This window comes from Solanum verrucosum, unplaced genomic scaffold (genome assembly GCF_900185275.1).
Source record: "Solanum verrucosum unplaced genomic scaffold, falcon-dt-bn FXZP01000081.1, whole genome shotgun sequence".
Lineage (NCBI taxonomy): Eukaryota > Viridiplantae > Streptophyta > Magnoliopsida > Solanales > Solanaceae > Solanum > Solanum verrucosum.
The window spans coordinates 1,002,351-1,074,439 of record NW_026020233.1 but is presented as its reverse complement, the minus strand read 5'-3'; the positions used below and the strand labels follow the sequence as shown (position 1 = coordinate 1,074,439).

At 31.6% G+C, this 72,089-nt stretch overlaps 2 protein-coding genes and 1 pseudogene across 4 annotated transcripts; 1 reads left to right on the top strand and 2 right to left on the bottom strand.

Moving 5' to 3' along the window:
* Positions 1-30,210: 30,210 nt before the first annotated feature.
* LOC125832760 (AP2-like ethylene-responsive transcription factor At2g41710) lies at positions 30,211-47,844 on the top strand. Its single transcript, XM_049511955.1, has 11 exons — positions 30,211-30,221; positions 39,139-39,194; positions 41,356-41,601; positions 44,401-44,483; positions 44,643-44,651; positions 44,740-44,828; positions 45,100-45,173; positions 45,246-45,296; positions 45,496-45,557; positions 45,717-46,339; positions 47,571-47,844. The coding sequence occupies exons 3-11, from the start codon at positions 41,369-41,371 to the stop codon at positions 47,622-47,624; spliced, it is 1,278 nt and encodes a 425-aa protein (XP_049367912.1). The 5' UTR covers positions 30,211-30,221; positions 39,139-39,194; positions 41,356-41,368; the 3' UTR covers positions 47,625-47,844.
* Positions 47,845-53,567: 5,723 nt separating this feature from the next.
* Positions 53,568-55,660, bottom strand: LOC125832761 (extensin-1-like; annotated as a pseudogene).
* Positions 55,661-63,795: 8,135 nt separating this feature from the next.
* On the bottom strand, positions 63,796-68,692 carry LOC125832762 (UDP-arabinose 4-epimerase 1-like). Of its 3 annotated transcripts, XM_049511956.1 has the most exons (10): positions 68,534-68,692; positions 68,226-68,350; positions 66,791-66,904; positions 66,542-66,649; positions 66,361-66,452; positions 65,587-65,728; positions 65,367-65,461; positions 64,798-64,927; positions 64,333-64,477; positions 63,796-64,253 (listed from the first exon to the last, which is right to left on the bottom strand). In XM_049511956.1, the coding sequence occupies exons 1-10, from the start codon at positions 68,592-68,594 to the stop codon at positions 64,009-64,011; spliced, it is 1,257 nt and encodes a 418-aa protein (XP_049367913.1). In that variant the 5' UTR covers positions 68,595-68,692; the 3' UTR covers positions 63,796-64,008. The 3 variants fall into 3 exon arrangements, with proteins under 3 accessions (XP_049367913.1, XP_049367916.1, XP_049367915.1); XM_049511959.1 differs by lacking the exon at positions 68,226-68,350 and having other exon boundaries at positions 68,534-68,601; XM_049511958.1 differs by lacking the exons at positions 68,226-68,350; positions 68,534-68,692 and adding an exon at positions 67,071-67,280.
* Between the last annotated feature and the right edge of the window lie 3,397 nt (positions 68,693-72,089).

Here is a 72,089-nt window from a genome sequence, read left to right as displayed (position 1 = left end):
TATTAGGTTGAACTTTAGAAATGTTGATAAAATATAGTCTTTATGAACTATTTAATTAAGCTTGAACATAATTTGAACTTAATTTGAAGTTGAATTACTTGAAACGAATGTTGAAAGTCTTTATAAGTCTTTAAATTGTGATTTAGATACTTTTGAATGTTAATTTAAGTTTGTTGTTTTATATTTTGTGTAGCTTCTTTATAATGTTTTGGGATTGATTGGGTTGAATTGAATTGCTTTTGCAGGTGGGCAACAGAAACTAGTAGTTTCTGCTGTCAAAAAAATTGCAGAAAAAGTGACGGACAGGGTGGTTTTGTCCGTTGCTTTTCTGGATTTTATTTTTGAAAAAAACCTAGAAAAGCGACGGACAGGGTTCCATCGCTTTTCTGGGTTTTATTTTTTGAAAAATCCAGAAAAGCGACGGACGGAGTCTTTTAGTCTGTTGTTTTTCAAGATTCTAAAAAAATAAAAAATTAAGAAAAGCGACGGACGGCGTCGCATTTGTCAAAAAAAATATTTTCTTTTTTTAAAAAAACGAAGCTATCCGTCGCTTTTTTGCGACGCAGTCCGTCTCTTTTGAAAAGTGTCGAGCCAAAAAGAGACGAGATTGACTGTGTCGCTTTTTTCCTTCTCTTTTTGGCAATTTTTTAGTAGTATTTTTCTGATCTTAAGCATGTTTTGCTCTAATTTACTGATGTTTGATTGTTCTTATATCTATATTATCGATTTCTTTGTAATTTGCTGATCTGTAAAAGGAACTATAATTAGTATGAACTTGATTTGGAATTGCTGACACCAGCTTTTAAATTGATTATCCTCCTAAACGAATATGACGCAAATTTTCCCGAACTTTTATTCCCTTGTATGCAATAATTAGTTAATTAAGTGATGCCTATGGATTTGTTCTTGATATGGTAATTTTGATTACATTCCTTAAGTTACTTATCAACTTACTAATTTGGCATGATCCTTTTTGGTGAACTACGTGACCGATGCATTAAAATGATACTCTTGCCATGATATGCAACCTGTCCTTATACGGTAAAGTTGTAGGTTCTGTGAGCTTCGAAATATCGATTGGAATTATATTTTATTCTTCTCCCTTAAATAGTTACTTCCTTTTTGCCCGATGATTTGTAATATTGATTGATAGCTTATTAATTAGTATTTCTTGTCTTATTTAGTTGTGGACATATTTTGACATGTTAATTTTGGTAAAGTATTGCTAGAATTTGACTGAATTACTGATTCATATTTGGTATCTGTATGATTAATTTAGGCAAGAATTTGTTTACTGATTTTGCTCTTTATTTGTTAAAGGAAAAAATAATATTTAATTGATTCCTTAAAATATATCCTTTCCTTCTAAATTGTGCCCCTCTTCCACTATATAAAGAGACCCCACTTTTCATTATCACACGGTTGAACACTCCCTCATGCTCTACACTTTAACAAACAAAAAAAATACCTCTGCTCTTTAAATAAGAAGTTTTGGTAAACTTTGAGCTTTCTTTTGTTGTGTTGTTGTTGTGGTTTGGAGATCTTGCTAAATACTTCATTGTTGATAAACATATTCTGCTTAATTGGTTAGTTGTTTCTCCCTTAGTTTAACTCTCCTTCCGCATTGATTATGAATGTTGTTGTGTGTTCGAAAATAAATAAAAGGAAGCATCCGGGTTAGTTTCTTTGTCAATGTGTGATCTTATGTGTTCTATGACTCGTTTGAAATTTGTGTGTTTGTTGTGAATATTTGTAATGTTTCTATATAGTTATTATTGTACTATGATCTTGTGTTTTGGTATTATTCTGTTTAATAGGTTTAGAACTCAAGTTCAAGAAGAGTCGCCTAGGGCGGGATACCAGATATAAGTTATTTTGGTTTAGTAGTTTATTTTGTCTTGTATTATGTCATTTATTATTCGCTTTTGTTTGGATTTGTAATATTTTGTATAACTCTTTAAACCCTATATGTATGATATAACTTGGGGGAATTGCCTAAGGGGGAAGGGGTTTACGTGCTACTTGTTTATTTATTTATTGTAACTTAATTGTGTTGGCAAGCGTGCTTATAGGATCGTGTTTTGTTTGATAGTTCATAGTTTAATAAATCGGTTTTAGATCTAAAAAAAACGAAGAAGTTATTATTGCTTGATCACTTGTTTAAACTTGTCTAATTAATGTTAAAACAAATGATCTTGTTTAAGTGCTAATTAATTGCCCATTGCATGTCACTTTCTAGTATGTAGCACTAATAAATAAAACCAATCTCTAACCATTAATTATTTTTAAATGCATGTTTCTGCAAATCTGGAATTTATGCTTATAAGGCTAACAATTTGATAGAAAAATCATGAGTATAATTTTATCGGTAGTAATGTTGATTCACATTTAGAAATCATGCCTATAGGTTGTAGATTTGATTTTATTTATTTATAGTATCATGCCTATAGGTGCTATGCAATATTTTTTTCAAACACCTAGAGATCATGTTCACAGGTATTATTAATTAATCTACAGCATACTAATGACTGAAACAATATAATTTACTTGCCACTGTTTTTCAGCATGTTAAATAACCAAATTTATGTTATCACTTTTCTGCCATTATTAAAGTGTTGTGACATTATTATAATCTGCTACTAAATTAAAGCTAATAAATCAGCTCTTGCATGTTTTTAATTTTAAAATTTGTCCTGATAAAATCATGCTCGGAATTAATTATTTTCTGCATTTGAACTGCCACTTAAATTAGTTTCTACACTAATAATACCATGTGCTACTTTTCTAAAAAATAATATATTTTTTGCATTGGTTATTTGTTTGTCCTAATTAAAATCAGCTACTGACTTTTTGCAAATTGACTGGCATATCAAATTAATTTCTGTAATAATTATTATAATCTGCTACTGTTTAAAAATATTTCTGCATGTGTGATCACTTTTTTTTGCTGAATTTTGAAATCAATAAATAAAATATGTTATGTCATAAATTTTTGTCCTTTTAAAATCAGTTGATAACTAAACTCTGTTTTTCTGTGATAATTTTTTCCACTCTTAATTAAGTAATTTACTGTTGTAATGCTTGTTAATATGCCACACACTCAAGCATGAGACCTTTCACCTTATGTGTGTTTGCAAGCATGCTAAATAACCTAATCTAGAGGCCAACATGGGACTTTACGTGGTAAGTGTTGTCCTATTTATTTTGCTTGGTGTCTAGGGGACCTATATAGAACCCTATATTTTATTTTCGTCTAAAAAAAAACTTCCTATTAGTAGTCCAATGCCTCTTGGATCTTAAGCGGGGACGATAGGCACCTTCTAGGACATTATGCATGCGGAAGGTGGGGTAGGGATAGTTTAGGCCCTACGGATATGATGACATCAACTCAGGCTTAAAGCGACAAACCTTGGTTTTGTCTGTCCCTATACAAAAGCCTATTGAAAAATAAAAATAAAGAAAATTCGAGTGTTGATCCGTAAAGTCCTTCAGAGTTTCCCTTTCCTTTCTCCCTTTATTTGTTTTACATTTATAATTATTTGGGGTAGTTTAATAAAAAATAAAAATTGTTTATTCTATTTGATTGTGCAATTTCTGTCTCCTCGCTCCTCTCTTCATTAATTGTTTAAATATTTATTTCTTGTTTATTATATCTCCTAGTCTTGCATACTTAATTAATTAAATATATAATTGACGTGATCTTAATTGTTTAATATTAGTTATCACTTACTTCGCATGTTTAATTAAATAATAATAAATGAAGTGACCTTAAATGCTACTTGTAACCCCCACATAAATTGCATGAGATACGGCCAGGACCCACATTTGTGGACCTCGAGGGATGCCTAACACCTTCCCCTTGAGGTAACTTGAACCCTTACCCGATCTCTGGTTTGTTGACCTTAGTTAGATTTAGCTAGGTTATATAGGTGCCCTAACGCACATTAATTCGTTAGGTGGCGACTCTTCAATTCATCAAAATCCCAAAAAAGAGTTGTTAGGTCGAAGTCCGTTTTTGCGAGAAAAATGGGGCGCGACAAAGGGTATAAATGCTCTAGTTTTTAGACGACAGGGGCACCAATGTCCCAAAAGTATGACGGAGGGTATCTGCATACCATTTACGATAGTTTGGGGGTATATTTATCCTTTTTCCCTTAGCTCAATAATTAGTGTTCTCAATGCCTAATTTTATCTTATTCTGATAATATCTTGATGATTTAAAGTTATGATGGCTAGGACAAGGCAAGGATGAATGTTTGAAAGAATTACCAAAAACACAAAATGAAGTGCAAACTATATATACATTGATGATCGCCAAACAAGAAAGGCGGATCGCCTAGTGAGCATGACCTCACCTAAATGGACAGTGCACAACACTTGGGCCCATCGAGAGAGGTCGGCGAACTTCACATGAAAAGGTGACTTGTTGATTGAGAAAGGTAACCTTGCTGATCATCGCCGAAAATGACAATGCAAGGAGAAAAATTGAAGGCTTGAAAGGCAAACCAAGGTGGTATTTGGTGATACGCCGAACGTGAAAGACAGACTCAAATGAGCTCGCCGACTAAGGTTCAACACCTAAAGCCAAGATCAAATAAAAGCGAATTGAAGCTCGATTGGCAATTCACCAAAGGAGCTTGGCGAGACCGACTAATTTCACTGAATGAGATATGCATTGAGTTTTTGGGCCAAATTTTAGGAAACTATAAATAGCCCAATGGAGAGTTCAGAATAGAGATTTTGGAGAGTTATGAATATTTTGAGTTTTGAGAGAAACACTTGACCCTTGTGAAGAATACTTTCTAACTTTTGGGGTTTTTCAACTTTGTTCTTGAATTTGACAAACTAAAGTTGAATCCAAAGTGGGTTTACTTGTAATTTCTTAATTTCATGTTACTCATGGATGCTTTCATGGAAAATATATTTTTTTGTTTTTTGTGATGGGTGGCTAAAACCCCAAGATCTAGGGGGTGCAATTATGGGTCGGGTGTTGATTTAATGTAGTAGGTATGGTGTTATGCTCTATTTTGTTGTTTTTCATGCATGAATTTGGGATAATTAGCATGGGATTAATTTATGAGTTAAGGTTGCAAATTTAATTCCTACTTTCGATCTCTGATCGATGCTCAAAAGAGATTGATCGGAGTGGATAATTAGTCTAACACTAGCAATTTAGGTTTTATATCTGTAACTTACTTAAAAATAGAGGTTATGGGTCGGATCTATTTGCCCTATTTCTGCATCGAAAGAGAGAATAGAGTAAGGTATTGTGTTGTTTAGATTGGTATATAGATGAGACCGAAAGGAGATTCTATGAATAGATGCTTTGAGATCGAACGATGAGTAGTGTAATTAAAGATGACCTAGCCTATTCATGAATGTTCATCACTATAGAGCATCACAATTACCCCTACGTGACACCGATTTTCAATCCCCACACCCATAGATTGCTTGCTAACTCTTGAATTCTTTGAAATTTTAGTTTAATTATGACAACTGATTACTAAATATTCTATTAAATTGGTGGAATCATTCACCCACTTTTTTTAACTATTACAAATGAATGAGTTTACGATCCAAATTACTTGATAGGAATTCTCTAAGATATACCATTCTCTGGGTGATTCAACCCCGACTCTTAGTTGGGTATTTTTATTAACTATGATCGCTGCCCTTTTTAATTGGTTTTAAGGAGGACATTTGAGCGTTATCAAAATGGTGTCATTGCCGGAGAGTGGTGGTTGAGAATTTCATTTGAGAAATTAGTTTATGAATTCGTTTAGTTGTAGTAGATTGTTTTTTTGGTGTTGTTGTTTGCTTATTTACAGGTCTAATACAATGAGTGACCCTTTTAGTGAAAACAATAGTCACTATGGTAAAAACGACAACATGAGTGACTTGAATGATATGCATATGAATATTTTTCAAACAATAGGAGTCATCCGAATACCTCCCATAACCGGGAGAGTTGTGTTTCACATAACTGGAACAATGTTACAATTGCTCCAACTGAAGGGAAATTTTGGGGGCCTAGCTCATGAAGATCTCACACTTTGGACTTCTGATACCACGGATGATGCCAGGGATGAGATCAGGGAAGCTTCAAAACAAGAGATGAGTGATGTACATTAGTAATGGCTTAGTAGCCTAGTCTTGTACTCTTCATTTTATGATTTTTAATGACATTTTGTATCATAGCTGAAGTTGTTTGATATAAAAATAGAGGTGATCGTCTCTCGACAAGCTTGTTGGATGGTGAAGAAAATTTTGTAGGCTAGACAAGTTTACTCGCAGTTTCAGCCTAATAACTTGAGGAGTAAAACTATGATCAGACAACTATACTTACATTTGCTAGGGCCTCAACAAAGAGTTCAATGGAAGATCTTTTTGTTTCAAAATTTTGCTAGGCCAAAGGCAATCTTCACTGTGTGGTTACAATTTTAAAACAAGTTAAACACCACATATAGACTCAAAAAATGGGGGGCTAGATGTTGATTTGAAGTGTTTATTGTGCCAACTCCAGACTGAATCTAGAGATCATATTTATACAAGCTATTTTCTTAGTCATCAGGTCTAGTGTAAGTTGCTACAATGGATCCAATTTGTTCAAGCTCCTTACAATAATTGGGACCAATATGTCTTGGGAATCATAGGCTCTGCTAACGGAAAAACTCAAACTGCCCAAATCTTTAAGTTGGCGTATATTGAGTATGTCTATGCTATTTGGATTGAGAGAAACTAAAGGATCTTTGAGAAGAAAAACAGGAATTGGGAATCTATTGTCACGGAGATCGCTTATATTTGTTGTGTTAGGGCCAACCAAAAAATTATGCAAAACATTCATCAATTTGTTTTTAACTTGCTAGCTTAGTTTTCCTTTGCTTCATGTTGTCTTTGTTTTGAGAATTGCAAGTTGTGTCTTGGCTTAGCTATTGGTTCTGTAATTGGTACGCTTGGTGATTAATACAATTTTGTTAGTTATAAAAAAAAAGTAATATTTAGTATATGCTTTTGAAATTTGCATGAAATTACTATTTTACCCCTCTAGATATTGACCCTGAGTATTGGTTGGTGAAATTGGTTTCGAGTTGAGTAAAAATTTGTGAAATGTGGAAATTTTGAAGTTTTGAAAGGCTAAAGCTGTTAAAATGTGGTTTTTGGTGTCTTTTAGAGTTTCAAGTATCAAAATGGAATTTCGTCAATTTCATTCGTCCCGAAATGTGGAATTTTGCCTGGGAGAGCTGTCAATCTTAGATTCGTAGTCTTTTTGTGGATTTGTGATCCTTAGTTAGAAATTGTTGAGATTTTAGCCTTTGAGTTGACTTTGATCAACATTCGGGGTTCAAATTTCCAACAGTTCAGTTGGATTCATGGGATGAATTTTGGCCTAGAGGAGGTCTTGGTTGAACTTTTAGAGATCTCAAGCTTGATGTAGCCTCTTTAAGTGTTATGTTTGTTCAATGTGACTTTCACTAGTTTCGGGTCAAGGAGACCTCAGATCTGTATTTCTATGATTATTATGTCTGAAAGGTTGAGTATAGTTGAATAACATATTTGGCCTGTGTAAATGAGGTTACGAACAAATCCTGAGGGCTCATTCAATGATTTGAGAGTTGGCTGTTTTTTTATATATGGTGTGCCTCCCGTTCACAAGGGGTACCTCGCTTTTGTGAGGATCACATTAGTGAGGCCATGGTCGCATCACAAGGGCTCAGGAGACTTGAACGTCACTTTTGTGAAGGTCTCATCGCTTTTGTGACCTTTGCGTGAGCGAGGGCCAGCTCACGAAAACAAGGGGTCCTGTGTTTGTGGGGTTCACTTAAGCACACCTTGGGTCGCGATCGCGACCATCATGTAAGTGACACTAGGTTCGCTAAAGGGACCCTAGGTTTGGGAAAGTGAGACCTTAGAGGGTTTTGTCAAAAATTTCGGAGGTTTACCCTATTTTTCCCATTTTAAGTTTTGAAGAATCCTTGGAGGCAATTTTAAAGAGAATTATCGTGCTAAATCTCTTGGGTAAGTGTATGTAACCCAAATCTTCAATTCCCTATAATAAATTGTGGTTTTTAACATCAAGAATTGAGGTTTTTGATTGGCAAAGTGAAAGTTTTTAAGAACTTGAGTTTCTAAGTAAAATGGTGATTTTCAGCTAGATTATAATCTATTTTGGAAATGGTTTTCATCAATGAGTTCTAAATTTTTGGGTAACGTATCCAAGTAATGATTTCCAGATTTAAACCTTATTTTTGGAATCGGGTTTTTGAGTCAAGTTATTTGAAGTTTTTTGTTATTTTTATAATTTTTAAATGATAAATATATTTTATATAATATTTTGTAATTAGTGTTTTTTTAAAAATATTTGAAAGTAATCTCAATTTTTTTTACATTTTTAGTTAATTATTTTGTTAAATTACTTTAGTTTTAATTATGGTTATAATTTTAAACTATTTAGTTTATAATTAAGTCAATTATCTCATATAGTTGAATTTAAGAAACTCGTTAATTAGTCCTTGTTTAGATTCATCTTATTTAAATTTTGGCTGGATCAACCTATTAAATTCAATTTGGCTATGATTGCAATTCATTGGGCTATTTGTTTAGGGAAAATTAGCAATCTAAGTCATAATACATAACATAATTAGTCAAAACAACAATACTTTAAAATATTTATTTAAAATGTCAGAATGACAATATTTTAGAAAATAATTTGTATTCAGATTTTATTATTTAAATTTCCTTTTATTTATCAAAACAGTCCTATATTGGACCAAATTCAAAATCAATAACCGTTTAAAAAGAAAAAAACAATTACACCACTACCCATTACCCTTATTTCCCCACCTTTCACGTTTTCTTTCCCCCACCTTTCACGTTTTCCAGCTTCTCTTTCTTCAAGGTTCTCACAAATTGTTCAACAAAATCTCTATTTTAATTCAAGAAATTTCTCGATTGTTAAACGAAATCTCTATATTAATTCAATAAATTTCTCAATTGGCAAAGGTAATTTTCATTATTTACTAAGATTTATTTTGATTTGCTTTTTAAAATCATCGATTATGGTGTATATTTCGGATTGTATATATTACGGATTTTCAGTCACTTTTTTTTTAATGTAATTTTGTGTAGATATTCATCAAATATATATGTATTTCAGATTTTTAGTCTTTTAAACAATTTTTTTCAATTTTTTTTGTGATTTTGTTTTAATTTTTCAGATTTAGTAGAATCTAAAAATTCATTTATATGTTTTTTATTTTTTATTTTTAGTACATTTATATTTGATAATATCAAAATTTGCTTTTAGGGTTTTAAATTTTGGGGAAAGCATTTGATTAGACAATGACGGAATCAATTAGAATTACTAGAGGAATACCAAATAATATTCAAAATTTTGGGGAATTTCCCTCATTTGATTTGTGTATTATTAGTAAGACATTTTTTGTATTTTAATCATAACTGTATTAGTAAGACATTTTTTGTATTTTATTTTTTGTAAGATATTTTTTGTATTCATGTGTATACTCTCTGCAGTTTTAATCATAACTGTATTAGGAAGACATATTTTTGTATTTATTTTGTTAAAGCAATATAAGTTTGATGAAAACATATATAATATATAAAACTGTGATGTATACATTATTAGAAGGGAAATACAAACTTATTTGGTATTCATTTAGCGTTTGGAATACAAAATGATATTGTACGCTGAAAGAATTCTCATCTGAGCACGTTCACAAAAGTATTGACCAAAGTCAAATTTTGGCCAAGACATAACACTACTAAAAAAACAGTGAATACCGACCTCAAATTTGAGGTCGGTATTTACAAGTAGTCGGTTTTTATGCAAAATAAAGAGGGAAAACCAAATTCCGACCTCTGGAGGTCGGAATTTTTCCCGGAAAAAATGAATTACAGTAAAAACCGACCTCTTGATGTCGGTATTAAACAAATAAATAAATAACAATATTTTATTTTTTCTCAATAGGTTTTGTGTAAAATAAAAAACAAAAAAAATTATAATACCGAATTCCATATGTCGGTAAAATTAAATAGCAAAAATAAATTAATATAAAATACCGACCTCATGAGGTCGGTATTTTTATATTTAATTGAGAAAATAATACCAACATCAAGAGGTCGGTTTTTATTGTAATTCATTAAAAATTCCGACCTCAGGAGGTCGGAATTTTTTCTCAATTAAATATTTTATAATATCGACTTCCTAATGTCAATAAAATTAAATAGTATGTAATTAAAATACCGACCTCATGAGGTCGGTATTTTTATTTCATCTAATTACTATTAATTAAAGCGACATCCAGAGGTCGGTATTTTTATTTCATCTAATTACTTTTAAAAGCGACATCCGGAGGTCGGTTTGCGGAATGCAGGAAAACCAAATTCCGACCTCTGGAGGTTGGAATTTTTCCCGAAAAAAATGAATTACAATAAAAACCGACCTCTTGATGTCGGTATTAAACAAATAAATAAATAACAATACATTTTTTTCTCAATAGGTTTTGTGTAAAATAAAAAACAAAAAAAATATAATACCGACTTCCGTATGTCAGTAAAATTAAATAGTAAAAATAAATTTATATAAAATACCAACCTCATGAGGTCGGTATTTTTTATATTTAATTGAGAAAATAATACCGACATCAAGAGGTCAGTTTTTATTGTAATTCATTAAAAATTCTGACCTGAGGAGGTCGGAATTTTTTCTCAATTAAATATTTTATAATACCGACTTTCGAATGTCGGTAAAATTAAATAGTATGTAATTAAAATACCGACCTCATGAGGTTGGTATTTGTATTTCATCTAATTACTATTAATTAAAGCGACATCCGGAGGTCGGTAATTTTATTTCATCTAATTACTTTTAAAAGCGACATCCGGAGGTCGGTTTGTGGAAAGCGGAAAAACCAAATTCCGACCTCTGGAGGTCGGAATTTTTAATGAATTACAATAAAAATCGACCTCTTGATGTTGGTATTATTTTCTATTTTGATTTAATTTTATTTAAATCGTCTTCTGGAGGACGATTTTGTGTTATGTAATAAATTAATATTTTCAATTAACTTTAAATAAATTGTCCTCCGATTGACGGTTTTATACAAGTTAAAAAATAATTTAATATAAAATACCAACCTCCCGATGTCAATATTATTTAATTAACATGATTACTTTTATTTATCTAAAAATTTAATTTGATACCGACCTCATGACGTCGGTATTTTTATTAAATCTAATTACTTTCAATAAAAGCGACATCCGGAGGTCGGTTTGTTTAAAATATTCCTATTAATACTCATAATTTTCCTATTGTGCGTAATACTAAAATTTCATTTTGCACCTACAATTAATTGTTCAAAAAGTGTAACAATTTTGTATACTTTTTATAAATAAAAAGTTAGAATTCGTGGAATAAATAAAAAAATATCTATAATCCATATTTAGAGTATGAAACTATGTTGATATGAATTAGGAGATAATTATACTTATATTTCTAGAGTAATTTACAAATTCTATCAGTCCGTCGTCTAATCATGAACTTAATATCTCATGTCATGATGTAGAGGTGACGAGCTAACATATAATCCATTCGAGTATGAAATGCGAGATAGTATTATTATATACGTTCGATCTAATTGAATGGATGTTAAGTGTAGTGATCACCTCCTAATTATGATAACATGTAAACGATACCTTATCGGAGTATGAAATACGTTGATTAATTCTATACTCCTCGAGTAGTTTAACAAATCAAGTCTTATATACTAGTGGTTTAGATATGAAATACATTATCAATTAAAGAAGTACCGAAGATCAATTCAAGGAGATTTATATATTAAATTTGATATTGATAAACTTTTGTTGATCAATAAAATTAAATTTATATAATTAGGAGTTATATAATTTAAATTTATAAAATTAACTTGATCGATAAATTAAATTTATTAAATTAAACTTTTGTTGATGTGTAGTTAAATTATATATATATATATATATATAGATATATTATTTTTTTTATTTTATTTTATTTTATTTTTTTTTTATTTTTTTTTGATATTGATAAACTATTCTTGATCAATAAAATTTAATTTATATAATTAGGAGTTATATAATTTAAATTTATAAAATTAACTTGATCGATAAATTAAATTTATTAAATTAAACTTCTGTTGATGTGTAGTTAAATTTTATATATATATATATATATATATATAATTTAACTACACATCAACAGAAGTTTAATTTAATAAATATATAATCCTCGAGTAGTTTAACAAATCAAGTCTTATATACTAGTGGTTTAGACATGAAATACATTATCAATTAAAGAAATACCGATGATCAATTCAAGGAGATTTATATATTACATTTGATATTGATAAACTTTAGTTGATCAATAAAATTAAATTTGTATAATTAGGAGTTATATAATTTAAATTTATAAAATTAACTTGATCAATAAATTAAATTTATTAAATTAAACTTCTGTTGATGTGTAGTTAAACTATATATATATATAATTTAACTACACATCAACAGAAGTTTAATTTAATAAATATATAATCCCGAGTAGTTTAACAAATAAAGTCTTATATACTAGTGGTTTAGATATGAAATACATTATCAATTAAAGAAATACCGATGATCAATTCAAGGAGATTTATATATTAAATTTGATATTGATAAACTTTTGTTGATCAATAAAATTAAATTTATATAATTAGGAGTTATATAATTTAAATTTATAAAATTAACTTGATCAATAAATTAAATTTATTAAATTAAACTTTTGTTGATGTGTAGTTAAATGTTAAGTCAAAACTAAAGCAGTTAAAGTTAAAAAGTTGTTAAGTTGTTTAAAGAAGTTAAAATAAATATTGTGGGTTAGTTAGTGAATTTAGTTGTTGGAATTAAGTCAAAACTAATGTAGTTAAAGTGAAAAAGTTGTTAAGTTGTTTAAATAAGTTAAAATAAATGTTGTGGGTTAGTTAGTGAATTTAGTTGTCGGAATTAAGTCAAAACTAAACTAGTTAAAGTGAAAAAGTTGTTAAGTTGTTTAAAGAAGTTAAAATAAATATTGTGGGTTAGTTAGTGAATTTAGTTGTTGGAATTAAGTCAAAACTAATGTAGTTAAAGTTAAAAAGTTGTTAAGTTGTTTAAATAAGTTAAAATAAATGTTGTGGGTTAGTTAGTGAATTTAGTTGTCGGAATTAAGTCAAAACTAAACTAGTTAAAGTGAAAAAGTTGTTAAGTTGTTTAAATAAGTTAAAATAAATGTTGTGGGTTAGTTAGTGAATTTAGTTGTCGGAATTAAGTCAAAACTAAACTAGTTAAAGTGAAAAAGTTGTTAAGTTGTTTAAATAAGTTAAAATAAATGTTGTGGGTTAGTTAATGAATTTAGTTGTCAGAATTAAGTCAAAACTAAACTAGTTAAACTGAAAAAGTTGTTAAGTTGTTTAAATAAGTTAAAATAAATGTTGTGGGTTAGTTAGTGAATTTAGTTGTCGGAATTAAGTCAAAACTAAACTAGTTAAAGTGAAAGGTTGTTAAGTTGTTTGAATAAGTTAAAATAAATGTTGTGGGTTAGTTAGTGAATTTAGTTGACGAAATTAAGTCAAAACTAAACTAGTTAAAGTGAAAAAGTTGTTAAGTTGTTTAAATAAGTTAAAATAAATGGTGTGGGTTAGTTAGTGAATTTAGTTGTCGGAATTAAGTCAAAACTAAACTAATTAAAGTGAAAAAGTTGTTAAGTTGTTTAAATAAGTTAAAATAAATGTTGTGGGTTAGTTAGTGAATTTAGTTGTCGGAATTAAGTCAAAACTAAACTAGTTAAAGTGAAAAAGTTGTTAAGTTGTTTGAATAAGTTAAAATAAATGTTGTGGGTTAGTTAGTGAATTTAGTTGTCGGAATTAAGTCAAAACTAAACTAGTTAAAGTGAAAAAGTTGTTAAGTTGTTTGAATAAGTTAAAATAAATATTGTAGTTTAGTTAGTGAATTTAGTTGTCGGAATTAAGTCAAAACTAAACTAGTTAAAGTGAAAAAGTTGTTAAGTTGTTTAAATAAGTTAAAATAAATGTTGTGGGTTAGTTAGTGAATTTAGTTGTCAGAATTAAGTCAAAACTAAACTAGTTAAAGTGAAAAGGTTGTTAAGTTATTTGAATAAGTTAAAATAAATGTTGTGGGTTAGTTAGTGAATTTAGTTGTCGGAATTAAGTCAAAACTAAACTAGTTAAAGTGAAAAAGTTGTTAAGTTGTTTAAATAAGTTAAAATAAATGTTGTGGTTAGTTAGTGAATTTAGTTGTCGAATTAAGTCACAACTAAACTAGTTAAAGTGAAAAAGTTGTTAAGTTGTTTAAATAAGTTATAATAAATGTTGTGGGTTAGTTAGTGAATTTAGTTGTCGGAATTAAGTCAAAACTAAACTAGTTAAAGTGAAAAAGTTGTTAAGTTGTTTAAATAAGTTAAAATAAATGTTGTGGGTTAGTTAGTGAATTTAGGTGTCGGAATTAAGTCAAAACTAAACTAGTTAAAAGTGAAAAAGTTGTTAAGTTGTTTAAATAAGTTAAAATAAATGTTGTGGGTTAGTTAGTGAATTTAGTTGTCGGAATTAAGTCAAAACAAAACTAGTTAAAGTGAAAAAGTTGTTATGTTGTTTGAATAAGTTAAAATAAATATTGTGGTTTAGTTAGTGAATTTAGTTGTTGGAATTAAGTCAAAACTAAACTAGTTAAAGTTAAAAAGTTGTTAAGTTGTTTAAAGAAGTTAAAATAAATATTGTGGGTTAGTTAGTGAATTTAGTTGTTGGAATTAAGTCAAAACTAATGTAGTTAAAGTTAAAAAGTTGTTAAGTTGTTTAAATAAGTTAAAATAAATGTTGTGGGTTAGTTAGTGAATTTAGTTGTCGGAATTAAGTCAAAACTAAACTAGTTAAAGTGAAAAAGTTGTTAAGTTGTTTAAAGAAGTTAAAATAAATATTGTGGGTTAGTTAGTGAATTTAGTTGTTGGAATTAAGTCAAAACTAATGTAGTTAAAGTTAAAAAGTTGTTAAGTTGTTTAAATAAGTTAAAATAAATGTTGTGGGTTAGTTAGTGAATTTAGTTGTCGGAATTAAGTCAAAACTAAACTAGTTAAAGTGAAAAAGTTGTTAAGTTGTTTAAATAAGTTAAAATAAATGTTGTGGGTTAGTTAGTGAATTTAGTTGTCGGAATTAAGTCAAAACTAAACTAGTTAAAGTGAAAAAGTTGTTAAGTTGTTTAAATAAGTTAAAATAAATGTTGTGGGTTAGTTAGTGAATTTAGTTGTCGGAATTAAGTCAAAACTAAACTAGTTAAAGTGAAAAAGTTGTTAAGTTGTTTAAATAAGTTAAAATAAATGTTGTGGGTTAGTTAGTGAATTTAGTTGTCGAATTTAAGTCAAAACTAAACTAGTTAAAGTGAAAGGTTGTTAAGTTGTTTGAATAAGTTAAAATAAATGTTGTGGGTTAGTTAGTGAATTTAGTTGACGAAATTAAGTCAAAACTAAACTAGTTAAAGTGAAAAAGTTGTTAAGTTGTTTAAATAAGTTAAAATAAATGGTGTGGGTTAGTTAGTGAATTTAGTTGTCGGAATTAAGTCAAAACTAAACTAATTAAAGTGAAAAAGTTGTTAAGTTGTTTAAATAAGTTAAAATAAATGTTGTGGGTTAGTTAGTGAATTTAGTTGTCGGAATTAAGTCAAAACTAAACTAGTTAAAGTGAAAAAGTTGGTAAGTTGTTTGAATAAGTTAAAATAAATATTGTAGTTTAGTTAGTGAATTTAGTTGTCGGAATTAAGTCAAAACTAAACTAGTTAAAGTGAAAAAGTTGTTAAGTTGTTTAAATAAGTTAAAATAAATGTTGTGGGTTAGTTAGTGAATTTAGTTGTCAGAATTAAGTCAAAACTAAACTAGTTAAAGTGAAAAAGTTGTTATGTTGTTTGAATAAGTTAAAATAAATATTGTGGTTTAGTTAGTGAATTTAGTTGTTGGAATTAAGTCAAAACTAAACTAGTTAAAGTTAAAAAGTTGTTTAAAGAAGTTAAAATAAATATTGTGGGTTAGTTAGTGAATTTAGTTGTCGGAATTAAGTCAAAACTAATGTAGTTAAAGTTAAAAAGTTGTTAAGTTGTTTAAATAAGTTAAAATAAATGTTGTGGGTTAGTTAGTGAATTTAGTTGACGAAATTAAGTCAAAACTAAACTAGTTAAAGTGAAAAAGTTGTTAAGTTGTTTAAATAAGTTAAAATAAATGGTGTGGGTTAGTTAGTGAATTTAGTTGTCGGAATTAAGTCAAAACTAAACTAGTTAAAGTGAAAAAGTTGTTAAGTTGTTTGAATAAGTTAAAATAAATATTGTAGTTTAGTTAGTGAATTTAGTTGTCGGAATTAAGTCAAAACTAAACTAGTTAAAGTGAAAAAGTTGTTAAGTTGTTTAAATAAGTTAAAATAAATGTTGTGGGTTAGTTAGTGAATTTAGTTGTCGGAATTAAGTCAAAACAAAACTAGTTAAAGTGAAAAAGTTGTTATGTTGTTTGAATAAGTTAAAATAAATATTGTGGTTTAGTTAGTGAATTTAGTTGTTGGAATTAAGTCAAAACTAAACTAGTTAAAGTTAAAAAGTTGTTTAAAGAAGTTAAAATAAATATTGTGGGTTAGTTAGTGAATTTAGTTGTTGGAATTAAGTCAAAACTAATGTAGTTAAAGTTAAAAAGTTGTTAAGTTGTTTAAATAAGTTAAAATAAATGTTGTGGGTTAGTTAGTGAATTTAGTTGTCGGAATTAAGTCAAAACTAAACTAGTTAAAGTGAAAAAGTTGTTAAGTTGTTTAAATAAGTTAAAATAAATGTTGTGGGTTAGTTAGTGAATTTAGTTGTCAGAATTAAGTCAAAATTAAACTAGTTAAAGTGAAAAAGTTTTAAAGTTGTTTGAATAAGTTAAAATAAATGTTGTGGGTTAGTTAGTGAACTTAGTTGTCGGAATTAAGTCAAAACTAAACTAGTTAAAGTGAAAATGTTGTTAAGTTGTTTAAATAAGTTAAATAAATGTTGTGGGTTAGCTAGTGAATTTAGTTGTCGGAATTAAGTCAAAACTAAACTAGTTAAAGTGAAAAAGTTGTTAAGTTGTTTAAATAAGTTAAAATAAATGTTGTGGGTTTGTTAGTGAATTTAGTTGTCGGAATTAAGTCAAAACAAAACTAGTTAAAGTGAAAAAGTTGTTAAGTTGTTTAAATAAGTTAAATAAATGTTGTGGGTTAGTTAGTGAATTTAGTTGTCGGAATTAAGTCAAAACTAAACTAGTTAAAGTGAAAAAGTTGTTAAGTTGTTTGAATAAGTTAAAATAAATATTGTGGTTTAGTTGGTGAATTTAGTTGTTGGAATTAAAATTATCATTATTGTTTGTGTAGATGGATCCTGATCGTAGTTGGATGTATAATAGAAACAATCCCGGTCGAGCGGGTATGATTCCTGAATTCGCAGAAGGTGTCACTAGATTTATAAATCAATGCAAAGACACTTGATGATTTTTTAACTTCAAGATTGTTTAGGTGTCCGTGTGTTAATTGTGAAAATGTGAGATATTATACAAGAGAGACTTGGTATTGTGGTTCATCAATCTACGGCTATCCAGAAAATGCGTATCAGAAGATGAAGTCTTGGTATTGTGGTTCATCATTCTCAAGCTTTGATGGCGGAGATAAAGAGACAATATTTGCACTGGAGAGTAAGATAGCTTATCTCAATGCCGAGCTTGCTGTTGTAGCCGAAAGAGAGAAGAAGAGAGAAGAAAAAGAGAGGAAGAGAGAGGAGGAGATTGCGGCAGCAAATGAGGTAGAGAACAAGAGGTATGCAGCGCTTCAAGCCCAACTAACTTTTCTTTTTGAATCAGGAAATATTCTTCCTCCATGTACGACCAGTAGTGATGAGAATGATAAGTCTGATAAAGAAAGTGAGGTTGATGAGAATGGTACGTCTGACAAGGAGAGTGAGTGTGATTAGGAGTAGTTGTATCTATTTGACATTTTAGACTTCTATATTTTTGGAATTGTTTAATTTGATCTTATTTTAGTTTATTTTGAAGTTGGATGAAGTTTAATTTGAAATAGTTTAATGTATATGTTGAAAATATTGTGTTATTTTGGTTGGATGAAGTTTATTTGGCTTTGGGTTGTTTTGGTATAAATATGCAGGTGGGCCACTAAAAATTGCAGCAATTTGCTACCTGCTTTGTAGCAGAAAACTGACCTCCGGAGGTCAGAATTTCAAAAATTTAAACATAAAAATACCGACCTCCGGAGGTCGGAATTTCAACATTACAAAAATAAAAATACCGACCTCCGGAGGTTGGAATTTCAACATTACAAAAATAAAAATACCGACCTCCGGAGGTCGGAATTTCAATATTACAAAAATAAAAATACCGACCTCCGAAGGTCGAGAAATTTTAAAAATACAGAAATAAAAATACCGACCTCCGGAGGTCAGAATATCAACATTACAAAAAATAAAAATACCGACCTCCGGAGGTCGGAATTTCAACATTACAAAAATAAAATTACCGACCTCCGGAGGTCGGAATTTTAAAAATACAAAGATAAAAATATCGACCTCTGGAGGTCAGAATTTTAAAAATACAGAAATAAAAATACCAACCTCCGGAGGTCAGAATTTCAACATTACAAAAATAAAAATTCCGACCTCCGGAGGTCAGAATTTCAACATTACAAAAATAAAAATACCGACCTCCGGAGGTCAGAATTTTTACATTACAAAAATAAAAATACCGACCTCCGAATGTCGATATTCCAATTCTGACCTCAGGAAGTCGAAAATAATAATATATGAATTTTCCAACATAACCTCGAGAGGTCAGTAAATACCGACCTCCAAAGGTCGGTATTGAATAGTGACCAAGCTTTTTCCGACCTAAGTTGGGATGTCGGTTTTAGGTCGGTATTTCAAGGAATACCGATCTCCGGAAGTCGGTATTTATAGGTCGGTATTCACTATTTTTTTAGTAGTGTAAGATTTAAAACACCAAACTGCACAAACAAAAACGGAAGCCTCAAAACTTGAATCAACCTTCCTGTTAGATAAAAAATGACCTTTCGAAGCTAATGACATTGATGAAGTTCTAATCTGAGTACGTTTACCAAAAATATTGACCAAAGTCAAGTTTCGGCTAAAATTTAAAAGTTAAAACGTCTAACGACATAAACTGAATATGAAAGCCTCAACACCAAGACGTTGATTTACCTAAAAATTTAACTTCAATTGGTAAATTTACCAACTATTCAAATATAAGTTAGTAATTAATAATTTATCAATAAATTTTATCACAGTTGGTAATAGTCACTATTCAACTAAACATTCATATGTAATATTACCAACTAATAATTAATATGTTGGTAAATTTTACCAATGGATTAATGATCGGTTGGTATATTACCAACTATTTTAATGATGTTATTAATTTACTAACTACAGTCTTTATTCGTCGGCAAAATTTCCAACTAACTGGATATTGGTTGGCAAGTTTACCAACAAATTATAATTCGTTTCTAATTTACCAACACATTTATATTTGATTGGTAAATTTAGAAACACAATCTTGTTGTTGGTAAATGTTTGGTTAGTAATTCATTGGTAATATGTTAATAAATTATATAAACAATTTTTTTTGTCATATTGACCAACCAATATATACTTCGTTGGTAATATTACCAACAAAAGGTGCGTGTTAGTAATATTTCAGTTGGTAATCCATTGGTAGAATGTTGCTAAATTTGGCGCCATTTTTTCCTGTCGTATTTACCAACTAAAATACTTAGTTAGTAAGATTTTAGTTGGTAATCTGTTCGAATTTCGTTGTTAAATTTTAAAATATAATTCAGTTAGAAATATGTTGGCAATTTGTTAGTAGAATACTAACCAATTTAAGTTGTTAGTAAAATTTGTTGGCAATTTGGGGTTTTTTTGTAGTGATACATCCTGATTTTTGGAATATAAACTGATCTAGAGAAATAGTAACTACAATTTTAAAGTGAAATAATAATAATAATATAACATGGACTGGATATTGAAATATAAATACAATTTAGTTTGAATACAACTTATTCTATGTTTTATGTTTTCACCAAAAATGTATTTTCAATATCATTTTATTTAATACTAATTTGTATTTATATTTTTTTTTCTTAAACTAGAATGCCAAAAGAGTTGTATTCATTATAATTATATACCAACAATTTTTGTATTTTAAGTTATACATATCTTTAGGTATATAGATTGTATTTCATTTTTAAAATAATTTAAATTTGTGACTCATATAATTTTTCAATTACACTTTAAAGTAACTACACATTAAATACACAAAAATAAAATAAATTCATAACATGAATATGAATACATTTCGGTTAAACACATATTCAAAGATTCCAAACAAGTAAATATATAAAACAGAGGGCATTAGAAATTGGGAAACAATTCAACTCTAATAAGATATAAAATTCAAGCATCATTAACTAAACAATACACGGTCCATTCCTACACGAACGCCTATTGTGTCCCTTAAACTGTAATGACCAGGAAAGTCATTTTTAGAAATTTTTACAAAATTACCGTTTTACCCATCCCGATAGTTGCCCCGAGTCTTTGTTTTTTATTAGTCAGTGAAGTTGGTTTGAAAATCTTGAACTATTGGTGTAACTAAAGTTATTTAGTTGGCGGGTATTTATAAAATAAATAATTTATTTAGTTGGTGGTTAATGGTCCAAGTTCATATATATATATATATATATATATATATATATATATATATATACATATATATATATATATATTAATATAAGCAAGTGAGATTTAACATTTATTTAAGTAAAAATTAGGCAAATGACATAGTATAAGAAAGAAATTACTTCCTTTCCCTACTCTTTCATTAATTACTTTCATTAATTACCAAAAATCCCTTTTTTTAGTGTTTTTCGGATACATAATATAGCAGTGTGGATACTTAATATAGTAGCGCGGATACTTTAATTAATAACGGGCGGACACTTAAATTATTAAGTTGTTAGCAGCACAGATACTTAATTAACGGGCGGATGTATAATATAACAGCGCTGATACTTTAATTAATAACGGGCGGATACTTAAATTATTAAGTTGTTAGTAGCACAGATACTTAATTAACGGGCGGATGCATAATATAGAAGCGCGGATACTTTAATTAATAACGGGCGGATACTTAAACTAATAAAGTATCCGGTTAAGTTGAATTGGGGGAAAATAAGGGATTTTTGTATTTTAGTAAAAGAGTAGGGAAATATTAAGAATAGGTAAAGAAGTGTTATGCATTTAAGTAATTTTTCCTTTATTTAATTATTCAGTGGGTCATAATCATTTGCCCTAATCAATTAAAATAAAAACAGTTAGCCTCTCGAAGAGGACTTCATCGGCGACCAATCAAAGTGCAGCAGGGGAGAAATTGTTGTCGAACAAAACTATTGTTGCGGTACCGGAAAAGGGCGACGAAACTTTAGGTAATATTCAAGTAAGTTTCAAATGGTGTCTACTTATATTATTGTTGCATATAGGAATTAGTATTATAATATTATTGGATTGAAGAATTAAGAGGTGAATTGTTGCAATTAGAGTGAATTGTCCGTGCTTTGTGACCGAGGATAATTAAAAAAAAATTGAGGGACACAATCATTGCCAATGATAAGGCAATGATTGGCAGTGATAGTAGAATATGCTTGTTTAGCATTGGCAGTGATAGTTGAATGGAAATAATATGGGTTAAAATATTATTTTGACATTAGAGGTTACTGATTTCTATTGATTTTGGAGTTGCAAAGTTCTTCATGGTGATCACATTATGATCCATGTTCCAGCATATTGGTGTGATATACTTAAATTTTAGGTCTACTATATTATGAATATCATTAGATTTATGCTATTTAACGAAATTGAGGCATAATCTTAGACTTGAAATTTGAAAATATGAGTTGACATGTTAATTGACATCAAGATTTAGGAATTTGATTTTAGGTTTGAATGAGTTCTTGGGTCTAGTTGGACATAGAGTAATATGAATGTTGCTAGTTTCGAAATCTTATCGTGGTCATTTATTTGAATAGATTGTATTGATTTGGAAGTCCAATGAAAGGGAAAGGCTCAAGTCCCATAGTGATTGTTCGACTATTTGAGGCAAGTGGATTTCTAAACCCTTGTTAAGTGTATGAAATTCGTGTATTTCCTTGTAATATGTGTTTGAGGGTAATGAGACTTGGTGATGGGTTGACTTGTCCACATTGATAAATTCTAATGATGAAAAAAAGGGTAATAAAAGGCAATGTGATCAATTGTTTGTGTGATGTGTTGAGAATGGTTTGAAAGGCTTGTTGAATCATTGTTGATATTGTATCATGATTGTGTTGTTGTGAATTGTGCAATGTTATGAAAATGGTTATCTCATCATTATTTGTGTGAACATGTCATTTGCATTGTTCTGAGACATGGTTGTGATAAGTGTTATGTGCATTGAGAAATAATAAGAAATTAAAGAGGATGTACCATTTCGAGGGACGTATCGCGCGCCGCGATGATTACTTTATCGAGGGTCGTATCGTGCGCCGCCATGAATGCATGGACAGATATGTCCCCCATGGGTCCCGGACTGAGAGACAGCGGGTGTGTATTACTAGGTCAGACATGCATCACTATACTTGACATTGCATTGCACATATTTATCATTAGTGAACTTGATATTGTGTTTTGTTGATCTTGTGAGTACCTTTTTGTGGAACTTTGATTGATAAATATTGAGCTTGTTGTTGAGGATATGTAATTGTTAGAGTGTTGTTGTTGAGCTGTGTGTTATGTGAATTATGAAATGCTAGGTTGGGCTGGTTTTGAGCAGGCTGTAATTGATGAATATTGAGCTTGTTGTTGAGAATATGTGATTGTTGGAATGTTATTGTTGAGATATGCGCTTGTAAATTGTAAACTGTTAGGTTGGGCTGGTTTTATGCAGGTTGTAGTTGTGGAGGTTTGGTTGGGGTGTAAGGAGTACTCGTATTCTATCCCCTTAGCTTGTGTTTAGAGGTTTACTTGCTGAGTACCGTGTGGTTTGGTACTCACCCCTTGCTACTACATTTTTTTGTAGGTTACTAGCCCGGACCTTTGTGATATTTTTCTCTTCTCCTTTTCTGAGGCTTCTTGTGGAGGTTTGTGAGGTAGTTGCTTGTCATTTCAGCGGACCTTCTTACTCCTATTTATGATTTTGTTTTATTCTAGAAACAAGATCATTTGAGACTTGTGATTTTCTTTTGAATCAATTGTAATGCTTTAGAGGCTTGTACACGTGACAACCAGATTTTGGGGATATTTTTCAGTTGATTATGAAATTTTCGCATTTTATTGTAAAGGTTGAGTTTTAGGCTGATTTGTCTTGGTGGGATAAGACGAGTGCCATCACGTTCATTTTTTGGTCGTCAAGTATTGCAAGAATTATTGCTCTTCTTCCCATATAGCTTGTTGTACGCCTTGTCACGATACTTTTTGGATGACCTTCCAGGTAGCCAGCTTCAAAAAGAAAAAATATAGAACACGCACTTAATACATACTGATCTGTATTTACATACAAAGATTTCACCTTTAGCTCAATTACAACAAATTGAATCCAATATTTGATTGTATCCATAACTTACTACAAGGCAACAAATATTGATATACAATTCTTAATTACTTTATGATTTTTAATCCCTAGTTGTACTCTGTTCAGTTTATCACATAATTTTTATGACTATATCCCTATATTGTTACTATTTACATTAACTTAATGGGATACAAAATACTGTATGCATTAAAAAAACAGCTTTCAAACTAAAAAAACAAACAATTTCATTCGTTCTACATCATAATTTGGATACAAAACATCCAAAAAAGGGGGATACGAAAATCACATATTGTTACTGTTTACATTAACATAATGGGATATAAAAATATTGTATGCATTCAAATAAAAAGAAAACAACTACGAAACTAAAAAAATCAAGCACTTTCAATCGTTCTACATCATAGTTTGGATACAAAACATCCAAAAAAAGCTAAAAATATCAAACCATACAAAGATTTTACCGATTTCATCAGAAAAAAATCAATCCACTATTATAGTCGAGATGTACGAATATATCATCCAAACAAACAAAATAATCGACAAAAACAAAAATACCTGATGTCAAAATTTCTTGAATTCAATGAAATTGACGAAATTATTGATACAAAAATATTTTATGCATTCAAATAAAAAAAAACAGCTACGAAACTAAAAAAAAAAGCATGCACTTTCAATCGTTCTACATCATAGTTTGGATACAAATTCAAACATCCAAAAAAATCAAACCATACAAAAATTTCACTCCTTTCATCTGAAAAAAATCAACCCACTATTATAGTCAAGATATACGAATATATCATCCAAACAAATAAAATAATCGACAAAAATAAAAATACATGATGTCGAAATTTCTTGAATTCAATGAAACTGACGAAATTATAGTCGTGAATTTTGAAAATCTCTGTTTCAAAAATATGCCGAATTCAACTCGAATAAGCTTTGAAAATTATCAATTGAATGATTCGGAAGACAAAACTATTTTTTGCATTCTTTTTTTTGGAAATCTGAAGAACAAGGCAAAGAAACGCTCGAAAGAAAAAATGGCAACATATGCTCTTTCAAAACGTAACTGATTTATATTTTAAATCATTTTTTTCCTTTTTGAAATTTCTTGTTCCATGATTTTCTCTATTCTGTTATTAATTATTTGTATTCTTTCAAATTAATCAAAATAAAATAAAAACATAACTCATCCCTCAACAAACTAAAATATTGTCATTTTAAATAAAGGGAAAATGCATAAGTACTCCCCCAGCCTATGCCCGAAATCTCAGAGACACACCTAACCTTTACTAAGGTCCTATTACCCCCCCCCCCCCCCGGGACTTATTTTATATGTAATATTCTATCCCTTTTTGGCCTACGTGGCACTATCTTGTGGGCCCAGCGCATGTTGACAAAATTTTCAAGGGTAGTGGGTAGGCCAAAAAGGGGTAGAATATTATAGATAAATTAAGTTCGGGGAGGTAATAGGACCTTAGTAAAGGTTAGGTATGTTTCTGGAATTCGGGTATAGGCTGGGGGGTACTTATGCATTTTCCCTTAAATAAATAGTGAAACTGTTGCTAAGGAGTCCCACTAAAAGCTAAAATATTGTTGTTTTGAAAATTTTCCCAAAACAACAATATTTTATCTTTTAGTGGGACTCTTTAGCAACAGTGTCATTATTTATTAAAAATGTCATTATTTTAGTTTGTTAAGGGATTAGTTATGTATTTATTTTATTTTGATTAATTTGAAAGAATACAAATAATTAATAACATAACAGAGAAAATCATGGAACAAAAAAATTCAAAAAAGGCAAAAAAGATTTTAAATACAAATCAGTTACGTTTTGAAAAGAGCATAAATAGCCATCTTTCCGTCGAGCATTTTTTTGCTTTCTTCTTAAGAACATAAAAAAAATTAAAATAATTTAGTTTGTCTTTCGAATCATTCATCTGATAACTTTCAAAACTTCTTCAAGTTGAATATGACATATTTTTTAAACATAATTTTTCAAAATTGACAACTATAAATTTGTCGCATCCAGTGAACAATCGAAAAATAATCAGGTATTTGGTTCGATTTTTTTATTTGGTTGGATGAGATATTCGTATATGTCGAGTACAAGAGTGTTATTTTTTTTCCTGATTGAATCAGTGAAATCTTTGTATGCATTGGGATTTATAGCTTTTTTCGGATGTTTTGTATCCAAATTATGATGTATAACGAATGAATTTTTTTTTTTTTTAGTTTAGTAGCTGTTTTTCTGTTTGAATGCATACAATAATTTGTATCCCATTAAGTTAATGTAACTAATCGATCATGAACTATATGTTGAATACAACAATATATGAATACAAAAGTGAGATGAAAATACAAAGTTATAAATACAAAGTGAGATTGAATATAAAGTTGTGAATACAAAAGAAATACTCTCTTCATTTGAAATACAAAGTGACTTTGAAAGGTAAAATACAAACTAATGGATCATGAATTATATGTTGAATACAACAATATATGAATACAAAAATAAGATGAAAATACAAAGTTATAAATACAAAGTGAGATTGAATATAAAGTTGTGAATACAAAAGAAATTAAATACTCTCTTCATATGAAATACAAAGTAACTTTGAAAGGTAAAGTAGGCACAAAAAATACAAAACTTGTTGGTATACAATTAGGTTGAATACAAAACAAAAGAGAAATACAAACTTGTTCACATATAAATAGAGATTGAAATACAGAATGAATACCCAATAAAATACAAAATTGTTAGCATACAGTTAGGATGAATACAGATTAAGAAGGAAATAAAAACATGTTGGTATACTAATTGAGATTGAAATACAATGCAACCCTTGGGTAATACACAATCAAATGAGGGAAATTCCCCAAAATTTTGAATATTATTTGGTATACCTCTAGTAATTCTGATTGAATCAGTTATTGTAGACAATCAAATACTTTCCCCAAAATCTAAAACCCTAAAAGCAAATTTCGAATTATCAAATTTTAAAATGTATTAAATATCAAACAAAATAAACATATATATGAATTTCTAGAATCTACAAAATCTGAAAAATTAAAAGAAAATCACAAAAAAAATTGAAAATAATAAATATATGATGAATATTTAAACAAAATCACATAAAAATTGGAAAATTCGACTGAAAATCCGTAATGTATAGAATCAGTGATTTAAACATCAAATAAAAAAAAATCAAAATTGATAATGGAAATTACCTTGCCAACCGAGAAATCTTCTTGAATTAATAAAGAGATTTCTTTTAACAATAAAATTTTTTTTTGATAAACAACAATTTAGCACCTTGAAGAAAGATAAACTTGAAATGTGAAAGGTGTGGAAGAAACGTGAAAGTTGGGGAAGAAACGTGAATGGTGGTGAAAAAAGGTTAATGGTATTGATTTAATTTATTTTTTTCACTTTAAACGATTATTGGTATATAATTTGGTCTAATATAGGACTCTTTCCATAAATAAAATTAATTTAAAATACTAAAATCTGAATACATATTATTTTATAAAAAATATTGTCATTCTGCCATTTTAAATAAATATTTTAAAGTGTTGTTATTTTGACTAATTATGTTAGATATTATGACTTAATTGCTAATTTTCCCATTTATTTATTACAATTTTTAGCCAATTGCTTGCCCTTAAGTTTTCAGAATATTTTGGGCCATTTCCAATTTCCAGTTTAACATTTCAGCAGCACATTTCAAACCGACCTAATGCCTTGATTTCTTTTAATCCTGCCCACCAATTCAATTCTCTCGAGCAACAATTTAGAATTCCAACCCCACCTTCTAATTCTTCATCAGTAGGCCAAATCAATTCCTTACGCCAACCCATTTTATTCAACAAACAAGCCCGGCCTAACCCAATTTTCTCTTCAAATAAACCCAGAAGTTCATTCCAACGTTTTCTCCCTTCCAACGTCTACATCTTCACGACGTTAATAGCAGCAGTATGCAACTCCAACAGTTGGATACATACAACATTCCAATTACTCTGTTACCTGGTCAAAATGAGTGGAATGTACCTGGGTATATTAAGGACGACATAGTGCGGCCTCCAAAGCACAAAAATCTACCTGGAAGGCCATCCAAGAAGTATCATGACAAGGCGTACAACGAGGTATATGGGAAGAAGAGCAAGAATTCTTGTTGTACTTGTGGGTTTAAGGGGCACAATAGGCATTCGTGTAGGAATGGACCGCGTATTGTTTAGTTAATGATGCTTCAATTTTATATCTTATTAGAGTAGAATTGTATCCCAATTTCTAATGCCCTCTATGTTTTATATTTACTATCCTGAAATTATTTGAATATGTTTTCACTCAAAATGTATTCATATCCATGTTATGAAGTTATTTTATTTTTGTTGTATTTAATGTGTACTTACTTTAAGTTTGTAATTGAAAAATTGTATGAGTCATAAAAAATTATAAATACAAATTAGTAGTAAAATAAAATAATTATGAAAATACACTTTTGTTGAAATACCTTTTTTTTTAATACATAACAAATATATTGAGTTCTATTCAAACTAAATTGTATTTATATTTCAATACCAAGTGTAGTTTTATTATTATTTTTTTACTTTAAAATTGTACTGTATTATATATTTACTATCCTGGAATTATTTGAATATGTTTTCACTCAAAATGTTTTCATATCCATGTTATGAAATTATTTTATTTTTGTTGTATTTAATGTGTACTTACTTTAAGTTTGTAATTGAAAAATTGTATGAGTCATAAAAAAATATAAATACAAATTAGTAGTAAAATAAAATAATACTGAAAATACATTTTTGTTGAAATACCTTTTTTTTTAATACATAACAAATATATTGAGTTGTATTCAAACTAAATTGTATTTATATTTCAATATCTAGTGTAGTTTTATTATTATTTTTTTGACTTTAAAATTGTACTTACTATTTCTCTGGTTAAGTTTATATTACAAAAAAGCATGATGTATTTCAATATCAGTTAGTATTCCAAACATCAGGATGTATTTCAATATCAGTTTGTATTCCCTTATTATAATGTATTCATCACAATTTTATATATTGTGTTTTCATCAAATTTATCTTTGCTAATACTACTATGTTTAAAACTACAAAGAGCATACACATGAATACCAAAAAATGTCTTATTAATATTAAATACAAAACATTAAAAAGATGAATAAAAAAGTTCAACAATTTTTATAGTAATAAAAACAGAACTTTATAACTTCAGAAAAGCAACCATAAATCATCCGGTCAAATGTCTTTTACCAAGCTACAACACAGATTGACTATAAAACATACCACAAGCTATACTGCTTAACATTATGCAGTATATATAACTGCAAAATTATATAAAACCTGTACAATATGCACATGAATACAAAACCAAAACTTCAAAACATTAAAATTATGAAGAAAAAAAGTTAAAGAGTTTTTACATTAATAAAACCATATCTTGATAACTTTAGAAGGGTTCCATAGCAATACAAAAACTAATGTATATTAACTAAGAAGATTGACAACACACCAATAATAGGCAATGACTAATCTATTTGAATTGTATCATTATCCTCAAATGCTACATTAATCCTGCTATGTCGCGGAGGTGCTACATTGTCAGTTATAGCTCCGGCATCATTCTTTTGTTGGCCATAATTCCAAAGAAGTGTAGCGTATCTTAACCGTAGAATTAATGCATCGAATTTCCTGCTGGAATTCCTTTTCCGTATGATAGGTATTCGGCAAAAGCTAGCATATATATACCGCATATATTTAAAGACACATTGAATATGTGGAGCTTTTGAAGGATGATTTTTGACATAAAATTCACTTGCCTGCACATGTTCAAATAAATGAATACATACTTGTATAATTACTGATAAAAAATTCTATTTCTAGATAACAAAATAGAATAAGAAAAACTACCTATAAATCTAATAAATTGGGAAACATAAAGGTGCTGAAAAAATACAATATATTTATACAAACTATGTAATATAAGTATATAACTAGATATGGAGAAATACATTAGCTATATAGAATACAAAATTTATCATCACAAATAATTTATATAGATACTGTTAGCTATACACAATATGAATACAGTAGTGAGTTTGAAACAAAAACAGAAAAAATACAAATACTATTGAAAGTACATTCATCCTATAAAATCAACAATAAACATGCAACCACAGAATCAACAATGGACATAACATACAAAACAAATTTCAAAATAATTTAATACCTCTTCATCGTCTTGCTGTAATTCTCCATCAATTCGATCTTTAACTTGAACATCATGGTTTTCAGAACACATAAGTCTCCTTTTTTGGAAGAGCTCTCTTGTGCCATTCTAGCCATAGATCCTACGTTTTCGAGCAACCCTTGGGTAATACAATGAAGGAAATTTTCCAAAATTTTGAATATTATTTGGTATACTTCTAGTAATTCTGATTGAATCAGTCATTGTAGACAATCAAATGCTTTCTCCCAAATCTAAAAACCTAAAATCAAATTTCGAAATTATTAAAAATTAAAATGTATTAAATATCAAACAAAATAAACATATATATTAATTTCTAGATTCTACAAAATCTGAAAATTAAAAGAAAAATCACGAAAAAAATGAAAAAAAATGAAAATCATAACTATTTGATGAATAACTAAACAAAATCACATAAAAATTGGAAAATTCGACTGGAAATACGTAATATATAGAATCGGTGATTTAAACATCAAATCAAAATAAATCAAAATGGGTAATGGAAATTACCTTGCCAATCGAGAAATCTGCTTGAATTAATAATTAGATTTGATTTAACAATGAAGAAAATTTCTTGATGAACAACAATTTAGCAGTTAAAGAAAGATAAACTTGAAAGGTGGTGAATAAATGTGAAAGGTAGGGAAGAAACGTGAATGGTGATGAAAAAAGGTTAATGTGTATTGATTTAATTTTTTTTTCTTTTTAAACGGCTATTGGTCAATAATTTGGTCCAATGTAGGACTCTTTCCATAAATACAATTACTTTTAAATACTAAAATCTGAATACATATTATTTTATAAAAATATTGTCATTCTGTCATTTTAAATAATAATTTTAAAGTGTTGTTATTTTAACTAATTATGTTAGGTATTATGACTTAATTGCTAATTTTTCCTTTCAATTATTATTTTATTAGAGCCTAGGACAGATAGAAGATGGGCCTAAAGCCCAAAAAAGAGTCATTTTTTATTTGAATAGATTAAGAGAGGGAATTTGGCCAAAGCCCACACATTTGGCCCCTTTAGTTTTTAGAGCAAACTACATAAATCCCACTAGTTTAGGTCCTAATTACTAAGATTTCCAATAGTTTCAAATATTACTTCCTCTACCATATTTCATACTTAGGATACATGAGTTTGAATTTGTGCAATACATGTATCTGTCGAATTTTAAAATCGAGATACGTATTTTATTTGTTTAAATTAATTGATTGTAACTGATTTCCTTAATTAGAGGAGTAATTGATGATTTTTAGAATATATGGGCAATTAATTTCTGGAAATTAAATTAATCAAATCTCTTAATATAGGGCAAATCAAGGAGTGTATTTATGTTTAATTAATTTCATTTATTATTCTTTGAAATAATAAATTCATTAACTTTATTATTAATAAAAAAAACAAAAACATGTATATCTTGGTCATGTAATTGATTAATTTCATTTTATTACTCTTAAAATAATAAATTCATTAATTTGATGTATCTATTATCAATAGATGATGTATCCTACAAACTAAACACTTGGATACATGAGTATCATACAAGGACATTCATATGTATAATATAAGTATCTAGTATTAATTTCGTGTATTTGCTATATGTGTCTATTATTAATTTTATGTATCTATTTATATGATCTAATTTTAATTTCATGTATCTTTCATATGTATCTAGTATTAATTTGATGTATCAAGTATCAATTTCATACATTATATTCAAAAACGTGTACCTCGAATACATAGTAAGTTGTAAGCATATACATAAATTATGTGTATCTAAATATGGAATGTAATTGAAACAATCGAATTTAGGAACTACTCACGATGTTAGAGTATCTGCCTTATCACTAATCCAAAAAAAAAAGTAAAAAATTTCAAAATTCTTCCTTTTTTTTAGCATCTGAATTTTTTCTCACAAATACATATAATTTTAACTTAGATACATCAACTCTTAACTAGATACATATACATCTGATGTGTATCCAACATTGTTGCATATCTAATAGTGTATTTATTATGTTAAGTAAAGCTTGGCAAAACTCTTCCCTCTTGATTGAGTCGTTCCTATACTTAGATCTATTCTCGGCTTGAATGTTAACGGATGAAGAGTCAGTCCCTACAATGAAAAACTCATGAGTGAAAATAACAAATAGAAGCTGTTTGATTTAGTATAATATTGTTAATGTGTAGTACCTTTAACAAGAATCATCTGATTTTGAGAATGACTAGCCATTAAATATTTGAGAAACAACAAAATCAAAAAATATAAAACCTAATTTATAGAACTTTTTAAAATTGAATGTCAGAACATTATGAACTTTAAGTCAGATACAAAACCAAGATACATGAGAATAATAAAATAATAGAAACAAACATATATGTATAATGTTGATTTGAACATGCAAATATGTATTGAGAGTATGAAGGAAGAAAAAGGGAGAAGATGGAGGAAGAATGAGGGTTAGTGGACGTGGGGTGGGGAACGGCAGGTGTGATTTATGTGATAAAAATTTTGAGTTGTTAATGTGGACCATTAATTAAGGAGATTAAATTTAAGATAATTATCCAATACCATAATTAAGGGATTTGTGTATCTAATTAAATCTTTTAAAATATGTGGTATAAATATTAAAAGTGGTAGTATATGTAATTGTTTTAAACTAGAGGTAAATATAGTATATATGGTAGTAATGTATGTGTAGCTATGTAGTTTTTCCTTAGTTTTATAGGACAAGTACTAATATTGGGTCATTATCCCCAAAACTGAAATTAAGCCCAAGTACCGATTCAGGCGGACAGAAATCGGACTTGGGCACATATCTTCTCTCTTTTGTTATTTAATTGACTTTGCATGCTAGTGTGTTCACTTAATGTCAAGGTATTTCCCTAAATCAATTCCCCAAAAGATTACCATTTTTGACTACTTATATTTTTCTTAAAATTTGGATAAGTGTTTATTTTCTTACTTCAATTACTTCACTTAAGTAATAATTCCTTATACTATTTCCCTTTCCCCCTAAAAATAACTTAAGTTTTAAGTTGTGTATTTCCTAAACTTGTTAAGTATGCTTATCTTTTAAAAATAATTTGTCAAATAGTTAATTATTGGATAACCGCAAGTTAGCGGATGTTTTAGGTGCCTTTAAACCTTTCTAAAATATTAATATGAACCCCGAACCCCCATAAGTTTTCAATTGATTTACTGTTTTGATCTTTTGAAAATTAATTTTCTTAATTTTTATTTAAAAATTAAGTGGCGACTTTTAAATACTCCCTTTTTTATTTTTAAATAAAACAAGTGTCATTCCGTTCGTTTTTGGATCATGATAGCTATTTGCATCGTCATTTAATGATGAGAGTTGGAATAGTACTAAACAAATATTTGTTCACAAATTTGCTCCCCTAGAATGACTATATATTTGCTTTCCTTGAAAGACTTTTTATTTTATTTAACAACATATAATTTTTTGGCTATCCAAAAAATCCTCATTGTATGGCATCTAATTTATCCTTTAGAATCTCTTGGCTATCCAAAAAATCCAACGTGGTCATCATACCATCCAACTTGATCTATTTAAATTATCTTCAATATACCTCTACCCCAACGGATAGAAAGAAAATTATTTATATTAATCTTATATCAAGTCTTATCATCTCATATTTTATCACAAGTGATCACAATTCATGTCTTTGTCCTTCCTTCACTTCTCCTCATATCCTTACCATCGCCATTATTCTCCTCTAATTAACTGATCATTCTAATTTTACACTTTTCTTCAAGACATCAACATTGAACCATTATATTCATGAATTTTGACTTATCGTTGATAAACATGCATCATAAAACTGTAGTAATAAGTTTGAACAAGTTGAAGTATCCTTTTCAAAATCACACCTCGAGCAAACTATTCTTACTATTTCAAATTTTGTCAATTTCATTCTTAAAATTCAAAACGCTCATTACCAAGTTATTTAGCTAACCATATAACATTCATACTATTTTACATAACGTTATTCCCATCATTAGCGAGAGAGTGAAACAAGAAAATTTTGAACTTAAACCGAATCATATAGCACAATAAGGAATAAAAGAATGAAAGTTTCCTAAAGTCTTGTAGCCTAAAGATAAGTAACATACGTCTCTTCCTAATCCGTAAGACTCTATTAGACTCAGATCTTGTACTCGTGAAACTGATGAACCTAGAGCTTCAATACTAAATTGTCACGATCTAAAAATACAAGTCGTGATGACATCTATGTTTCCAACGGATAGGTAAGCCAACCCAATAAATTTACCAATTCAACTTAATAAATAAAGTGGAAGATAAGTGACAAACAAATATCCTGAACACTAAGTCTTTCATAAGTATTAAATGCAAAAACTTGAACTACCACCCAAGACTTAGTGTCATAAGTACAAAAACTTCTACAATATGATACAAGTCTAAAACTAAAATGACAAGTCTAAACGTAAGAAATACCCTGTCTGAATACTAAGACAACATAATAAATTAAGCGATAAATGAAGGTGTGGCCGCAGAATAGTCAAGTAGCTCATCACAACTTCAAGATGATCAAAACTTAGACTCAAAAGCTCCATGAGATGTACTCGTACTTGGAATCTAATATGCACCACAAGAGAGTACAACAAGTGTAGTATGACTACGAAATCACATGTACCCAATATGTCTCATAGACCAAGGAGTATATAAAAAATAATTCTTTAATTTTACACGTTTACATTGTACTTATCAGTCAAGCTTCACCAAATAGGGATAATTAAATATCACGTAATGTCTAAACACCAATGAAGCACAAAATTAAACAAGAATGAAGGATATGATGAGATTCAATGCAATTCAACACCATGACATGATATGGCAAGTACTATCTCAACTGTATATGCACGATACTTCTCGAAAATACATCGAGAGTTTGTGACTCATGGGGGACTCGCAAGGTTCATATACCGACACAAGCGATCTCTACGTGTCTGTGCGGATAATCTCAACACACTATCATAAAATCAAACAAATCTCTAGCATGGACGATCTCCTTGTACCTAACTTATAATCATAAATTGATCTCAATACAAATGATCTCCACGTGTCAAATCTTTACTCATTCTCAATCTCATGTCAATGCATATGCACAATATAATATCAACAAAAAAAGGTGATGATGCATCTCAATCAATCAAACATCGGTATAACATATGATCACCTCAACCATCACAATTATACGGATTCAATAAAGAAACACAATCACAGAAAAGAAAAAAAATCAATAATACATCAGTTAATACCCATTTTCTTTGACATTCTCGGATTACAATCCATCATTTCATAGTAATAAACTTTTTTCTTTTATAACACTCGTATCAATGCCCGTCACCCCATTGATAAAAAAACCCCATCTTCTTTCCTTACCCATTGTCTATTCGATTTTTATCCTTAATTAGAATAACGTCTCTCAATGAAATCTAGAAAATCTTAACATACCTCGAATATCGAACACATGTCACGAATTCTCAAAATTTTGTCTTTTCCTTTCGTAAAGCTTCATAATGTTCCCAATTTATCAAATATGCATTAAGTAAACGAGTCTGTAGGCATCCACATTACTATATGTCTAGTATACATCCAAAAATTCACCCAAATATATAATCAAGCTCATAATCTTGATGACAATAAACATGTCAAGGCTCATATTTGCTACATTGCAAGCCTAAGATTAAGCCTCAATTTATCTAAATAACATAAATTTCCAATTTTCATATAATACAAGATACCTATTACTCAATTAAGTATACATGTATGTCAATACCTGAATCATAACTTGATAACTATAAAAAAATTGTGAAACCAAAACCAAAGTCATAACTAATATTCTTACTCACGAACCACTGTATAGAAATCTAGACCAAAACTTCAATTCATTTTCATGATTTGCTTAACAATCATTTGACCATAATTACGCAATGATTGGCCCCAAAGTTTTCCCAAGTCCATAACACTATAGCATATACAAAGTTGCTTATTTAAGTTTGCAAATTCAATTTTCTATACTCTCTCTTTCCCACCCATTATTATTATTATTATTATTATTCTCACCTCTATGCATATTTACAAATGCATATATTAAGCCGTTGTTAATTCTTATCTGATGTAGGTTGGTCATCGCTGTAATTGTGCTGAAGTTGTGACGGCCTCTTCAGAAGGTTATTTTTTCTCAAACAAAATATGATCTAAAGTGATATATGGTATTAATTTAAATTATATTATATATGAACTTGACCCATTAATCATCAGTTAAATTAATTATCTAATATTATTCATTAATTAAATAATTATAGTTAACAAGTAAATTCAAAATTCTCATTTAAAATCTATTGAAATAATCAAAACAATAATTTTAGTGCTTAAAACGACTTAACGGATCTCTACATACATGGAGGTCGGGAAGGAAAAATGATAAGGTGAGAGTTCAGATAGTTAGCCAACTAAGCTAGTAAGATATTTTTCAAATATTACATTGAGAAAAAAAATTCTTTCGCTGTCGATCTTGAATTCGATTTTCAACAAGAGCATCTAAATTAAAATGATAAACTTTTGCTCCTTTGGGGACATGATAAAATTGAAACGATATGGAGAAGATTAACATAGCCGGCCCTATTCAAGGAATTTGTAGTATATAAAATATATAGGTTGTCATCTTATTACTGTTCATATTTTGTTGATCAATTTGTCTTGTAGACTGAAAAGACGAATAATTTGATCGAAGTCTAAAGTTGATTTGATTGATAAATCTATTCTAGAGACAGTAAATCCTGAATCCGCCTCTCATTTGGTAGAGTGTATTAGTAAAAATAATGCATGTATTAGTTCTATGTATCAATAGTATCTTGTTTGGTACACCTTTTCATGTTATGTATAACTAATGATATGTATTAGTTATACACTCTATTGTATATTGAGGAGTGCATTACTAATACCATGGAATTCTAGGTATTAGTAATGCAAAGGGATTTAATGCATGCATTAACATGATCAAAGACTCAATTACCCCTCAAAACTTCTTTTACATTTTTTTCACCATAATTGTGAAGGATATTTTTGTAAATAAATATTGTTATACAATGCATGCTATTTTTTATACACAAAATAATGCAATGTATAACTATGTATAACTAATACAAGAATTACTATTACAAATATTATCAATATACTCTATTTAACATTAGTTTTAGAGAAAAGACATAAAGTCACCACTGAAATTATCTCAAATTTTCAAAAAGAACTTTATTGACGTCCTATTACCCACAAAATATTAAATACCTAATATACCATTTCGACTCATTTTTTCACCCGGTAAGACACGCGTACTGCTCACCCTTTTAATTAAATTAATTTAATTTAAATATTAAATTAACACAACCCGATTCGTTTCAAAAGGAAAAAACTCTTTCTTTACTTTTGTTTTCCATTTCTCAGTTTGTCTCCTCACTTTCTTCATCACAACTTTTATTGAAGATCACATGCTTTATTATGATGAATGATGACAAGTTATATTTCACGACTCGGTCTAAATTTATCTCCATTTTTTCTATTTCTCCTTAGAAGTTTAATTTTTTTTAATAATTCAAATTCACTATCTTAAAATTTAATTAGATTGAGGGTATTTACAGGGGCGGCTCAACGTAATCGGAGGCCTAAAGCGAAATCTTAATTAGAGGCCTAAAATCTAAATAAACTTCACATGCATTTATTTAAAATTTGTTTTTCTTACATTTTTAAATGCAAAGTATTACCTAATATTTTTTTATATATATAAATGATTTATTCAATTTCTTTTTCAATTATTAGTTTTAAATAAGATTTTATTAATTCAACGTTGAAAAATATTATTTTACTCGGGCAATCATTATATGAATTGTTAACATAGTTCTACAAGTAATAAGTTGACAAATTTCAAATAAATATAAGAGTTAGAACCATAGCTTTGATGAAGTTGATAATTTGGTTACCCCACATTTTACTATGGTTATTGTAATGCTTGAAAATCTAAGAAGAAATGGAAAAAAACTTTACAATTCAATTTGTTCAACACTTTTCGACTATTAATTGATATTTTTGAAAGAATATTACTCTAATTTATCAACAATTTAAAGAAGAGAGTGGAAAAGGAGTTAAAAAGAAAATAATGTGAGTATTAGTAGAGAGAGTGTAAGAAAATAAAACAATATTTTCTTGATTTCTTCTATTTGAATGGGGTTGAAGAGAATAAAATAATAATTTTAAATATATACTTTTTATCATAAATAATTAATGTTTTTCTTTAAAAAATTAACACATAATTTATTCTTGGTAAAAAATTGAGGCCCCCTAAAATTGGGGGCCTAAGGCCAATGCCTTATTTTTGTATACATAGAGCCGGCCCTGGGTATTTATCATCTGCGCATCGAATTAGCTTCCATTAAGAGTGATGATGTATTTAAATGTAGTTCATCATTTCTCTTTTGAGTCCGTTTTAGGAAAGATTGACATATTTAAATGAAGTAAATAGTTAATAGAGAAAGCAACTAAAACATGACACTCTTTAATTGATTTTTGGCAGCAACAAAACACTTTCACACGCATCATTTACGTGCTCACAAACCAAGCTAAAAAATGGATCCAAATAATATATTTAAAAAGATATTTAGTATTTTTATGAGGTAATAAAACACTCTCAAAATTAAAATATCTTTTTAAAAAATTCAAAAACTTCAACAATAACTTTATATCTTTTTCTCTTATTTTCCATAATTTTTGTTGAATATAAACTGGAGAGTAACCTCATGAGAATATGGAGAGTGTACCTCGGGAGGAGGTAGAATCATAATTTGGGACATGTGTCCCAGACATGCACATGACTGTGACACTTTGAAATATATCGAAATTCCTATATTACCCTCAATTCTAACATAACCGTTTGAACCTGTCCACCTCTCTTCTTCTACATCTTCCAATCAAAAGTCGAGGACATTATCGACATTTCACATGTACCTTCTTCTCCTCCTATTACACTTTGCTATGAAAATCAAATCAAACTGCTCTTGTATAGGTATCACTAGCCGGACCCCTCATTCTCTCTCACTCTGATTCTCTGTTTACTAGAATTTCAGCTTCATTAAAATTCTTTCTGCTCCAGGTATCTACTCTTCAACTTCTTGTAAATTGTACTTTTTACTCAGGTATTATTAATTCTGTATTCTGCTGATAAAAAGGGTTTCTTTTAGGTTGATTTTACTTGGGTTTTTAGGTTTTGAAGATGGGTTCTGTTGTTCTTGAAAAATTGAGTTGTAAGGAATTCTCTAAAGTGTTTATTTTAAAAAACATGACCATTTTTTCCTTGAAAGAGAGGCGGGCGAATCTAGGTTTTTTTTTCCTGATTTATTCAATTATGAGCATTGTTCACTTCTGTCTAAAATAAAATACTCCTTGGACTTTGTGTATGTGTTGTAACTTAATTTAATCATTTCTATATCCTCACAGTTGAGGGAACAGTCACATAACATCAAAACTGAGTTCCCATAAGATCATTTTAGACACTTCACTGCCCCAAACACTTGCTTCATGGCTACTAAATCAAGAATTAACTTTCCAAACAACCTAAGGCCTCATTTGTTCTCTTGTTTTTATCAATATTAAGTTTTCTGAATTTAGGTGCACATCTGAGTATTAGATTTAAATGTTTGAATCAAAAATACATATCTAAATTTTTCTGTAGTAATATGTTGTACTAAGATGTGAATACTAAATTAATTAAGACTATTTATTTTTTTAACATCTAACTATATAAACTTGTATTTATTTAAAAATTAGTAATAAATATAAAACTTGAATAAAACACTAATTTGATCTAATACTGTATCAATAAAAATATTTCTGAAGAATTATATGCAAATTGGTGGTGGTGCTTGCTAGCGGTGGTAGTTGTAGGTGCCGATTGGATATTATATTAGGTGATGGTGGTGGTTATGGGTAATAACTAATGGTCATGGTGGCCGGTAGGCGGTAATAATGGTTAACAATGATTGTTGATTGGAATAGTTGGTGGTGACGACTTATAATTGTGGTGGACGATAGTGATAACCAATGTTTGTGGTGAATGATGACAGTGGTTGGCAATATATAGTGGTGATTATCGATAACGATTGGTGTCTATAACGATGATTAGTAGTGATGATTGTAAATAATGACTAATGGCGGTGACCGGTGACTATGGTGATTGGTGGTAGTAATGGAAGATGATGTCTTAATGATATTAAGATTTTGTTACATATCTTAAGGCCAGTTTGGACATATGATATGAAATCAGATTGATATGAATCTAAGTTTTGTTTGGATAGACAATTTGAATTTCTTAAGTTATATTTTTTCTCATAAACAATTGAATGATTAAGATTCAAACCTAAAAAACAACTGGCAAATTTGATGATTGATATCTGAATGGTTAAAATTAAGAGCTTCATTAAGTGCAAACAAATGAGAGCGTAAGATACTGAACTCAGAATAGTTGGTTACTTTTGATTTAACAAAAGTTAGAAGTTAACCAAGTATATACCTAAAATGTATCTTATAACAAAGTGAAAAATTCTTATAGTTCAGTTTACAACCTAAAAGGAAAGAAAAAGGGCATAGTTATTAAATTTTCAGGAAGGAGAGCATGTGAGTCAGGTAACTCTGCATTATATAGTTTATGTTCTTTATACAATCTGGTTCCTTCAAAGAATTTTCTAACCTTTTTATTTTTTCTCTTTGAAACTTCCACATCCTTAAAGATGAACCAGTAGTAAGTTGAGACCTTAAATGTAATATTGCCTTCCTTTTTCCTTCTTGTTGTTTATAGAATTTCGTAGTATCGTAGTGAATATGAAGGCAAAATCAACGGATGCATTTCCCCTTCAATGTGAGTGGTGACAAAAGCAGGGAGGAAACAAAATATTTTACCCTTTTCCAATGTTATTTCAAGAATTGAACTGAACGTAAGGGAAATTGGGTTTCCTCAAAAAAATTTAGTCATTTTCTCTCTATACTAACCTAACTAGTAATGTAAAAGTTCTAAGTTCCAAAGTTTTTGGAAATGGATGTAAATAGTTCTTAGGAAGATGAAGCACTGATTGAAAGCTGAAGTATAATAAAAAGGGACGCCCATTTTTGTCTTGCATCACCATGTAATGGGTAGAAACAAAAGTGGTGCTCTTTTATTATTTGTTGGCAAAAGTGTGAAGCTTCCTGTATATGTCTCAAGATTTTTGAATTATCATGTGTTGTTTTGGTCAGTCCCTTTATGTGATGTTCTCTTGCAGGACTGTGTTGCTTATGGCTTCCCCTTCCTCTGAACCTACTGCCAAGACTGAGGGTAGCAGTGGCAATGATGCTGGTGGTGGAGAAACATCAGAAGCTATGGGGCATATAGGGACTGATCAACTGTTATTATATAGAGGACTGAAGAAAGCAAAAAAAGAAAGGGGTTATACAGCCAAGGAGCGCATAAGCAAAATGCCCCCATGTACTGCAGGGAAGCGCAGCTCCATCTATCGCGGTGTCACTAGGTATGGCAAAAAAGGCAAATTGTAGATTGTAGTGATGTATTAGTCTCGTTGTGCAAATATGCTTTATTCTTTTGCATATTTGCGTAAGAATCTAGTTTCTCTACATTAAGCTTCCTGAGTTGCCTGACCGACATTGGGTTCTTTTATGGAGGTCTTATATGATCTCTAACATAGAAGAACTTTTCAGCAGTTCATTGCCTTATAGGAGAACATCAGCATTAGTTAATGAATTAGAAAGTTAGGATGCCGGATTTTGCATATTATTGAACGAGCAACATCTGATTAGCTTTCATGACATACATTTAGGCTTTTGCAACGAACACTTTAAAAAGTTTGTAAATGTGAAGCGGGAATAGAGAGGTCAGAGAACTAGGCTGGATTATCCCCTCAAGCTATTAAAGTTTAAATAACTATGTTTATCTGTTCTAAAACGGAAAGGACATGAATACCTAATCACAATAAGAGTAAATTAAGCTACCTGCTATATTTACATATATTCTAGAATATTCACAGGGATTCTAATACTACCCCTCAAGTCGGTGCATACAAATTATATATACCAAACTTGTTATATATATAACTTGTTTTGGGACCGGCTAGGGACATGGTGAGTATGTTTGCAAGCGGATCATTTGATGCACAAACCTTGTGACAATGTCTCTTAACAGTACTTTCTCTCTGAAAAAATAACAATCAATCTTTGTGTTTGGTCCTCTCGTGAAACACTGGACTCGATGCATTGTGAAGTGCAGCCTCATTATCACACACAAGTTCCATTTCATTATTCTCTCCAAATTTCAACGCCTTAAGTAGTTGCTTGATTAATATGAGTTCACATGTTGTCATTACCTTATCCTGATATTCTGCTTCTGTACTCCATCTATCAACCACATTTTATTTCTTTCTTTACCAAGACACCAATTTCCCCAACTAGAACACAATATCTACAAGTGGATCATCTGTCAAAACAACGACCCTGCCCAGTCTGCATCTATATATCAGTTTCAAAAAATTCTGCATCTAGATATCCAAATATTTTCTTATATCCTCGGTCTTTGTAAAGTAGTCCTTTCCCTGGAGCAGATGTTATGTATCAAAAAAGGTGAATAACTGCATTTCAGTGACTGTCGCAAGGAGAATCCAAGAACTAACTTCCAACACTTACCGGGTGTCCGAACCATCCCACGCTATTCCATCCCATTGTCCATTGAACCTGCTCTAATGATCCTCCTTTTGCCGGATCATTGCCTTTGAAATCATAAAAAGCTTATTTTTCAGTAAGTTTAGACATGCTACACATTTGATCCATTAACGTATCAATAGGCCTACAATATGTCATCCCTGTCCCCTCAAAAATATTAAGTGCACATTGCCTCTGTGAAATATCAATTTCTTATTTGGATTGAGCAACCTCAATGCCCTAGAAGTACTTTAATCGACCAATATGGTTGGTCTAAAAACGCTGAAAAAGGTGATGTTTCAACTTTGTAATTTGCTCATCATCATTACATGCACAGACCGATTTAGAGTGATGATAAAATACAGAATGATCAGCTTCACTTCAAACTATGCCAAATTCCTGAATAACCATGCTGAATTTCCTAAACCATGCTCGAGCTGCTACAGGTTATGATGAAGTGCTTGTCAATTGTCATAGTCTGCACACCGTGTTACCACGCTCCCCCTCAACAACAAAACATGATATCAGAGCCTAGTTTAAGGCCAGTAACATATAGGAAGAAAAAAAAATTCCAAACTTGAAAAATTTCAGAGCAAGTTTTCACGGTTGTCTGAAGATAATTCGTTTCCATAGGTTTTGCGATCAAACCAACACCATCACGAGAACCAAAATACCAGCCTACTTCGCCATCTTCCGCCACCGCACGGACCCTCACACGCTGACCAGAGCAGCCCAGATTCCAGCTACATCTGCACATGTGCCGATGCATGTGAGCTCCTTCGGCTTCCGATCTTTTTTGTTCCAGCAGTGTCTCTTGGTCATTCTGAGGCTACCCATATAGGAACCTCCTGCTTCGACCACTTTTTGATGACCAAATTCAATTTTTTAGTGGTTGCTTCCTGTTCTTTTCAATTTTCTGGTGTCTACTTCATTTTTTTCTGACTCAGACAGATTTAACTCTGTTAACATCTACAGCACCATATACTTGATATTTGGTTAAATTCTGCTATGGCCTATCATCATGTTTCTCGAATCAGATATTTTTGTGCTTAGACCATGGTTTCCATCAATTTGAACTATTTTATCACTATTGGAACTCTTGATAGGTAGTGCAAATTACTTATTTTGGTTATCTTCAATTCAACTATGGTGTAAGGGACAAGGTGTTCAGGATCACTTGATTAAACAGGCTAGTGATATTAATGAAAAAGATAGGGGAGGATGGGAATAGTGCCTACTTAATAATTTAGAATGCCTGCACTGCTTGGATGAGCAGGGATTTTTATTTGTTTTAGTTGCTAAAGCAGAATATCCTCTTCATTGGATCTTCACATTTACGTTCTTGGTTTTCTATGTAGGAGGAATGAAGAATTACCTCTTTATGATTTTTAACAAAATAGTTAATGAGTACCTATTGTATGCAATAGAAGATTCTAGGCCTATAGGTTTTGTCTCTTTTCTTGTGTGTTTTTCTGTTCTATTAATTAGAGTCAGATAAGATGGTATATGTTAACTCTCCTTCTGTTTTGACTGTTCTTTTAAAGAAATATTACTTGTCTCAACAATTTCTCTTGTTCCTTGGAAAATTTTGAGCTATGTTTTTAATTTCATGGGACTAGGCATAGATGGACTGGTCGTTATGAAGCTCATCTTTGGGATAAAAGTACCTGGAATCAAAACCAAAATAAGAAAGGAAAGCAAGGTGTTTCTCTTTGTTCTCTAGCAGATATTTTTGTTTCTATTTCATGCTGATCAGAATTCAGCTCGATGCTCCAGTTTTTTTGTGAAAAACTGATGTTTAGAAAGTGTTTATATTGCATGGACATTGGGACATTTATTGCTGCTTGATCTGCATGGGCAGTTTATTTAGGTGAGTACTTGGATTAATCCTTTTCTGAAGTACTGCACATTAAAGGAGATTAGACTGTTAAACATTTCGTGAACAAAATTGGTTGTAGGAGCATATGATGATGAGGAGGCTGCAGCAAGAGCATATGATCTTGCCGCTTTGAAATATTGGGGTCCTGGAACTCTCATTAATTTCCCAGTAAGATGTTTAATATTAGTTTGTTTCTCAGTTTACCAAGCAATACAAGCATCTAGCCCTTCCTCATTCCCTCCTATCTTTCTCAAGGATTTACTACTTCAATTCTCGTCTTGCTTTGTTTTCTTAATTCTTCACTTGCTTAATATTGGGTCTGTTAAAGCTTTGCACCGAACAAAGGAATAATAGATCCTTTCCAAATGTTTCCCAACTGTATCAGGTGCTTTGCAATGGGTATACTTTCATGTACTAAATGTGCTGACCGTTTATGTAGGTGACAGATTACACAAGGGACCTCGAAGAGATGCAAAATGTCTCAAGAGAGGATTATCTTGCATCATTAAGAAGGTGGGTATGCTGTTTGCATATGCATGTGTTTGGTAGAGTATCTGCTGATTCCTCATAAACTCATCTTTGCAGAAAGAGTGGTGGTTTCTCCAGAGGGATATCTAAATATCGTCCGCTATCCAGGTATGCTAGCACAGATCAAGTCTGCATTCATATTACTTGTTGAATTGAAAAGATTACGTGATGAAGGATGAAACGCTGTGGGATTCTCCTGACACATTCACATTTACCTATTTTTCCTGGTATCTTGATATTAATTAGGGTTTCTTAGATGTCATTATTCACGATATCTTCCGTCTTCTCTTCTCTGCATCCAATGTAGTCGATGGGATCTGCAATTCGGTCGTGTGCCTGGAGCTGATTACTTTAACAGCCTGCACTATGGTGAGTACAGTTATTGTCATACAAAAAGAACTTTCTATTAATAATTGTTCATTTTAGACCTTCATTCTCAAAAACTAAAATAGTTCCTTTTAGACCTAGGATTTAGTTAGCAAATCAAGGGCTGAACTCACATCTTATAAATCTTTAAATTTCTCAAAGGTGATAATGCCACAGTTGACAATGAGTACATCGGTGGTTTCTGCATGGATAGAAAGATTGACTTGTCAAGTTACATCAAGTGGTGGGGAGGTAATAAAGCTCGTCAAACAGATTCCCATCTGAAAATGTCGGAGGAAACAAAGGTTGGTTGTCCTGAAGATATTGATAATGAGCTTAGGGCTTCAGAATTATCAATTCAGCAGACTGAACCATATGAGATGCCCCGTTTGGGTGTGTACCAAGAAAAAAAGAATCATAAAAGCTCAACATTGTCTGCTATGAGCATTTTGTCACAGTCTGCAGCGTACAAGAGTTTAGTAGAGAAGGTTGCTAAAAAGAAAGAAAAAGTTGAGAATGATGAGAACGAAAACAAAAGCACTATCAACAGAGTCGACCGTGGGAAGATGATAGAGAAATCAAGTCCTGATAGTGGAAGTGAGAGGCTTGGAGCTGCATTTCTCAATGCTGGGGGATTATCTATTAACAGAAACTTGCACCCACTTACTCCACTCCTGTCAACACCACTTCTCACTAACTACAACATCATAGATCCCTTAGCAGACCCTGTTCTTTGGACATCTCTTGTTCCTAATTTTCATACAGGTTCTTCACGGACTGCCGAGGTGGGTTTATCTCTTATCAATGCTTAGATTATCTTGTTTTGCATACTCTATCTGTATAGAAACATGGAAAGTAGGATAAAAAGTTGATGGAGTGGAAATGTTAATCACCTAGACCCTATGAATCCTAGCATCTGAAGCTCTTAGTTTCACCAATTAATCCAGCTTCACATGAATACTAGATCAAATTAAAGAAGTTGCTAATTTGAAATTTTGTCCATTTAATTATTTAAAAGTGAATTTTTCTTCAGCGGACTGTTTCCTAGCTATATCATCTAATGGAACTTGCACTTAGCTAAGCCTGAGCTCTACTATCCACGTCCACCAGCAATTTAAGTGGGAAAATCATGATTGTTGTTAAGATATACAAAGTGTATTAATATGAGTTTTCTCTTTGAAGAATGGGATAGGACACAAGTACCCCCTAGACTATGACCGAAATCCCATAGACACACCTTAACTAAACTAAGGTCCTATTACCCCCCCGAACTTATTTTTTTTTGTAATTTTGTACACCTTTTGTCTTACGTGGCACACTCCGTGACTCCACGTAATTGAGGCGCGTGGGAGATATTTGGATGCCACGTAAGACAAAATGGTGCACAAAATTACAAAAAAATGGGTTCGGGGGGTGGGGGGTGGTAATAGGACCTTAGTTTAGTTAAGGTGTGTCTCTGGGATTTCAGTCATAGTCTAGGGGGTACTTGTACCTTTTCCCTTGAAGAATTGATAATGTTCAGTTAGTTGTACCTTGACTGCTTGCCTCTGTTATGACTTGTCTGGACCTTGGTTTTAACAAGAGATCCTACTTAGTAGCTAACAACACATACTTCTGCAACCAGCATTAGTGGTACCTCAATATAAGATATACCCTTCCACATGACTATGCCATTTCCAATTTTAAAAGACTGCACATACAATGCAAATTTCAGTAGTATATATTGTTTGAGTAGCATATTAGTTGTGTAGTCGTAATGACTTGCCTTTTGGTAGTGTGTGGGATTGCATAGGCAGTAAAAGGTCTGTGTCCTGTATATAACCAATCATTGTTGTTTAGGACTTCAATGAATTATTAATCCTAGTATGTTTACAAGATGGAGTGAAGGGTGAGCAGCATTTGAGAATGGTTACTTTTCAAGGATTCCCTACAGAAAATTGTGCAGAGTGGAATTCTTCTGAAGTTTGTTAGATGGAAGGATATGTGTATCTCATAAAGCTGATCAATTTCATGCAGGTCCACAAGAGCGAAGCGAGTTCAGATTATACTTTATTTCAACAAGAAGATTAACCTCCACCTCTACAAGTGAGATACAAACTTTCCTGTACATGTAAGTTTGCAGTCTTGTGAAGCATAGGCATACACACTTAATCTTTTGACAGGGTTTTTACTTTTGGTCCATTATGAACTTTATAGGACCTAAATGTTGTTCCAGTACTTGTAAAATAAGTCCCTAGTTTATTTATCCTTTCCAAGTCGCTGCAATGTTGCTCTAGCAATTCCATTTGTCCATCAGAGTTGTTAAGAGTCTTATCATTCCACCCTATTGAGTTCTCCACATGTAGTTTATGAGAATGTATACAAGCATGATTGTGGTATTTATTATTGCAGTTAACTTGAGTAGAATTTTGTTCTTTGCCCCTTCTTGGTTCTAGCTTGACTTATTTATTTCTCTCCTTCTGGTTGAGAAACCCATCTCTAACCTCCAGGAAACACAGGATGCCACCTCTGTTGAACTATAGTTTCCTCCTATGTTGCTTGGACTCTCCATGCCACACCTGTGTCGGATCCTTCAAAAATGCGCTACTTTTGAAGGATCCAACACACCCTTTAATACTTTAGGAGAGTTCGAGCAACATAGGTTTCCTCTGAACATTTCATTGCTTATTTGAGATTTGAAAAGGCAGCTTGTCGCTAAAAGTATGTTCCCATCGCTACAAGTCAATTTGGTCTCTAAAGGTGCACGCACCAGATACCTCTTATTTTTTCACTAAAATAAACCCTAATTCCCTCATACGACCTTGAAATTTTCAACGATTCTTTTTTGTACGAGTCTTAAATATTAATACAGATCTAGTTGTTCGGTCAAAACTCAGTTTCGAGCTCGTTTGCTTCTAGTTCTTGTATCAGAAATGTGTGATTTGATTTTCTAATTACTAGACTAGAGTTTCTTATTTATTAGTATTATAAGTAAAAGCGGGAACAAAGCCAATAATATTAGTGCTGCTGATTGTAGTTCAACTTTTAGCCTTTGATCTGTTGGTTTTAGAATTTAGCTTCTTAGTTAGTTTATAACTTGGGGAAAACCCCCCATCCCTCAATTTTTTACCCAATTTTGGGGATTCAATCATGAAATATATGATGGAATAGTGGGAAAATAGTAATAGGATGTGCAACATTCTGAGCCTACACCTAGAAACATTGTTGGTTTCAAGTGAAGTCAAGAGACCTGACTTACTACTACCATGTAGGTTATAACACATGCGGAAACTATTTGAAAGATGATCACAAAATATCAAGAAAAAACAAGCTCAGGAATTCTATTTAAAGATTTGAAAATCTAAATAATATATACGTATATGTTTGAAAAACAATGCTGAATGTTATAACTCAACTGACTCGTCTATGAAGCTCTGAAGATAGGTTACTAAGAGAAGACCCCAAGTGACATGCATACTCTGCTACCAACATATACTAACTACTAATACTCTAGATAAACTGAAGCCTCCCGAAAGCAAGGAGGTCTCATCGAGGTCGGATGAAAGTGATTCAAATAATGCGTGTGCTGTCAGGAGTAGGTGAATCTGCATTATAAAACAATGCAGACCAAATTGACGTCCATGAAATGTTCGATATGTAAAATAACTGAATATAACAATAGACTAAAACTAAATAAATTGGGCTGAATGAATAACTTTGAAGATATACTAGAATAAGTCAATCGAATAGTATGAAGTAAGAATTTTCAAGTGAAGTCGAGACATGTTCTAAAACTGATTAACTAAAACTTGATATCTGAATATCTGAGATTGAGAAGAGAAAACATAAAATAGTATGCAAGTTATGCCCGAAATATATATATAAAAGTACTTACTTAGATATATTTCATAAATATTCTTCATAGTTTTTATCTTTAAACATATTGTTTCATGTTTGAGACTTAGAATTTTGAACGGTCAAATAAAAATTATAATCCATAGATATTAGTAACTATAATAAAGCTCAAATCAAAATCAAATCAATACTAATGCTAGCAAAAAAAACTGATTCAATATTAAGAATGACAATAATATTGAATATTTGTTCTTTAATTTTACATTGGTTTAGTTAATTAAAATACATAACCTAATTTAGTTTCTCTTCAGTATTTAGTCATGTAGTTACTACTTATTAGACTTATGTTTGCATGGTTTAGTTAACATTTTGATTAACAAAATTTTAATTAGCAAAAATTTCGTTTTCATCGCAAACCCATTTTGAATCTTGGAGTTTTATCCGTCAATGTCAATGGTAGTAGAATTTTCAACCCCTTCCAACAATAACAAATCAATTTAAATTTAAAATTTTTGATCGATTATTGATCCACTTTAAAGGATGAAGCTTTATTCATCAATGGTGAGTAATTTTCAATCCCTTTTACCAACAAATCAATTCAGGTTTGAATTTTTGATTCAATTGCAGACCCACTTTTTGTTCATCAATGGTGGTAGTATTTTCAACCCCTTTCAACAACAAAAAATCGATTTGAACAAAGAATTAAAGTGGGTGTCTTGTTTTTCATTTAAAGCACATGCTATTGTGTTTCTGTTTTGGTAAAATTTGAAGAAGGATTGAAAATAAAGATAGAATTGAAGAACACAGAATTTGGGGGTGTTTTGGTTTGGGCATATTATTAAGGTGTTTGTAACACTTCGGATTCTAGAAAGACTAGGAAGGGGTTTAGCGGGCTTGTCAAGAGCCCAAAGCTGGACCATGGAACCCTCCACAGAGCCCTAGATGGGTTGTGAAAGGGACCACAGTCCATCATGGTGCTCGTGACAATAAGGCAGAACCTGTCCCAAGCAGGCTCCCTTCCACGGACCCCTAGACGGGCCATGAAGAAGGAGACGAGCCGTACAAGTGGTCGTGAAGGGGTGAAGTTCAGTAGGGGTTCTCCTCAAGCCACTGGTCAAGGACCACAGGCGTCAAAACGTCCCGTGAAGCTTCACACGGACCGTGAAGTCGTTTGTGAAGGGTTTTCATTATACTTAGAGTTTAGGGCCAACTTCAGACGATCATATCTTTTAGCACAAAATGAGTTAGGTGGCCCACGACCTATCAAATTAAAGATCTATGAGTCCTCTTTCCAACACCACCAAGTTTGCCTGATTCCAAGTTCGGAGTAAAAAGTTATGCCCGAAATAGTGAAGCCCATAAATTCATCACGACCCGTTTGACGGGCCGTGAAGGCCTCCTTGATTCCAATTTGGTAGTTTTCAATCAGGTACTTTTGAGTCTTTTCACCAATTATTTTAACTCAATACTATGTCGTTTTTCCTTTTTTTTTAAGCCCTATATAATGGTTTTAAACCCCCAAATAACCCTAGCTCAATTCATTCTCTTAAATTCTCAAAAGAAGATAAGCTCTTCCTCTCAAATATTTCTCTCTGTAGAAGTTGAAGAGGAAAGCTAGGGTTTCAAGATCAAGCCTCCTAATCCTCCACTGCTTTTAAGCTTTTGGCATCAAGGTATGATAGTTTTCATCCATGGAGCCCTTTCATTCATAGAGTTCCTAAATTCTCCAATTTTCAAGTTAGAAATCTCCAATTGAAATTAGGATTTTCTTCCATGTCATGGGTTCCTTTCAGTGTTGATTTATTTGATTGTTTTATGACTATTTATGCATGAATTGAAGTAGTTGCATGATTTCTAAGTTGATTTCCCATGAACCCATGCATCACCCATGTTTTCTAAGTTATGTTGATAGAATATGGGTCTTGAACTATGAAAGATGAATTTATGAAAATATGCATGTCTTCTCTTTATGAAATTGATGTAAATGAATTTGAAGATGCTTTGACTTTGAAAATATGATGAAACTTATGAATTATTGAAAAGAATGCATGTTCATGAAAGTATGTTTATGACTCAAGAAAGCTTATAGATGAGATTGTCTATATGTTCTATGAAGTTTGGTCACATGCATGAATGACATCTAGATTTGCGTTCAATGCTTTTCGGGTTATTTTCCTAAATTAGGTCTTGATTAGTATGGTATCTGGATATGCCATCAATGATTATAGGCCACGATTTCAAAACTATTTCCATAGTATTAGGGGCATCTCTAGCATGAAGTGAATGACTGTGGGCCTTAAGAATTATTATGAAAAGATTATGGACGCTGAAAGTTTTTCTCACGCATGATCTAAGGAGCTATCTTATGATAAGACAAGTGGCAACTACCCATGTCTTTTGAAGATAAGACAAGTTAAGATTAATAACTACTCCATGGGATTTATGCTTAGCACCTAGAGGATATTGAGATGGAAGTTCCACCGTGTTGAGGCCGAGTTTCTAGTAGCAATCTCCTTACCCCGTACCTATGTGCCCCCATAGGATGATTGTCTAGATAGATATATATTAGCTAGTGGATTCACTTTAGCTCAGATTCATGGTTCTACCTTGGCAAGTAGGACAACATTTTTCGGTGTGGGAGACATTGGGTCCATGTTATAGCTCACATGGTCTCTATGTCGGTTAAGGCTACTTCCTACAATAATAATGAACTAAGGTTGCCTTTAAAGTATCTCACATGTGTTCAAAGATGATTTTACTTGCATTGATCATGATTATGTTTTATGTTTTCTAACCCTCTTATCTTATGTTTTGACTTTGTCTTTGCATATCACGAACATGTCTTTTTTAGAATGATTTCATACTTTTATGCATGACTATCATACTTAGTGCATTTTTGTACTAACACATACTCTTGCCTACATTTCTCCAAAATGTAGGGACCGACCTTACAGATTCGCACTTCCGTGGCAAGGGATCTCATATAGAAGATTGAAGATTGGTGAGTCCTCATAGTCCGAGGACCGAGCTCTGATTTCCTTTTTTGTGTTTACTTTCAGTTTTGGAACTTGATGTACGGGCTACGCCCTGATCAATCTTATGTACTAGATGACTTTGAGACGATGTTTAGACTTCCGCTTTTCTCTATAAAACTTTTATATGTTGAAACTGTCTTTTAAATTTTTCATATTCTATTATCTTGTATGATGCATGCTAAGTGACTTGTATGAGGACTCTCAGGGTCTTGTATGTCATGTTACGCCTAAGGGCTACCTTGGGTCCTGATAGTGTTAGTGAGTGGGTGAGTTATAATATTTGAGCAAGTTTTTATTAATTGGGGTGGGTCTTTAATTTTGGGTTAAATTTAAGTAAAATATCATGTGGATGCACATGATTAGGACATGTGTTCGTCTGTTATTGTGAAGGATACAAGGTCTCCACTTTTTGGACGGGAAAGACTCTGGTGTCTCAATAGTATAACGATGGGTATACGTATACCATATTCGATAGTTCAGGGATATATTTGTTCTGTTTCCCTTTAATTAATTAGATGTTTGATTAACTCACCCTAAAATGTATATTACAGTCTTAATTAATTTAAACTTTATCATTTATTAATTAATTAATTAATTAAATATTTAATTTAATGTTGGGGTAAAATGGTAATCTAACTTTTCACTTTAATATATATGATATTATTATATATACAAAGTTGATTGCATATTTCATAGTTATATTACATCTATAAAACTTAAAGCTACCTTTTTCAAGTTTTACTTTTTAATTGTTTTTACAACTAATGTATTTATTTTTATTTTATACTATTTGTAAATTCATAAATATTTAGTAGATCTTCCCAAAATTTTTAAGTAGATAGGCTACAAACTATTGCAGAGAAGAAATTCTCTAAGAGACAATACCACCTCATTTAAATTAACAATTTGGATACAATATTACACAAAAAAGAGAGGATTGGTAACAAACTATTAATCTAGATACAATGAGGAAGACTTACTTAATTCTCAAGTAATACATAATACAAATAATTAGAACAAAACAATATCGAACACACATTAAGCAAAGCCCATCATTTCGACAAGCGTACATTAAAATTTTGGAAGAGGAAATGGGATCAAAGTAGGAGGTAAAAGTCATGGAAATTATAGAGTTATTGAATGTTTAGTAGTATACCGGTGGGGGAGATGCTAGTGGGGGTGGAGGTGAAGCATAGGTGACAGATTGCTCGTACTTTTGAGGTGGTGGAGGTGGTGAGTTATAGGTTGTAGGCAATTGCTCATAGTACTGTGGTGGAGGTGGAGGAGATTTATAGGAAGGCGTAGATTCTTCATAGTATGGTGGAGGAGGAGGGGATTTATAGGTAGGTGTAGATTCTTTATAGTATGGTGGAGGGGGAGGGGATTTATAGGAAGGTGTAGACTCTTTGTAGTATGGTGGAGGGGGAGGGGACTTGTAGGAAGGGGTGGATTCTTTGTAGTATAGTGGAGGGGGAGGAGACTTGTAGTAAGAAGGTGATTTCTCATAATAAGTTGGTGGTGGTGGAGGAGACTTGTAGTAAACTGGTGACTTGTAATATTTTGGTGGTGGTGGTGATTTATAGTATTTAGAAAGAATAGGTGATTTGCAATATTTTGATGGGGATGGTGACTTGTAGTAATGCGTCGATGGAGTAGGCTACTTATAGTACTTTACAGGCGATGGCGATTTGTAGTATTTTGTAGGTGATGGTGACTTGTAATAGTACTTTGAAGGAGTTGGTGATTTGTAGAACTTCTTTGAAGGAGCTGGTGACTTGTAATACTTCACTACCACCGGTGCCTTGTAGTGATGTTTCGAAGGAGCATGTGATTTGTAATACTTCACTACAATAGGTGACTTGTAGTAGTGCTTCAAAGGAGCATGTGACTTGTAATATTTTTCTACCATAGGCGACTTGTAATAGTGCTTTGAAGCAGTGGCGGAGCCAGGATTTTCGTGGAGGGGGTTCAACTTATAAGAAATAAATAAGAAAATGGAGCAAAACGGATCGGGAAAGAAAAAAATTATCCTTAATCCATTAAATATAATTTGCCTTGTCATGTCGCATTTAGCGTTTCTTCCTACTTTTACTATGCTTCATTGATTCTTTTTTTTTAAAATGATTTTTTTCTTTAATTTTTTATTATTTTACTTTATTTTGAATTTTTAAAATAAATTAAATTAGTGTTCATTCAATCATATGTTACTTTAAAAATTGTTTAATACTCTTTAAAATGTGTGGGGATTGAGTTACTAATATTATAATGCATATTAAAAGGATAAATAAATGGCATCACCAATTTTTTGTTCATTTATTCAATTTATAAGGTTTTCAATCGGTAAAAAAAATGAATAAATCATATCAATGTAGTTTACATCTCTCTAGAATAGAACTGAAAAAATGAGAAAGAAATATGATGAATAATCATGTCTTTCAAATTTATTCGTTCGATTAAGTTTAACTTATCTTTAAAGTTTTTTTTCTCTATCTCAATTTCAAGTTTAAGAATAATTGACAGTTTTTTAAAAAGTTCCTTTGAATTAGTATATAAAAAGAGAGTTACATAAAAATAAAATGAGCAATTGAGACAAAAATAATAAAATACAAAAATGAAAATAATGTGCCTTAGAAATTCGAAAAAATGAATATTGAAAAGGAGAAATAACATTAAAAAATGAAAAAAAAAAACAATAAAGCTCTAGCCCAAAAATGTTGAGCCCATCTCAGCCTTGCTATTTGATTTTCCAAATGAAAAAAACAAGAAACATTTCAGGAAAGTGTTGTTGCACAAAATCGAACCCATGACATCCAAGTGAATTCTTGAACCCCCTTTACCACTGAGCTAGCCTTTTTACATGTGTTTAGGGGTTCATTTTAATATATACACACATAAAAACAGAATTTGACCTTATATATACCGTGTAATTTTTCGACCAAGGGGGTCAGGTGACCCCCTAACCTCCATGTAGATCCGCCCCTGCTTTGAAGGAGCATGTGACTCGTAATACTTTGCTACAACAGGTGCCTTGTTGTAATGTTTTGAAGGAGCGTGCGACTTGTAATAATGATGCGATGGAGAATGTTCCACATGTTTTTCCGGTTTCTTGTAGTATGGAGATGGTGAATGAGAAGTGTAGTCATAAGAGTAATCAGCAACAACAGTGCTGGCTACAAAGCAAATTACCAAAGCAAATGCAAGTAGAGGCCATTAACCTGAATTTCCAAAGCTTCTCATTTTGATTTTTGGAGAAAAAAAATAGAACTAAGACTCGTGTTGCATAGTTGAGTTGGAATCTTTGGTTTTTATAGTAGCAAAGTAATAAACTTCTTGAGATTAATTAATGTAATGGTTTCATGGTTAGCCACTACGATGATAGCAAGTCCAAAGTGATTGAAACAATAATTTGCGAGTGGGATAATTTCGAAAGAATATATAGGTTGACTTGAATATTGAACATGTAGTTCAAAACCAACAAGGCAAAACGAACGATATATACAAACTGAATTACAATAATAATAACATACTCAATATAATCCTACAAAGTAATTGTTCAAAGGTAGAGAGGTAATTGTTCCTGATAGAACCTCAGATCAAGGAGAAATCATTTAAAGCAGTCCAGAAAAAGAGTAACAAAAGTACAAGAAACAACATATAGTAATTACAAGACAACAAGTAGAGCGCAAGGTAGGGGTGAACAAAACTGAACCAAATCGTAAATCGAGTCAAATCAGAAGAAAAAAAAACGCAACTAATGGTTTGGTTAGACTTGGTTTGGTATTGAAAAAAAAAACCCGACTATACTTGAGTTGGTTTGGTTTTAACTAAAAAATAGTCAATCCGAGACCAAACTAACCCGACATTATATATATCTTTTTTAAAATTTATTTTATACATCAAAGTATTTACTTTGATATAATTTATAAATGTTTCTTATATTTTTCATAGTTTTTATCTTTTAACATATTATTTAATGTTGGAGACTTTGAATTTTGAATGGTCCAATAAAGATTATAATCCATAAATATCAGTAACTCTAATAAAGCTCAAATCAAGATCAAATAAATACTAATGCTGACAAAAAAATTGATCAAATACTAAGAATGACAATAATATTGAATAATTTTTCTTTAATTTTACATTGATATAGAAAATTAAAATACATAACCTAATTTAGTTTTTCTTTAATGTTTAGTCATTTAATTACTACTTATTAGATTTATTTTTGCATGATTTCGTACTTTTAAATTATGACCATTTTTTATTACCTATTATTTGCGATATTTGTTTTATGCGATTTCATTATTATTTTTTGTTAATTTTTTTGTGTCATCACTTATCTCATATTTTGTGTTATTTTCTTAAAAAACACCTTAGATGATTTTATTTTGATAGAACTAAAAATATATCTAAAATACAAGTTAATTATATGTTTGTATGAATACGTTATTAGAAAAATTTGATATAACCCCAAAACCCGAGAAACCTCAGTTTTATTAGTTTGATTTGGTTTATAAATTTTAAAATTTGATAATAATGGGTTGATTTAATATTTGAAAAACTCAACTCAACCCGGTCATGTACACCCCTACCAACAACTAACTCAGTTAAGAGGGCTACCTTATACCTTGCCAAAGTATAGAACATATATATAGAATGTGGATCCACTATGACGCCTCTTGGGTTAAAGGAGTTGCCCGACTAGCGCTACACTCAAGTTCTACGGTAGCACGTGGATATGAGATGTGAATTTTTTAAACCTGCGTCCTCTCAGTGCTAAATAATCTATATATGTTTATAATATATCATGAAAACTGTAATTGAAATCATACTGAGTCTTTGCTTACAATTTGTAAAAGAAAATTTTCTTAAAAAATACTTTCACAAGGAATCTTTCAAATGATTAAATTTCTTTAAAACATAATCTTTTCTTTAAAATAGGTATCAAGAACTTTATCAAAATATATTTTACTCGTAAAAATAATGCATATAAAATACTATAACAAGATTTTCAAAAAAGTTTAGTTAAAAAGGGTCATGTGGTAGGATAATATGAACCATCAATCAAGAATTATCAATGTATATGAAATATAATAGTTTCAATAATAGAATCCACCAATAAGAAGTTTGATTTAGAGGGAATTTAAAATTATAGATTTTTGCGATAAAAATACTAATTTTGATCTTACTGAAATTGTAGATGTAGTGTCACGATCTAAAAATGGACGTGATGGCACTTGTCTATTCCAACCAAGACAAGTCAGCCTCAACCTAACGAAACAAAAGCAATGCGAAAAATAAAACAAGATTAACATAAAAGCGGAAAACTTAGTCATTCTAATATAACCCCAAAACCTGATTATCATGCGTACAAGCTACTAATACATAAAAGTACGGAATTGAAAGATAAATACAAGTCTCATTGTCGTTGTTTCTCAAATAGTACAAAGCATAACATAAAGGAAGAGGAGGGCCTGCTGGGACGACAAACAACTACCTCTCAAATCCTTCAACAAGCCTCGGGTAAAGAGAAGAAGAGCAATCACATAGAACCAGGCTCAGAACCTACACAAGTGTAGAAGCAAGGAGTGAGTATCAAATAACATGATACTCACCAAGAAACCTAATAAATAAAGCAAAACTAGCTAGAAAACAAGTACTCCATTCATCCCAACCGAACCTCATCAGCTACAACCTGCATAGAAATCAACCCAACCTAATAGGTCATAATACACAGAGTTCACAAATTCTCATGATCATGGTTTAATAGTCACAATTCAACAATCACTAAGTATTAATTATGACAATCATAAGTGTCATATAGATCAATCACAAGTATCAAGTTTATCAAAGCACAATAATCAAGCACACTGAACACAAATCCATAGATTTATCACGCATAATATCAATCAAAACTCATGGAAACCGCTCATAGTTCAAGAACTCACCGGTAACGACCTCGACATCAATATCACTCGCCGGAAATGACTTTGACATCAATAGCAGTCACCAAAAAGGACCTAGGCATCAATAACACTCACCAAAAATGACCTCGTCATCAATAACACTCGCCGGAAATGACCTCGTCATCAATAACACTCGCCGGAAATGACCAACATCAATAACACTTACCAAAAATGACATCGACATCAATAACACTCATTAGAAATGACCTCGACATGAATAAACACAGTGGAAATGACCTCGGCATCAATGACCATCACATGTCTCATCACGATGCTCAGAAATTAATGCAAGTAAGCAATTTCACACCACAAGGAATAGACTACAACTCAAGCAAATCCATTTCACAATAATGCCATCAAAGCATTTCATCAATCATCACATTAAGGTTCACAACAAGGAATTAAAATTCACAAAGCATTATGATCAACCCGTTGCCTTTTCATTAATCCCATTTTTATTCATTAATATCAATCAAGTTTGATAATTGAATTCATCACCTCGTTCCCATTACTCCCCAACACATACAAATGAAGGAAAATACACGATTCTACTAATTTTACAAGGTTTAGGAGATCACTTGCCTCAATTTCAATTAAAAGTCAATCCAAGAGTTAAGTCTTTCCTTTCTGAACAATATCCAAAGCCACACAATCTAATTCAATTAAGTAATCACAATAAGATTTTAGAAATAACAATATCCAAATCAAACACTTTGAAAAATGGGTCAAAACAACTCAAAAATCTAATTCCAAAAATAAGGTTTGAATCCAAAAATCTTTACTTGAAAATGTTATCCAGTACATTTGGAACTCATTGGTAAAAACCACTTCAAAATGGATTGAAATTCAGCTCAAAATAACCATATTATCAAGTTCTTGAAGAAACCCCAAATTATATTTCCAAAAACCTTGATTTGAACACTTAAATTCATAAATAATAATGAGTAAATGAAGATCTAAGACTAGGAACCATTACCCAAATATTTCTTCTAAATTTTTTGGTTCAAATTGCCTCCCCAATAATGATTTGAGTCTTTGAAGCCTAGTCATGGTACTGATTTACTTCAGGAGTCCTTAGATAGAGTTCAGGTGATTCAGGATACACTTAGGTCAACTCAGAGCAAACATAAGAGTTATGTTTACCATAGGTGTCGGCCTTTGAGATTTAGAGTTGGTGATCAGGTATTCCTTTAAGTATCACCCGCGAAGGGCGTGATAAGATTTGGGGGGGGGGGGGCGGGGACTTATCCCTAGGTATATAAGGCCATTTGAGATTCTTCAGACTATTGGTGATGTCTCTTATTAGTTGGCCCTACTTCCAACATTTTCAGGTATTCATTCGGTTTTCCATATTTTTATGCTTCGCTGGTATGTTCCTGACGACTCTCATATGCTCTAGTATGATTTAGTTCATTTGGACGACCATTTGGCCTTTGTATAGGAGTCTGATTCTATTTTCGCCAGAGATGTGCAACTATTGCATTCAAGAGCCATTCATGTTGTTAAGATCCATTGGAGATATCATCTAGTCGAGGAGGCTACCTGGAAAAATGAGCATGATATGCGAGAGAAGTTTCCCCATTTGTTTAAACCTTTAAGTACTTCTTGATTATTTATTTGTTAGGACATAAGTCCTTCTAGTAGTGGATGTTGTAATGCCCCTCTAGGTCATTTTCTCTTTATTGCATTCTTTTCGGTGTTAAAAGGATTACTATAGTGACCCCTATTCATTTATGACTTATTGAGATGGACAGTTCGATCACCTGGTAGTTTATTTAGGTTTTGTGTAAGTTTCCATGTTTTGAAGCGTTTTGAAACTTGAATGGTTGGCTTTGATTAAAACTTCAAGTAGACAACCTCATAATGCAATTCTGACAATTTCGTTAGCTTCACATCATCAAGTTTTGTCTAGAAGGTCATTTGGTGCGATTCCCAAGACTTTTTGGCTCAATTCGAGCAACCTAGTGTCTTATGACTTAAAATAGAGTTTGGGTGTGGGACCCACTTTTTGTCGAGACGATCTCAGTTGGAACGTTCAACATCTCCGTTAAGTTCAGACATCTTAATTTGGTGGGATAACGTATCTCGTTTGCGTGCATAAGGTTCCGAATGAATCCCGAGCACCATGTTAGAGATTTTGGGATTTGGGGAACTAGCTAATATGCATCAGCTAGTGCAACCTCCATTTACCCTTGGCATTTGCGTGTCTCAAGCTGCGTTCATGGGGACTAGTGGTTCTGGTCTCCACGTTCTTGGGCCTAGTGTTGCGTTTGTAGAGGCTTAATGAGTTGCCCATCACTTTCGTGGGCCTTGCACCACGATCGCATAGGCCAAGAGGCTGACCCTTCGCGTTCGCGGGCCTTGCACCACGATCAATTAGGCCAAGAGGCTGACCCTTTGCGTTCGCGATGCTTTGGTGGCCCGACCTTTTGTGACCACAGACTGAATTCCACATTCACAGAGGTCATTTAATTGGTCTTTTTGATAAAGACTAGCTGAGATTTCAGCTCTCACTTCATAGTTCAAATTGTGATTGGGGAATTGTAGAGCTCCAAATTGGATGATTATTGTTGTTGTGTGTCGGGAATTTGCGTGGTGTTGTATTTGGATCATCAAAAAGGCGTGGAAAGCTCGTTTCACATGTGATTTCTTGTCCTGAAGGACTGTCCTCTCTTTAATGACGTTTTCATTTCATCTCCTTGCATGATCTTTTTTTCGAGCTTGAATTGTGCCCATTGTTGGGGTACAAGTTTAGTAAGCTAATTTGGATCCATTGACGATAGAGTCAATTTTGGGATTTTCAACATAGATCCCATAATTTCATTTTTACTCGATTTTGGGTCTGTCTCCAATTGTTGCATTTTTAGTGTATTAAGATTCGTCTTGACGTTGTTATCATATTTTGGTAGTGCGGTAGTGATCATAGGCCGTTCGAAAGGGCAAAGCTCTGGAATTGTGAATTTGGAGCGCGAGCGGTCTGTATTGAGGTAGGTTATGGCTTATCCGTCTTTAGATTGAGCTTTTAAATGTGAATTCATATTAAATAGTTAGAATCAGGGTGGGTTTGTGGTTGAATCATGCCCAATTGTTAGAATTCATACATTAGGCCTTATTTTTGAGTTTTCAAGAGTTCAATCATACTTAGTATTGTTATGCATGTAGTCATGTCTTGCCTCGTAGCTTCTATATTGTTGATCTTGTTGATTTGGTAGTTATTATGGGCCTTAGCCTAGGTGTAGGTTAGTGACTACCTTAGACTTGCATTTTGTAGCCAATAGGCTTTAGAGATTCTCCGACGTTACATTGACCGACTTATCTCCCTGTAGACTGATATAAGAGACTTGGTTTGATAGTGTGATACTTAGCTAGGCCATAACTCAGCTCCTATGACCTTTCATCCATAATTGTTTCCTTGTGGTTCGAGTCAAGCGTGTTCGTTGGTGATTTCAAAATTTATTTGGCTGTTTGGGATCGAGTGTTGGTTTTGGATCTAGATGGGGTCCCTGGTGACTCTGAAGGTGGTTCACTCTACACTATGGACCGGTCTGAGGAAGAGCAACAAATTTAGAAGTATACGATGTTCTTTTCTACGGTTCGAGGTTTGTGTGCATATCTATTATCCAGAGTTCGAGGCCTTGTCTTTCCTCTTTTAACCACAGTTCGAGGCCCGAGCGTACCTTCTTTAGTCATAGTTCGAGGGCTTGACGCATCTCTATTAAACTTGGTTCAAGTTCAGGTACAACTTTATTAGTCGGGTCTGAGTCCTAACTTGGTGATTTTATTGGGTTCTTGAGTTGCCTTTACCATGGTTCGAGTACGTGGATGGTTATGGTAGTCCTGGAATACTCTTGTCACTTAGTTAGTAGTTTCCTAGCTATTCTATGTAGTAGTTACCTAGCTATTCTGTGTACCCATCGAGCTTATGAGGGTACATTTGGGTTATTTACTTTCAATTGCATACCTTCTGGGCTTATGGGGGTCCAGTTAGCTTATAATTAGTTGATAATAACTTTATTGCTTGTTCTTTCCTTAACTTGTGTGCTTCATAGTTAGAATTTTTCTCGCTTTTCATTATTGTGTTTACTTTCCAAGCTTAGTTGATCTATGATACCTACTGTGTACGTGTTGTTTTGGTACTCAACTACACTCTAACTTGTTTTTGTGATGCAAGTCTGAGTACCAGTCACCAACATTGATTTCGAGCCAGCTGCGAGGATATCGGAAACCGAGGGTGAGCTTATGGCGTCTTGGATCAACCTATCTCCTTTTGTTTATAGTTTGACTAGTTTTTTGTACTTGAGAAAAGTCTGTATTTTTTGTTCACTTTTTGGGACATGTACTCTTTTAGCAACTCTATAGTTATGACTTATGACTACCAAGTCATGGGATTGGAGTTTTTGTTTTGGTTGTATATATTCTGTTGTTCTTATTTTATATTGTTTTCGCTAAATTGCTTCTATTTTATCTCGTCGTTTGTTGTTTCTACCCAATATGCCTGATACTAGTCGTTTCGAGATATGAATTTGTCTTACCTACTGGTGGGTTATAGTAGGTGTCATCATGAGTTAGGGTTTTGGATCGTGTCAAAAACTAAGCAAAAAAATTAATTAAATTAACAATAATTACCTTTACTGCCGAAGAAAATAATTAACAAAAAAATGCAAACCAAAAGAATTAAACAATTAAAAAGACAAAAAAATCCAAAAAAAAATTATAGTGCTTTTTTTTACATGTATTAATTATTTGATTAGTTGTAAATTAATATACATTTAAAAGTAAATTGATAGGGTTAAATGTGTAATTTATTATTATAATACATGTATAACTAATACTCACATAACTAATTTCATCTTCTATCCTACATAAATTATAATTCCTCATAAGTTATGAAAATATTAGTATGCAGAATTACAAAGAAAACGCAATAAACACCATAAAAAATTAATACATCAATAACTTTTGTACAACTTTTAGAAACCTACCAAGCAAATATTTTATAAAATTAATACAAGAATAAATTTGTCATATTTACAAATTAAACATGGTATAAAATTAATACATGAATACCAGCTTAAATCAACTACCAAACGACCCCTTAGTGTGTTTTATGTGACCCTTCAGATTTGATTTTTCTGAAGAAGAAAAAACAGAAATTCAATGCAGTAATATTAGCCATATTTATTGCCTGGCTGGGGAGGTAACTGTTGTTTTGTAGAACAGATTTTCTGCATCAACAAATGAAAGTACATACAATAAATAATCAATCAATCGACTACGCCTCAAAGTCAAAGAATAAAATAACAGAATGTACAAGAAAAAACTGTAGTTTCTCCAGAAGAGAAGCTACAGGAACAGTTCTGGGAGCAAATTCTTAAAAATAGGAAGGAAGACTGATGGAAGCTATACCTGAATGGGAACTATTATTGATTTGAAATATCCCTCTCACTAAATACACATAACAAATGGGTAAATAGACTGCTGCCTATTGTCACAATACACATCATCCCCCCCATTGGTCTTGAAAGCTGTACTTTATGGATACTAATAATTCGATGTTAAGTTAAGCTGTGACACCAGGTTCAAGTCAGTCTTCCGCAACAATAAGTTAATAGAGCATCATCAGGATGTTGCCACCGCCACGGATAGACCATAACCATTAAGATGTGACTTCTGCCATCTCCATGCAATCTGCAAACTCTCTTGAAGATCAGTGTATTTGGCTGTCCAGTTCAGTTCATTCCTAATCTTAGTTGGATCACTGTAAACTTCTGCATAATCACCAGGCCTACGGGGAAGGAAGTCAACTTTGATAGGTACTCCAGTTGCAGTCTTACAAGCCTCCACAAATTCTTTCACTGACCTGCCTGTACTTGCAGACGAGGGACAATAAGACGTTGAGATTTTGAGAAAGAAAAACTGATTATGTAGAACAAAGTTGTTTACCTCTTCCTGTTCCAACATTATAGATCCCAACTTTCCCTGGCCTTGCCTTCTCAAGAGCTTTAACATGAGCATCAACCAGATCGGTCACGTCTATATAATCCCTTATGCAGGTACCGTCTGCTGTCTTATAGTCTATTCCTCTTACCTGCATAACAGAAGAACTCTGTGACTCGGACAATGGTTTATCAACAAAATTCATTTGATCATGATACACACATCCACTTTTCCCTTCTATAGCAAGAGTCTTTAGTCTTGTGCATAGAGCAGTCTTATGTTTTGATTGTCATAGAAAAAATATTAACAACCACTAATTGGAAGACATTTGGAAGTTTGAAACTGTTTTATACATACTTTTTTGAACAAAACGGTCACTGTTTCATACATAACTCAATAGAACTGGACAAACAGACCACTTTCTGGCAAATTCAACAAATACAAATATTTTGATAGCAAATAGTTACTGACCTTAAGCCCAGGTATGATTCCACGAGCTGCATCAAAACAAGCACCAGATATCCGGCCATGTTCCCGTAGTTCAGGTCGCGGAGCTTCTCCTAGTCTTCCATTTGGATCAGAACCAATAACATTGAAGTATCTAAATTCGAGAAATTTGATGTAAGCGTTAATTTGGGAAATATAATGCACACTTAAAAGTCAAAAACAATAATAGCAGTTGGTTATCCAAAATTGATCAAAGAAGTGCAAGCTTTTAGTTTACTTGGTAAAGAACAATGAAAACCAGTGGATCACAATTGAAAAGAGAACAATTTTTTGAGAGGGTAAAATATTTCGATCAGTTAGTTCACATACGAGACTTCAGTAAACAAGAAAGTAAAATAGATTGACTGGCCTTGTTGATTAGAAGATAAATAACTACAAAAATCAACTAACAAAAACGTACACTAGATATAATGAACAAGCAGGGGAAATACAAATAGATAGAAACAACAAAAAAGTGAAGGGAAAGGTAAGGATAAATTCACACCAGCATGAAAAACACAAACTAAAAGGAAAGGACTATAAGAACAATTTACCTCAAAATCATGACAGACATGTTTGAGTTCTTGTGAAAATCTAGGATGATTTCCTCCGCCATTTTCTTTGCTTTTCCATATGGATTAATAGGCAGCTGCAATTTGAGAGAATGATGCTCAGCTGGTATGTAATAAGCTCCCAACTAACAAATGGTGAATCTCTCCACATCATTCATATGCTTCGAGCCTAATACATGCATATGACCTTTAACGCACCCACCTGTGGAGTTTCTTCTGTAATCGGCATCTTTTCAGGTTCTCCATATGTTGCACATGTACTAGAGTAAATTAATGTTGGGACTCCATGAGTTGCCATTGCTTCTAGTACAGTGAGGGTGTTTGATGTGATGTTGTGATAATACCTGATTGAGCCATGAAGTGGCATACGAATTATAAGTAAAAAGGAAAAGGCAAAGCAACATTACCATAAAAATATACCTAAACGTGGATATCATGGTTGAAAGTTAGTCTGCTAAATCTCTTTAAAGGAAAATTAATACACTAGATTAAGTGTTAACAGAACACTCTCAATTTGAAATAACGAGTGTGACAATCCCTTTTTAAGTACCGTATACAGAAAGCAAGATCAAAGGCAACTTTATAAATTTCCACTATAGGATAGAATGCATAACTCGTCAAAGTGCTGGTAGAAGAGTTAGCTCCCATGTACTTTAATAGAAGTGAAAATTTAGAGACAAACAAATGTTTCTTTAGAAGCCACTGCATCCAAAGATCCAAACACTGTCTAAATCCAGACAAGAAAATAAAATGTTACCGTAGCTTTAATTCTCAAACAACAATGTCAAAAGGATTGCATTATCAGCACATACATAGGTTTCTGGGGAGTTCTTTTTTTCTCTTTCTGGGAAAAGAAAGGACTTCACTGATCAAAGTAACATTTCAAAATCCAAATTTTATGTTCCTCTCAAATCATGCAAACTAAATACATGTCTACGTGGAACAAAAGTTCTCAAAGAAACTCAACAACACTTACTTAAGAGGATCAAGGGTGCTCTCGCCAACATATGCTACAGCTGCAAAATGCATGACCGCATCAAATGCATTTTGGGAGAATATCTTGTGCACCTGCATATAATCATCCCAGAAATAAGTAGATGGCAGAAAAAACAAACTTCTTAAGTACCATAAGGTAGTTAAGAAAAACTGCAATATACCACTTTGGCATCCCCCAAATCAGCATATATGAACTGAAACCTGCCAGGTTCAGGAAATAATTCTTGTAGAATCCTAACAGCACCTAAATTTCCTCGTGAAAGGTTGTCCTGACAAATCAGTAAATCATTTTCCCTATGATGTCCCATTTACATATTTATACTCAAGAGTTGAATAATTCAAAACTAAAAACAGAGAGTTGTCTACAGTGATTACGGAAAGGACCAATTTTTCGAAAATGGAGAAATTACCACTATGGTCACGCGGTAAGAATCTTTTAGAAGACGTAATGCTGCATGAGATCCAATATAGCCAGCACCTCCAGTGACTAAGACATGAGCGACACCTGGTTCATGACGAGAGAACTGAAGAGGAGGAAACAGGAGAAACAAACATGGTGAACAGCAAGCTCAATAGTTGTCCAATATTCATATGATTTATTGTCTGTCACATGACTTCCTGGCAATATACACATGTTATGAAAATAGAATATTGCGAAATTGAAAGATGTACATATTTCCTTTTTCTCACTCTAAGGAGGATTTGCATTTCTTGTAGAACTGGAGATTCAAATCCATCATTTGTGCTGATTCAAATGTTATCAACTCAAAAGGATAAAATTGTTAATCCATCATTCTAGATGATTGTTACAACGCCTACTCCAGTTAGAAAGGTGAAACCAGCTCTATTTCAACAGAAAGCTCTTGCAATATGAAACAACAAAGGAACTATGACAAACTCGGAGAAGAAACAGCATGATAGTAATTCATATTCCCATAGTTCCAAAAACCAAGATGGATACCAAAACTGGATTTTAGTGGCATGCAGGCAATAATACACTAGTATAGAGCTTCAAGAAAAATAATGAACCAGTAAACAGCAGTACAGTTCCAAGCATCTGTCAACAAAAGGACAGCCAGTTTTTCCCACTAAATTAAGACCAACCAAAACCAAGTACCAGGAAGTGAATCCCCCTAATATTATAGGAGTGAAATACAGGGAAGAAGGATAGGAAGCAAACGAGCGATACTTAAATGTAAATATGCAAGAATGTAAATGTAAATGCAATAAATAAATTAGGCAACAGAGCCAACCATGTGTTAGATAATGCAATTAATTAATTAAAAGTAGTTGGCGGTGCCAACCATAAGTAATAATGACAATGAAAATGATAGATTACAAAAGTAATGAAAAATGCAAGTTAAAAAATTGAACTTTGATATAAATATCAAACGAACTTTGAAAATACAAAGAGGGAACAAACTCTAACCAAGTTTTCTTGAGAGAGAGAACACTTGTTGGAAGAATAAGGTGTGTTTTACAAATGGATAGGGAGGCTATTTTTAGCAAATTGCTACATTTATGTGTGCATTCTCAAACGTCTATTACGTAGATAAGATAACCACTTACAATATGTCACCTCCTCTAATTCTTCGCATTAGCCTCAATAAGCCAAAAAAATCTCAGGTTTGTTCCAATTGAGGCTAATGTGTGTAATTAAAGGAAATGTTATATTTTATGTGATTAACTTGTCTACATAATAAGCAGTTGAGAATACGTTCAAAAGCTTTTGCAGGATATGAATTGGAAGTATGTAAAAGGGATACACTTAATCATGTGCCTAATTGAAACAAGCCCTAGTACGAGTGTGTAAATAATTAATAAAGAAAAGGATGATGGACTTACTGAGGTTGGGGGATTAAAATCAGGGGACTGTTTGAGCATAAGAATGCATAGTGCAGTCAGTATAGCAGCCATAAGAATTTTACCCACAAAATTGTTCTTCTTCTTTGGATCTGCATAATCCATGGCTATATATAACCAATAAAGAAAGTTGTTTAGACAGAGTAAAAGATTCTGTTAGTAACATAAACACTTGAGAGATTAGCTAGCAAACAACCATCAGAAACATGATTAAGAAGAGAAGTGCTATTGAGGTGTTGAAACATAAAACAAAAATTGAGGAAATAAGAAGCAAAAGGAAAAGAGCTCACCTACTAAAGGCATAGATCTATTAGACCTGGGCTGAGTTCTTGTTCTGACCAAATTTAGCATTAGAGAAGCTCTTCACTGCTAAAATTGCAGATATTTGTATTGGAAGAATTCAAGTAAAAATGTAGTGTCCTAGTTATGATGAGTAAAAACTGAAACTTGGACTAGTGAGAAATTGGACATACAAAATATATTAACAAGTGGGGCCTGGACATAATTACGTAATACACTTGAACAAAAGCTGACAATAAAAGGAAAAGTTTCTTATTCCCAACCTAAGAAAGCAAGATTTGTTACATCAAACAAAAGAAAATCATATAGTATAAGGGAAAGTGTAAAATGTATAAGCAGATGATGCAGTAAAAATTGGGAGTTTCAAGTTTTCAGTAGTGAGTAGGTTACAAGGAAATAAGGAGGAGAGAAGAAAAATTAGAATAGAAAGAGAGGGCAGTAAAAACACATGAACCAACCAGTTATAAGACTGTTTCATGCTTAATCAGACTCGCTAAATAAGGAGAAATAAGCCTTGTAATATGTAGTTTAAATTTAATCGGGATTTCAATATAAATTCTCAAAAACAAAAAGAACAAAATAGATGATGATATGAGTACCGACAATGAATTCTCATCTGAACCAAAACCAGGAGGATGACCTGCAACTACCTTTACTTGACTTCATTTCCAAATACAGTACAAAATCAAAATCAGTATCACCAACAAATTAAAGTGACAAAAAAGTCCGGGACCTAGGGATTTCACAGTCAAACAATTTATAATAACTTATACTTTACTTTTTCCATCACATTTATGCAATTTAATTTGATTTAATAGACTTTTGAAGTTTTTGATCCAAAATAAGAGCATATTTAAATTAAATTGACTTATTTTAGATGCTTTAGAATAAGGTATAAAATAATACCTAAACTGTGATTAAATTATCAATCACATATCTAAGCTATATATGTGGGGTCCTATAATCCCAATCTATTAATAAGAAAATATTCAATTTAAATAATTTAAAGATATTTTATAACATGGTTAAGGCGAAAAATGCGGGGAAGGGAAATTTGTTCATAAATAAATGTCTCCCGACAGAAGATGACATTGCTCTTTTGTTATATTCCAAGGACATAACAGCCACGTGTCCCTAGTCTTCTTTCATACTCTCATTCACATTTATGTTTTTCATATTACATTAATGCTAAATGGTAAGAAAATTTGGCCAGAAATTTAAAAAAATTATGATATTTTTTTTAATTTTAAAATATATTGATTTTTTTTTTCATTTTTTAGTTAAAAGGTATTAAAGTTAAAATGGTAAAAATATTTAAAAAGGTAAAATAACATAGTTAAAATATCATTCTGACCAAATTTTCTGGCCAAAAGAATTTTTTCATACTTTTATCCTAAACACGGGTTGATTTGAATCGTTTATCAGTTAAATTTAAAATCAAATCAACTTAATTGATTTTGAAATTATCAAAATCAAATCAAATATAATGCATATTTATCGGTTTAAATTTGGTTGTTATCGGTTCCGATTTAGTTCAGTTATTCAGTTATAGTCATACACAAAAATAAAATAAATAATTAATTCAAAATGTGAAAAATGACAACATTCCATTCAAAACGAAAAAATGTTAGAATAACTGACATTACATAATTTTTTATCACTGAGCTTACTATAAATAAAACTTCAAAATTCACTATTTTTGTCCATAAGGAAGAGACAATGACATTTTCAATCCTACAAAGAATTGTCATAAACACTCATATACATAAAAATAATAAGATAAATGTTCTCACCTTCTACATTTTTGTTTTCTTAAGTAAATTATAAATAAATTTTGATGAAAACATATATAAGATCTTTAAAATTGTTTATAAAAATAAAATATTACGTATGTATAATAATAAAATATAAGTAAATAATTTGTCGGTTCGGTTCGGTTATTTCTTCGATTTTTCTCGAACAAAACCATAACCAAACTAAATACTATCTGTTTTAAAAAATCTAAAATCAAACAAAATCAAATCCAAATAAAATCGGTTTGGTTTGATTTTTCGGTTTGGATCGATTTTTATCCAAACCGTGAACACTCCTATCTGAAGTTATGGTCATAGTCAAATATCTAAACTTTAGAAGCTTCAAAATAGAGAAACTTATATAAAAAACCAAACAAACAGCATGGTGATCGTCCTAGTAGGTCAGAAATGATTTGGGACTACTATAGAAAACCTCTAAACGCTGAACATACCGAATTAAGAAGAAAATAACTTAGAGGGTCATTACAATCTAACCTTCCAAAGTAATTCAATTGCCTGTTAAGTGCTATCACAGGCCTTAGTAACCATTGACTTTGGGAATCCATAAGTGAAAGTTTGTTATGCTACTCTCACTGGCATGCCGACAATCATTTTCACATAAAGTGATTATTATGGGGTTATTGTTGTCTGCTGAAGAGTTAAACTAACTTTGGTGGGTAAATTCATGAGCACTAGGCCATATATTGAAAAGATGCGCTCCAAATTTGTTGAGAAAGTCACCATCAAAGGTAAAGTTAAGATTGGAGTTCACGAGTTTTACATTATGTTTTTAGATTTATCCCATGAGGAAGATTTTAAAAATGTTTAGTATATGTGATGTAACACTCCAAAAATTTCTAAGCTAAGGTCCGAACAATTCTTCATTTGCATATAAGGTTGTATCGGGTGATTCTTGAATTGTTTTTAGGTGTTGAGGTCAATTCTTTAGAGTAGAAATGGATTTGGATATAAATTAAGGTCACTAGAATCCCCTAGCAAGAAGTTGAGTTGAAATCTTCCTTACCAATTAAGTTTTGATATAAGATTTAACTTAGGTCAACTTCAGACGATCATATATCTCAGCACATAATGAATTAGGTGGCCCATGACCTATCAAGTTAAAGGTCAATGAATCATCTTTCCAACACCACCAAGTTTGCCTCATTTCGAGTGTGGAGTAAAATGTTATGACCATTTTACCAGAGACTACCACAATAAAATTTCTGAGTCAATGACCTACGAATCACTTCTACGGGACGTATAAGTTTCTACAACCCATACTGTTCACTCGTGGAAAAAGTACTGGGAGTCAAAATTTTGGGTTTAATTTTTATGGGTTGAATCTACCTTCCATAGAAATTTCTACGGGTCGTAGTTTGAACCCATGAAATGAACTTCTGAGCCTTAAAATTTCAATATGAATTCCACGGATGAGATCTACGGTTCTTAGATCAAGCCACGAACCATTAATGACCCCGTGGAAGCTTTTCGACAGCTTCTTAAGAGGGGTAGTTCAGTCTTTCCCCACCTCTTCTAAGGCTAAACACCAACGATTTTACACTTACACAAGGTTTTAAACAACATTAATCGACCCTATTACTCTCATTAGCACTTCCAAGTCTTAAAGCAAATATCCGAGAGGAGAAAACTAGGGTTTTCAATCATTCTTCCAGTTTCGTCAAGAACTTTGTTCTTCTAGGTATGTAAGGCTACTCATAGTGATGGACTAAGTTCGTCCTCACGCCCAACATCT

What these genes read in the sequence shown, in the direction of transcription:
- LOC125832760 (XM_049511955.1), top strand. Translation starts at nt 41,369, where the DNA reads ATGGCTTCCCCTTCCTCTGAACCTACTGCCAAGACTGAGGGTAGCAGT. An exon ending in ATCTATCGCGGTGTCACTAG is followed by an intron (nt 41,602 to 44,400) that starts GTATGGCAAAAA and finishes TCATGGGACTAG; the next exon opens with GCATAGATGGACTGGTCGTT. An exon ending in TATCTTGCATCATTAAGAAG is followed by an intron (nt 45,174 to 45,245) that starts GTGGGTATGCTG and finishes TCATCTTTGCAG; the next exon opens with AAAGAGTGGTGGTTTCTCCA.
- LOC125832762 (XM_049511956.1), bottom strand. Translation starts at nt 68,594, where the DNA reads ATGCTAAATTTGGTCAGAACAAGAACTCAGCCCAGGTCTAATAGATCT. An exon ending in CTTACCGCGTGACCATAGTG is followed by an intron (nt 66,650 to 66,790) that starts GTAATTTCTCCA and finishes CTGATTTGTCAG; the next exon opens with GACAACCTTTCACGAGGAAA. An exon ending in AGCACCCTTGATCCTCTTAA is followed by an intron (nt 65,729 to 66,360) that starts GTAAGTGTTGTT and finishes TGGCTCAATCAG; the next exon opens with GTATTATCACAACATCACAT.